At 46.5% G+C, this 72089-nt stretch overlaps 1 protein-coding gene across 1 annotated transcript; it reads right to left on the bottom strand.

Moving 5' to 3' along the window:
- Positions 1-58211: 58211 nt before the first annotated feature.
- On the bottom strand, positions 58212-59138 carry LOC144767783 (olfactory receptor 5V1-like). The gene has a single exon (XM_078651162.1). The coding sequence runs from the start codon at positions 59136-59138 to the stop codon at positions 58212-58214; it is 927 nt and encodes a 308-aa protein (XP_078507288.1).
- Positions 59139-72089: the final 12951 nt, after the last annotated feature.

Genomic DNA, 72089 nt, shown 5'->3' with positions numbered 1-72089 from the left:
TAGACAAAGCAGTTATGTGGGCTTGCCTGGGAGCAGCTAAGAGGACAATAGCGGCCAATTGGAGCACCAGTACTGGCGCAATGGCACTCACAATAATGGAAAACACTCACAATGGAACGTATGTCTGATATCTTTAAAGAATAATAAACATTTTGAATATAAGTGGGATTCACTGGTAGCGTATCTTACAAAAGGGCTCCCACTGGCAGTATGTCCACCCCCCTTATGGGGGCTACACTTGTTTCAGTTTTAAGTGCCACAACAGAGATTATACAGATGACACCTAGCGCTTAAGGGAAAGGTTTGTATCAGATTCTACACGTGAAGACTCCACTCCGTCCGTTTGTAGTTAAGTAACAGTAAGGGAAAGATGGGTACGTCTTCTCCATGACAGGGGTAGAGGGGGTGGGAGATGGGAGTTGGGGTGGTTTGTTAATTGTACTTTGGAAATTCCAAGGACGCAACGCTAGTGATGAGCGGCACCATACGATTATTCCGGCACTGTGAGAGAATGTGAAAAAATTAGCAGACGGTGGCATGTTGGAATGATGATATGGCTACTGCCCACGATTGTTCGAACAGTTTTATAACTTGTTTGCGAATAAACAGAAATTTGACACAAAAAAAATCAGCAAGTCACAGGTGGATCAACTATATATCACAATTGCCTAGCAACGACATTATGGAAAGCAATGAATTTATACTCTAGGCACTGAGAATGTCGGGCATCTTTTGAAAGTTCTGTTAGGTTTTATGTACCTTCCTCCTTCAATACCCCTTCCATCCTCCTTCAGCACTTCTCAAATTGTAACCTGGTCCTGATGATGATCCTAACTGCCAAGGATCGACACATCATCGACATTCCAGCGCAACTTGAGGCGCCATGTTCTCTGGTTCACCAAATATTCTCATTTTTGTACAATTCTTTGTAAATACCTACCTGTGAACTTTAAGTACCTTTTCATTATTGTCACCTTCTCACCTCCCACCGCCTATCACTATTCCACTTGTCACCTGCACCATCTACCTTGCATGTCATGAGCACTTATGTGCACAAAGTTTGTCGGGTTACTTGCATACTTATTGGTAACAGTGCTGATACAACTGTACCCAATTTGTTTGTTTTCAATATAATGTTTCTTCTTGCTTATTCTCAATATATGATGCCTCTGCCACTCTTACTAAATCGAAGAGTCTCCCTATTATATATATAAACTTTATTGTTTAGTTAATTAACACCATAACAAAGCCAAAAAATGGAGAAAAAAAAATGATGCTGATGCTGAACATTACAATAAAATCGATAAGATTCTTCATAGTACATTTTAAAGCACAAAATTTAAAATGATGCTGGTAGGAGCTTTATCAGATTGCTCGTCGTTAAAGTAGTTAGTAATACTGAGAATCTTATTTTAAAATTCCAAGAGCTTTCAGACGCTTTTCAAAGGCTATCAAGAACTTTATCAGTTTGCAATTAATTATAGGGTCTGTTGAGTCTAGAGCACCAATAATGGTCGATCTACAAGTAATTCTCCCTATTTGTTTTCTTTGCAATTACATGTTTATTTACTAGCCTATGAAACAAATACTTGTTGAGCTATTGTTGTACATACATACCACTTTCACCCAGATCTCAACTAGGTCTATGGGTATGCTCCTGTTGCTTAACCATATGATTCTTTGAAAGAGCACATTTACTTGCTTTTAAAGCAATGTGCCTTCATCGAGAGGACCTGGTCCAGGATGTATTTTTCTTAAAAATATAAGATCTTGTAGAGCCTTATGGATATTCAATTTCGGCTAACTTTTTCTGTATTTTTTGTTGTTATTTTGCTTTGGTTGAGCGCAACATTGTAGGAGAAAGCACAAGGGGGTTCCTCGTGAATTTAGGAAAGGAGGTATGGTGTCACCTGCGCTTTGAATTCTTGTAAGAGTTGCTGGACAAACAAGGTGTTTTTAGTGGCTGCAGCACACTTGTTAATGGTAAATGCTGGACTTAGCTATTATTATTATTATTATTATTATTATTATTATTATTATTATTATTATTGTGTCTTTTATAAAGCGCGAGCTACCCCAATGGGGTGTCCCGGCGCTGATTGAATTAGAAGATGGTCTCTCAAGGTGGGAATGACAGGCGAAACAGGAATGTTTTCAAGGACCGGCAGAATTTGAGTTCTGAGTTACTCCTGCGTAGATCCAAAGGCAGTTGGTTCCATCTTTGGGCAGCGCATAGCTCAAAGGTTTTGACTCCAGCCCGGGCTTTTTTAAATCTTGGAGTAACCAATAGAAGTTTAGCGTTTGAGCGAAGAGCTCGCGAATTACTGTACGGCCGGACGGTAGCCCGTAAATGGGCGGACCCATTGCCTTTGGTAGTTCGGTAAGCCAATGTCATGGCTTTAAACTCTATGCATTTACTCATGGGGAGCCAATGCAGTTCCCGTAGGTAAGGTGAGATATGCTGCCTGCGGGAGAGGCCACCAATCAGCTTCGCGGCAGCGTTTTTTACAATCTGGAGTTTATGACAAAGGCCTTTGGTTAGTCCTAGATACAGCCCGTTGGCGTAGTCCAAGTGAGAGATTATTAACGCATGGACTATTGTTTTCCTATTGGCACAAGGCAGGTAATTGATTAGTTTTTTCAGGATTTTAATGTTCAAAAAACAGGCAGCTGAGACTATGAACCTGACTCCCAAAGGATAGTTTGTTGTCCCATCGGACTCATAAGTTTCTGACTGAATCCTTCGGAGTAGGGGCTTGGCTAAGATCTTCAGGCTACCACAGGTTCTAATTTAAAGGTGATGGCTGATTGAAGAGGAGCACTTCTGTTTTACCTGCATTCAATCTCAGAAAGTTAAGGTCCATCCATTTGGCGATGTCTCTTAAGCAGGTTTTGAGAGGTCAAAAGCACTACAAGAAGGTTCCTCAAACGTGAAAAGCAACTGAATATCATCAGCATAGGACGTTGTTTTGATTCCTGTGCGAGAAATCAGTACCGCTAATGGCGTAAAGTATATAATAAAAAGAAGAGGGCTGAGTGACGAGCCCTGAGGGACACCCCATTTCAGTGGCCTGGCTGTTGAAGTGACGGGAGGGGTGTGGACCTGCTGTTTACGATTGGATAGAAACGAGCCGATCCATTCAAGGACCTTGCCCTGAATTCCCATGGCCTTCAGTCTTTCCAGCAGTATAGGATGAGAGACAGTGTCGATAAATCCAGCAGCACCAACACCACTCTCGAGCCTTGATCCAGAGTCCAGCGAACAGAATCAGCCATCTCAATCAGGGCTGACTCCGTGCTTGAGCCCTTACGAAAGCCATGTTGGGTACCATGAAAAAGGCCATTGCACTCAATAAAGCTGGCGATTTGTTGGTGGACTAGTCTTTCCAGAATCGTGGCAGGAGCTGGAAGGAGAGATATCGGCCTATAATTGGCCGGATTCTCTGGATCTGCATTGGCCTTTTTTAGAATCGGAACCAATAATGCGTGTTTCCAGGCGTCCGGGCAGATCCCAGAGCTCAGGGAGAGATTCCATATAGGATTGAGAAAAGGATTGAGGAAAGATGCTAGCCCTTTATACTGTTTTGCAGGCCAAGGATCCCCAGGTGACCCTGATCTACACCTAAGTAATTCTCAAAGGGAGGACTCCTCAGAAATTTCTGTAAATTCTGTAAGAACTGGGCCTGCAAAGTGGGGGTCCCTCTGTACCATAGGGGAATCCACTCTGTCACTAGTCGGGAAAGAGGCATGAATCTGAGCAATCTTATCCTCAAAAAATTCGGAGAGCTGAGTGCAGAGTTCTTGAGAGACTGGCTGTTTTTCGGAGCAGGGCATGGGGATCAGTAAAAGATCTAACGATCGAGAAAATTTCTCTAGGGGCATTGCTTGCTTTGTCAATCCTATCGGCTAAAAAGCTTCTTTTGTGCTTGACAATTTGTTTGCAATACTCCTTACGAGCTTGACGATAATCAGATTTACTATCAATGGAGTAGTCGAATCTTCATCGCCTTTCCAAAACTTTACACGCGGACTTTAGTTGGCCTAATTCGTCCGAAAACCAGGGGGCCGCTGGTGAGGACCTAAATGTTTTTATTGGCCTGAGAGGTGCCAGTGAGTCAATAGCCTCACTGACCCACCCATTGAGGTTAGAGATGCGTGATTCCAAATCCTCAGCAGGGGGAGGGCCGCCGTCTTTTAGATATTCAGCAAGAGTGGTAGAAGAGATTTTGCTCCAGTTTCTACCAAATTCCCTCGGGTTAGAAGGGGGTCTGTCAGAGCGGGTCAGTAAGATAAAAAAGGGAATCAAAAAATTATCTGACCAAATAACTGGGATGGGATCATCATGATTTATAATGTTAAACATGAATATTGGAATGTTTCATGGTGACACCTTAGCCCACATTAGATTGAAAGTAATACATGTTGAAATGAAAATGGTTTAAAAAATAATTATTATGGCCTTCATTGAAATGGGTTTTAAACACATGCAATGTGACATTAGACATCTTGGAATGATTATGGCATATGATGAAATTAATATGAATATGATACACACTGGGCACCAGACGAGCACAGGAATTAAAAAAACCTGTTATGAAATTAGTATGACAGGTGCTGGCATTAATTTCATATGTACTGAAAGGAATAGGGAATGTTTAAATTAAAGTAAAATGTACTGGAAATAATACGGAACATGTTGAAATGACTATTACATTAATTTCAAATAATTACACATTGATTTTACTGGACGAAAGTACATTGAACTCTTTCATGTCCTTAAGTCCCTCTTAGAATACTTGAACTTGGAACTTGAGGAGTATGTGCCACAAGAATATGCAACATAAAGAGAGTGGGGCACAAAGACAGAGGCATAGTGTGGGAGAAGCTGAGCCTGAGACACCGGCCGTCCAACAGCTGGTTGGAGGCTTTCCGACTGAGATCGAAGTTTAATGGTTCAACTGCTGAATTATGATGTCAGTGGTCAGAGTGCAAACTGGGCAGTCATTCTGGCTGGCTTCTGACGGGCTCAAGGAGCCTTTTGGCCAATTGGTAACGCAAACCCTTAGGGGAGGCATTTCTGCCATCAGGATTACCATGTTGGTTTTCAACAGCCTTTCCATGCCAGCCTTTCTGACATGGTCTCTGGTTGTGGGCCAAGGGGTTACCGAGGGTGCTCCCTGTAAATCCCTGCGCCGTGTGTACCACAGGGTGTAGGGATTTACACAAACTCCCTTTTTTCTATGTGAGCATGTAGTGTGACCAGTTTCTGACTGCTCCACAAGCTACCATAGAGAAAATGGAATCTGCGACATCACCATGTGCGGTTGCATCATAATCAGGCAACTGGAACCGCCGACCTGCGGTCGGTCACTTCCCATACCGCAGCAGTGTCGGTCGGAAACAACTCCGACCGACATCATAATCAGGCCCACAGTGTGGCTTTTGGACACATGGATAGAAGTTGGGGGATTTAATACAAATGTGAGGAGGCGCATAGGGCACATGGCTGCACTAGGAGGGGGGTTTAAACAGCTGGGACCATATCATGAACACCTCAATATGCAGCACAGGGAGATCAGAGTATATTTTTCCAGAGAGCTTGATGAGCTTTGGCATGTGGACATTCGGAGCTTGATGCAAATGGAAATACTAAAGTAGTGGAAGGAGATTGCAAACAATGAGTAGATTTGTGCACAAAGATGCTGTTTGTAGAACTTGAGGCACAAGCCCAGTTCCCACTTGCACAGATGCCACAGCTTGATATAGTTTGTACCAACCTATCCCAAGAATGAGGAGATTGCTGAGATACCTAATGTCTTTAAAATATTTCATTTGTTGTGTATTTGTAAAGCGCACATTCACCACTACGGGTATATTCGCTGTGAATATTAGATGATTGTTGGTACCCAACTAAACGGTACTCATTTTATCGACCTCAGATGGATGAAAGGCTGAGAGGACCCGCTGGGATTTGAACATGTGACCATGAGGTCGAACACAGGCCCCTGCAGTAGGCGCATTAGTCCACTGAGCCACCAGACCCGGCTAGATAGAACAACATGCCTAATTAATCAGACTGGATTGACAACAGCATCAACTTCATGAAGCCTTTAAAATTAGGCGTTCTTTCAAAATCTTCTGAGTTCCTTTCTCTCACATTTTGGTACAATTGTAAACAGTAAGGCAGTGTTTACACCATGATGGTTCTTGGGCTGAATATATTTGCTTATGAATAATGGAATGACTTTATGCATAGTTAATGTTCACACAGACAGACAGAGTAAGAAGCACCACGATAGTTCAGTTTGGGGAGCTTGGGGACTTTGGGCATATCAATAACCAGCATGAAGTCCTTTAGGTTCAATATTGAGTAGATTTGATCACATAAGCCATGCATATTAAGTATCTTGAACCCCATGATCATTCAAAGTAAGGACTTTGAGGCTTGGTTTATCCATATGTATTTGAAGTGCGAAGAGCATAGGCTCATTAACTAGCAAACTGAGAAGCATCGGCCCTGTTGATAGGTAGGTTGAGATGCTTTAGCACTTGGTCATATAGGGGGCTATTCACCAGGGTAACTTACCCCTGTGAGTAATTTACATGTTTAATTTACTCACACGCTTTACTAACTTTACTACTTTTGGCTATTTAACAACATCCTAGCTTAAAGTACCTCAAAAGTATAAGCTTACACCTCTCTATCACCTAATACAGAAAGTGGCACCAAATTTAGGGGTTTATTTACAAGCCCCTTGTGCCGTTGGTGCGCCACTTTTTCCCATATTAAAAGTGACGCACCTGCTACGCAAGGGGCTTGTAAATTAGCGTGTAAGATCTGACTGTCAAAACAAGGTAGTATGAAGTCCAGCATCACACATGGCCAAACACTAGCGTTGTAAGATCGTCCCATAGAAAATAATTGATCTAAGGATTTAACCAAAACCAATAGGAAATAATGTAAATTAATTACAATTATTTAAAATAGGAAAAAAAATAACTATAATTTAATTTTACAAAACAATTTCTAAAAATGAAGCAAATTTAAAATGTAATTATAAGATATTCAAAATTGAATTAATATAATTATTTATTTTTTAACATATATTATTATTAAGGGAATTATTATTATTATTAAGGGAATTATAGAGCGCGTGGCTACCCGGGAGTGTCCCAGCGCTAATCAGTCATAGGAAGGAGCGGTATAAAGGGGTTAAGGAAAAAGCCAAGTCTTTAAGTGCTTTCGGAAAATGAGGTGGTTAGGTTCTCTAGGGAGGTGTAGTGGGAGGACATTCCACAGTCTGGGAGCGTTGTGTGAGAAGAGCCTACCTCCACTCCTTGCCTTTCTGATCGTAGGAATTGCGGCTAGGTGAAGTTAGTCTGAGCGAAGGTTTCTGGTGGTTTTATGAGGGTGGACCAGGGCTTTCAAGATGGGGGACAAATCCCTGCTAGGGATTTGTGAACGATACATAAAGTCTTAAAATTGATTCTTTCTTGGACCGGGAGCCAGTGCAGAGCACGGATGGCTGGTTTTGCCGAGCAGTGGTGGTTGGTGCTGGTCAACAATCTGGCTGCCGCATTCTGGAGAATCTGCAGCCTCTTGATCACCGGGCTTGGTGTCCCTAAATAAGGAGCATTGCCAAAATCAATCCTAGAAAGGATCAGGGCCTTGACCAGTGTTTTTTTTGCTGGGAACGGAAGTAGAGGGAGTATTTTCCAAATCATTTATAGCAGGCCAAAGCAGGAGGACACAGTTTTCATCACTTGGGTTTTAAAGGAAAGATCTTGATCTAACCATATGCCGAGGCTTTTTATTTCTGATTTAGGGATGGGGAGGGGGGGCATGCATACAAGCCACATTGAGTTGATGTTGGAGCTGTTCTGATTTCCCAGCAGCATCACCTCAGTTTTGTCGCTGTTTAACTTCAGCTGGGAGCGGCTCATACAATTAACCACTTCCTCTAGACAGGAGTGGAGATCAATGGGCGACTGGTAAGATTGGTTCAGTGCTACGATCAGTTGCGTGCCATCGGCATATGACACAATATGGATTCCGAAGTGGGCAACAATGTCCGCTAAGGGAGGCATATAAACATTGAAGAGGATGGGGCTCAGGGAGGGAGGAGCCCTGAGGGACACCACAATTCAATGGAATGGGGTCTGAGATGACATCGTCCTCGAACACTTGGAATGATCTTCCTTCCAAAAAGGATTGGAGCCACTTAAGAGCACAGCCTGACACACCGTTGTTCCAAAGACGTTGGATCAGGAATTGATGGTTCACCGCGTCGAAGGCTGCGCTGAGGACAAGGAGGATGATGGCAGAAGTACCTCCTTGATCGAGTACCTTTCTTGCCTCCTCTACTACCATCATTAGCGCGATTTCAGTTCCTTGGCCAGGGCGGAAACCAGTTTGAGATGGGTGTAGCAGATTGTGTAGCAGATTGTGGGATTCAAGAAATGTGGAGAGGGAGCTGTTGACATGTTTTTCTGCGATTTAACTTACTCCCGGAAGGATAGAGATGGGTTGGAATCCATCACCGTTCTTTAGCATCAACTGTTGTTTTTGCATTTGTCACCCCGATTGGGATGGGTATGCTCAGACCTGAGTCCCATGCTCTCCACACCACTGGAGTCAAGCAAGCCTGGCTGAAGTTGGCTGAAATGCCAGAAACCGGTCCTAGGAAGCTTTTTTTCCAGTCCAGGAAAGGCCAGGCTTGGCAGTTCGGGCTGGACGGTTCCCATGAGGCACAGGGTCAGACTGATTTGCATATGACATGTCTGAACTGGGGTGGCAGAGTGGGCTAAAGAACGGTGATGGATTAAACCCAGATCTTTTGACTGGGTGTGAGTGTTTCATTGGTTCAGATGCTCCGTCCATCTCCACCCCCTTTTGTACTGCTTTGTTCGCCATAAGTTGGCAGGGTATGCTCAGACGTGAGTCCCTTGCTCACTTTGCCACTGGATTCAAGTAAGCCTGGCTGAAGACGGCTGAAATGCCAGAAACCGGTCCTAGGAAGCTTGTTTCCGGTCCAGGGAAGGCATGTTTTGGCAGTTCGGGCTGGACTGTTCCCATGAGGCACAGGGTCAGACTGATTTGAATATGGCCATGTCTGAACTGGGGTGGCAGAGTGGGCTAAAGAACGGTGATGGATCAAACCCAGATCTTTTGACTGGGTGTGAGTGTTTGATTGGTTCAGATGCTCCGTCCATCACCACCCCATTTGTACCGCTTTGTTCGCCATAAGTTGGCAAGGTATGCTCAGACGTGAGTCCCTTGCTCACTTTGCCACTGGATTCAAGCAAGCCTGGCTGAAGACGGCTGAAATGCCAGAAACCGGTTCTAGGTAGCTTGTTTCCGGTCCAGGGAAGGCATGGCTTGGCCGTTCGGGCTGGACTGTTCCCATGAGGCACAGGGTCAGACTGATTTGCATATGGCCATGTCTGAACTGGGGTGGCAGAGTGGGCTAAAGAATGGTGATGGATTAAACCCAGATATTTTGACTGGGTGTGAGTGTTTGATTGGTTCAGATGCTCCGTCCATCACCACCCCCCTTTTGTACCGTTTTATTGTACTGTGGCCGGTGCTGCAGACCGCAATGCCTGCCTCAATACAATGAATAGACTTTGCGACCGCCATGGTGGCGGTTGCATTGTAATTCTGCGTGTGGGCCGGATGTCTTCTAGGCGAGTGGTACCCATTAAGAATGGATGGTGGACAGATGGACAGAAGTCTGTCCGTTATCCTAATGAGGCCCCCAGTGTCTGTTTAACCATTCTGCATGTTTTTAAGCATAGGAAATCTGGTTTGTAACAAAGCAATTATTTGTTATCTTGAAATGACGCTGTTTTCTGAGCTCCTTTCATTGTTTTAAGCTGATATTTACTACTGTTCATGCACATTACACTTTATGATGTTTCTTTATTTGGTTTTTACTAGACCTGTGAGGCATGATGATACTCTTCTCCGTCCTATGCACATGAAAGTTTATGATATTCTCATAATCTGCCATAAATTGGAATGCTGTTTTAATATTCATGCTTTTTGTGATGAGATCTATTAATGTAATTACCTCTGTATCTGTCTTGTATGGCTCTTAGCAGAATACATTAAAAAAACAGCAGAGGGGTTGTGGCCACGCAAGATGGCCGAACGGACGTGATACATATTGGCTACGTCACTGCGAAGCTGTCAGGGGCATTTCTACAGCCCCAATGTAGCCTTGAATCATGACATTAGCAGCAATACATATCAGAGCTGTGTGGAGGCATAGCGGGATTAGCGAGGAAGCAGCCGCGTCCGAGGAAATGATTCATAAAAGGGGGTGGTAATGGACAGAGTATCTGAATTAAGCAGAACACTCCTACCCAGTCAAAAGATCAGGGCTTGATCCATCACCGTTTTGTTTAGCTCACTGCACCATCCCAGTTCAGAACCTGGCTACATGCAAATTAGTCTGGCCCTGGCCCAGTGCATCATGGGAACAGGGCAGACCAAACTACCAAGCCAATTCTTTACTGGAAAGGACACCGAAATCCCAGAAGGCAGGGGACACCGAAATCCCAGAAGGCAGGTGTGTCTGGTGAGAAGGCACGCCCGCGAGGAACATGGCGGCGGGCTGAGAGCCGGTCGCGGCAGCACCGTGGTGCTCTCCGCTGATTCAACGAGTGACATGCTGTAGCGAGAGGTCGCGAGTTTCCCTTCTGACAGGTAAAGCGGCAGATGCGTTTTCCCCCGTCTTTATCCAGCACTAAGCTAAGCCGGCACCTCTGTTTGTTTTCTTTTTGAGGTTGCTGGCCAGCCGGTCGCCCGAGAGGAGATTGCAGGTCGCAGGCAGCGCTAGGACCGCGCAAACCCGGCTCTGCCGGCAGGGAAAAAAACACAACGATCGAGAGATGCGGGCAGAGTTTGTGGAGCAGACTGTGTTCGCATGTATCCAACCCTGCAGCGACCGGTGAGAGAGGCAATATAACGTATCTACACCGGCTTAGCCTCCCAGCAGGTAAAAGGAAATAAAATAAAAAAAAATTAAAAACGGCGCGAGGGCCTTAACGGACCAGCGCTTACCCGTTTTTTCATACTGGAAGAACGCCGACGGTGCCTATGGAGCAGATGTCGCTCCGTACTGTTTAGACTAAAACTTGGAGGTTTGGTAGCATACACCTCTGAGCAGCAATCCTGCAAAACGCAGCCTGAGAGAAAGAAGCTTTACTCTTTTGTAAGATATGGGGGGAATGGGATTAAAGCGGTAGAGACTTCACTCACTCACGGAGTCATCACTGGGAGGTCGGGTTGCTGTATGGATCTAACGCAGTCTGATGTCTCTATTTACAAGGATTGCTATGCTATTTTAGGGAAAGTCTCAGCACAAGAGCCTGCATTTTTGAAAGGTACCAAGCCGGTGGGACACAAGTCAACGGAAGCTGCGTTATCTGCGACAGTGGAGCCTTTCGCAGTGGAGGCAAGCTCCAATCCCGTAAAAAAGGGGAATATTCCCCCAATAAGAAGAAATAGGTATCAGCTGAGATCTAGGGTTGAATTAAAGGAAAAAGGTGCTTTGGAATTTGAATTCGAAGAGAGGGAGCGGCCCATGCCACTAACTCCCTGTAAAAGTAGAAAGAAAAAGTCTACTTTAGTTAAGAAACTTAAAGGGGCACCCCTTGAATGTCAGGCGGTCAAAAGCACCCCATCCCTTAAATCTTTCTTTAAGGTCTTAGATCAAGCTAGGCTTTCATCTGTGCAGTCGGAGGTCAATACTGTCATCGTACCCTTAAAAAACCATTACGAGGTCCTAGAAAACATGGAAAATGTTGAGGGAACTCATATGTCGAGTTTAGAGAGCTTAGGACAGTTAAATCCCCCTGAGACTGAGACTGAGACTGAGACTGAAAATGCAACAGCAATAGGTACTCCGGCAAATGTAAATAAAGTAAACCCAGTAGACGAAGCCCAAGGAAACCAGGATATGAACCCCACGAACCTCAAGAGTCAGTCTGGAGCAGTAAAACCTGCACAAAGTAGCTCCAAGGAGTCAGTAGGTGGGGCGAGGAGAAAGGAAGTAAGTAAAGATAACCAATCTGTTCAAATAATTTCCGGAACGAGGAGAAGTTCTGTGGACCTTGGTGAGCGGGAGCGGGAGAGCGACAGGTTAAGGGATCTCTTTCGATCTCTTAGAGGCGATATGATGTTGAAATTTGAGATCTCAGAGACCAACCAAAAAACCATACAAGATAGATTTGATGCATTAGAATCTAGGCTGGAGCAGGTCACTCTTCGTACAGGGAACCTTGAAACAGAAACAGCTGCTTTGAACAAAACAGTGCATGGCAACCAAAAAGATATAGAGCATTTAAAAGTCCAGAATAGATCACTGGTTATGGATATTGAGCGGTTGGAGACTCAAGCACGTAGGAACAACCTAAGGATCTTGGAAATACCGGAGGGGGAAGAGTTGGAGGACATAAAGGTATTTGTCTGTAAACTTCTGAGAGAAGGTGTCCTAAAAGATCGCCCGGACATAGATTTGGAGGCAGAAATTCAAAGGGTGCACAGAGACCCCTACAAGAGACGTACAGACAGGAAAGCACCTAGAAAAATACTAGTAAACTTCCAAACGTATAACGTCAAGGAGCTTATTTTGAGGAGATCTCTTTTAAAAACAGACCTCCTCTACAAGTCTAGTTCTTATCTTATTAGGTCGGATATTGGAGCAAGAACTGCACAAAGACAATGGGAGCTGGGCACCAGAATGCCGGATCTGAGGTCACTGGGAGCCCAGGTACAAATGAGATTACCGGCTATGCTCAGGATTATGTGGAAGAATAAGACTTACAGTTTCACACAGCCAGAAGAGGTTGATAACCTTTTGGACCGAATGAGAAGCGAGCAGGAGGAGTAGTATTGGAAAGCCTGGCGATCACCTTAAGGATGGTAGAAACCGCAAAAAAAAAAAAGAGGGTGGAAAAAAAACCAAATAAAAGCGGTTGGGGGGACACGAGAAAGCAAATTATTGCATACAAATGTTGCATGATAAAACTGGGGATATGATTTATTTCTGATTCAGTTCGTCTCGCTAAAACTTATTATTGGTCGCGGACACCACCCGGCTGCGCCGAAAAGGCGAAGTCATCGCCAGGTATGCAGAGGGGGTTCCTCAGGGGGGAGGGGCTGATTGGGTGGGGGGGTCAGGGGGAAATTAAAAGAAAAAAAATCCTCATATATAAACAAACTTATTCTGTACAGAGGCATGGATGGGTATGAGTGGATATTAGACTCATGATCAACTCATATAAGTTAAAGGTCCGGTCCTGGAACATTAACGGTTTAGGGGAAAAAATAAAACAGAACAGAATTTGTGAATTCCTAAAAAATTCTGATGCTCAAATCATAATGCTTCAAGAAACACACTTAGAGGCCGCAGTGTGTAATTCTCTCTTTAAAAAGCTTCGGTGGGTCCAAGAGATAATTAGCTCCAGGCAAGCAGGTGCCACAAGGGGAGTTTCTATCATAATTCGAGCAAACAGAGGGATAACTCTAAGAAATTTTGAGACAGACCAATCGGGAAGATGGTTAGTCGCTGAAATATATATTCAAAATATCCCTTACTCCATCGCTGTGTATTACGGTCCAAATGAGGATAATTCGAGCCCTCTGTCCAAACTCGAAACAGCATTACTCACGACAACTGGCCCTTTAATTTTAGGCGGTGATTTTAACCTGGTCTTTGACCAAAAGTTGGATAGAACCTCTAAAGCTAAATATCATGCTCCCTTAAAATCTCTTGCCATTCTGGACGTCCTAATGAAAGATTTTACTCTAGTTGATGTTTGGAGGAAAAAATATAGAACTCAACTAGGCTTTACTTTTTATAGTAAGAAATATAAGAACTATTCAAGAATAGATCATTTTTTAGTCGATCAACACCTTCTCAAAGATATCAATTACCTCTCCTTCACACCTACAGGACTATCGGACCACGCTGTCTTGGAAATGGTAATTGAACGGAATACAGCTCCCCTAAAACTTAGGTGGACACTGGAGAGATCACTTTTATTAGATGAACAAATAAAAGTAGATATTAAAGACAAAACATTAGAATTCTTCATAATAAATTCAGGAACTTCCTCCCTTCAAGTCGTATGGGAAACTTACAAGGCCTATCTGAGGGGAGTCTTAAGTTCATTAATGAATCATAAGAGAAAGAGTAGGAAAAAAATAAGAAAGGAAGACTTGACTGCAATAACAAGTAAGGATCTTGAATTACAAAATGCAATTCTAACGAACTCTAGTAGAGTACATTCGCTAGAGAAGGAACTTACAGAGTTACAACTTCAGTTAAAAATTTCAGATGAGAGAATTCTTAAAGAAAAATGGGAGTCTAGTAGACTAAAAAATTTTGAATACGGGGAAAAGTGTGGAGCCCTCCTAGCCTGGAAAGCTAGAGAAGAGAGAACAAGAAATAACATTAAAGCCTTAGTACAACCGCAGACAGGAGATTTGATGGAAACGGATGCAGAGATTAGAGGAGAAGCAAGGTCCTTTATGAGTAGTCTCTACACGGAAGACAAAGATCCTAAGGGGGAGGATTTAGAATCCTGGCTGGCAACAAAACATTTATCGCTAATGTCTGAAACAGATAAAGCTTATTTGGGAAGTGAGATCACAGAAGGGGAAATTCTGGGACAACTAAAGAAAATGAAAAGAGGGAAAGCTGCAGGCTCAGACGGGTTGCCAGTGGAGATTTATTTAGATAATAAAGATCAACTAATACCTCCGCTAAGGGATCTTTTTAACTCATTATTAATCCACGGTCACTCTACTCCCCCCTCATGGGCTGAAGCCATTATAACGCTCATACTAAAACCTAACAAAGATTCCAAAAAAATAGAGTCCTATAGACCCATTTCATTGTTAAACACCGATATGAAGATCTATTCTGGAATTCTAGCCACTAGACTATCGAAGGTTATAAAATCCATAATTCACCCTGACCAGAGAGGCTTTATACCAGGGAGACAGTTAAATGAATTAACATTTCAAGCAATAGGAGCCATAGACTATGCCAGCACTAAAAATCTTCCGCTTGCTCTGATCGCCATAGAAGCGGCTAAGGCCTTCGATCAGGTCAATTGGAAGTATTTATGGGCCACAATGGAGGCATTTGGGTTCCCTCTTATTTTTATAGAGGCGGTTAGATCATTATATCATAATCCAAAGGCGAAGGTTCTAGTTAATGGAATCCTATCCGAGTGGTTTGATATATCTCGTGGAACCAGGCAGGGCTGCCCCTTGTCTCCCCTTCTGTTCGATGTGTATATGGAGCCTTTTGTGTGTGGCATCAGAGAGGACAACATAATTCAACCATTCCAGCTTGGTAATCTGTCTCTGAAAGTGGCATTGTATGCAGATGATCTTCTCTTATATACCTCTGATCACTCAGCAGCAATACCAAGGTTGTTTCTCTTATCGGAAGAATTTGGGAATCTGTCAGGCTACCAGATAAATAAGGAGAAAATGGAGATTATGGGATGGAATAATAACATACACATATCGGGTGCAAAACAGACAATGAGGTACCTGGGAATTCACCTAACCCAATCTGTAAAAGACATTACATCACTCAGCTGGCAAAAGGTGGCTAAAGACATCAATAAAACCTTAATCAGATGGGGGAGCCTGCCTTTGAATATATATGGTCGTGTCAATCTTATTAAGATGACAATTCTTCCAAAATTGACTTTCTTATTTAACTGCATCCCTCTATCATTTTCACCTAAAGACATTAATACTTTACAGGGCAAAATCGGATCATTCATATGGGCCTGCAAGTCCACTAGAATTGCATGGAAGAAGCTGAGAAGGGGCTTAAAAATTGGAGGGTTAGCCCTCCCGGATTTAATGTTATACTGCCATGCCTTCCACTTTAAAAATTTTAGGCTCCTTGCAAACAAGTTAGATGCATCATCGCAGGGCCGCCTGTTTCAAGCCTTATTAAACGATCTACCTTATGACCATGATTTCTTTTTATTTAAGTTTGGAGACCAGAATTTTTTTTAAAAAATTCGCCTCAGAATCTTACAGACTGCATTAAGAAACTGGGGGTTTATCAGGAAGACATTCGATATCCCTTATTATCATTCACACACTCCAATATGGGATTCTCCTGGTACACCTCAATGTCTTCAAGATCGCCTTTCACAACCTTTGAAAACAGCCGGGTTAAAAAAATGGGGTGATTTCTGGGGAGATTCAGGCCTAGTAAACTGGAACTCTTTAGCACAACTAACCAACGGCCAGCTGACTAGGTTCAAATATTATCAATTATCTGCCTGGTGGTCTAGTCAAAATATGCAAAGGGAGAAAAATACAGACATTCTTGATGCAATTGGCAGGGGGGGAAATGGTTAAAAGAACTTTCATTTTGGTATAATTTAATGATCACAGAAGAGAATAGTACTTTGCACTTGGAGCTGAAAAAATTATGGGGAAACTGTATACCTGACCCTCCTGAGGTAATCTGTAAAGTTTGGTCAGACTCTTTTACTCTTTCACAGAGGCTAATTAAACCAGCCAATTTAAGACGTAATCATTTGTTTACGGCTTATAGAGTCTATTGGACTCCTGCCAAATTGCATAAGATTACTCGTAATAATTACTACTGTCCTCGATGTAATCATTGTACCGCTGATGATGTCCATATTTTCCTTGATTGTCCAGCTATTCAAGATTATTGGAAAGCGATAACGGATTTTTTGAGTGACGTACTTTCTATAACTATTACTTGCTCTCGTAGACTTGTATTTTTTGGCTTAACAGACGATTATAATATTAATAGTCTAGACACTAAGTTTATTTTTTATATAATAGTTATTGCAAGGAGACAAATTTGTATGGAGTGGAAGTCAGCGTCTCCTCCTAGATTTGTAATATGCTTGAAACATATAATGGAAGTATGTAAAATGGACTTAGCTGGTCGTAACGAGAGCACTGAAAATGTTTGGTCTAAACTGGTGATCTGGATAAACAGGTGTTCGGTCCTATGATTATGCCAGAGGTTGTGTCGGTCCTGTCCTCCACTTTGCCTAGGGCGCCCAAAATAGGCTCTGAGGAGTGGGATAAGGAAAACAGCCTACCTCTGGGACATCCCTGTTTGCCATGATACTGTTTCCGGGGCGGATATGAAAACTACAGTATAAGAGGCAACAGCGAGACCCATCTAGAGCATAAGAATTCTGGTGGCATATATGAGGACAAAAAAAAAAAAGAAAAAAAAAGGAAAGGAAACAAGCTTCCGGGGACTGGTTTCGGCCCGGCTTGCTTGAATCCTGATGGTGCAATGAGCAAGGGACTCACATCTGAGTATACCCTACCACACTTATGGTGGCCAAAACGATTCATAAAAGGGGGTGGTAATCGTCCGAGGAAATGGCAGGAGCGCAGAGACGGCGGCTGAAGCACAAGATGGTGGCAAACGGCTGACCGGAGTGACCCGGAGCTTCCCCCCACATCTGGGACTCATGCCATTTCAAGCACGGAAACGGACTCTCCCAGTGGAAAATGGTGGAATCCAATTGCACATGCGGGTAAGTTTAAAAGCGATTAGCTCTGCACCGAGAGGCACAGCGGTGAGCGCCGGAGCGGATCGGCAGCCACAAGGAGCAATTGTAGGCAGTGAAGGTAAGCGGGGAAATCCTGCTTCAATTTGCAATTTTCAGGGACCCGCGAGTGGCAGAAGGTGACATTGAGGGACTTATGAGGCACCTTACGAGATAGGGAAGATCTATCCTACCCGTGCCTGACTCCAATATGGAGGAGGGGAGCACAAAATAACTGTCACACACAGAGAGGCTTAAGTAATCGGCTCGTCGTAACACAGTGACTAGGGAGGAAATGGGCAATCTAGTGAGAAAAGGATCAGTGAAGGCAACTCACCACTCAAAAGCCCTGAGCCGTTTTTCTTTTCTGGCTGCCTGAGAAGGAGAGCCCTGACCCGCCATGGCCCTGGCCAAGGAAGACTTACTACTGTCGCTGAAAGACTTTAAATTGTAACTACGCTTGGAACTAAAAGGTAAACTCCAGGCCTCTATAGACAAACCCAAGAGCTTGACAAAAGAGTACTAGAAATGAGTGACTAAGGTACAGTCTTTACACTCACAACTACAAGTCGCCCTACTGAAGAATGAAGACATGGACAACAGGTCCAGCCGAGACATCATACGCATCAGGAATCTGGAGGAGGGGGCAGAATGCCCCAACTTAGAGGCATTCGTAGAGGGCCTCTTTGCTGTGCTACTTGGGCCTAAACAATTTAAAATCAAAATTGAAAGACCCCATAGGGTGGAGCCAGCTTTGCCGGGTGATCAATGTCGCACTTAAGACATTCTTGTGAATCTTCAGTCCTTTAAGGTCAAAGAAGCCATCCTACAGGAATCCAAAAAGTAAGACACTATCACATTCCAAGGATTTTGCTGCACACTATTCCAGGACCTGGCTCAGGCGACGCTGCAACGAAGGCAATCCTTCCGTCCTCTTACAGAGAAATTTCGAGAGGAGCGAATAAGGTACCGATGGACTTATCCCTTTGGGCTAGCCTTCGACTTTAAAAATAGGCAACGTCATATCACGGAACTCAATAAAGGCTTGGAGATTGTAGGGCTCCCAATGTCTGAAGGCGAGGCATCCAGCTTGCAGGCCAGGAGGAAGGGAATACCCTAGGTCAAGCTTCAAACAGTAGAAAACAAACACTAAAGGGCGCCTCTCCAAGACCTGATCTAAAGACAAACAGAATACGAGGAAATTGAAAACAGGTCTACATGACAGGTCTAGATAGGTGAGAGAGCGCGAGGGACAAACACAAATCGCTTATGGTTAACAAGGGAAAAGAAGACATAAAGTTTTTTCAGTCTGACACGCATCAGCTAAAGGTTTGCCATGAGCACTGAGGAAAGAGGCTGCTCCCCTGCTGAACAAGGGCCACACTGATCAAAAAGACAAAGGAGATGAAGCGGAATAATTGAGATGACACGAGTTGTCTGGGTGCGTATGAATGCTCAACACAAGGCCACGAGCTGAATTTAGCTAATAAGTTCAAAGACTGCATGAGGATGAACACTATAGACTTTATAGCAGCTCAGGACTTGCCACCGGCCGGGAGGAAAGAGCTCACGCTGGGGCCGGATTATGGCTACAAGGATTACAGATGCATAGACAGCATGGTGAGGGGCGAGGGCCGAAATCCCTCCTCTACACCCGCAAACAAGGAATGCAGAACCATCAGGCCATGTGAGGGTCCAGGGGACATTCATTGTTTTTTACTTTGGTTATGTTTTGAATCCGAAAGGGAGGGTTTATGTTAAGGGGGTGGTGAAGAAGCCGGGGGAAGAGATAAGGGGAGAGGTGCAATGTAGGAGTTCAGAAAGTGAAGGGGGTGCAGTGGAGTGGCTAAAGAAATGTGATTGGTGGGATTGTATAAAGGAGGGTCCACAGGGGTCACAGGCAACGTAGGGGAGGGGGTATCAAACAAGATGATATTGATTACGTCATGGAACGTGAAGGGCCTTAACTCGCAGATCAAGCGACAAAAAATCTGGAAGTAGATAGTGGACCACCAACTTGAGGTGGTGGCCCTTCAAGAGATGCATCTTAAAAGATGGAAGAGCTGAGGCTCAGGCCCAAAACCTACTCCCTCCTATATATGTCATCCACCAAAACGAAACACAATGGAGTAGCTCTACTGTTCCATAATAGCAACAAATTCCAGATGGAAGGCATTAAAACAGACAAGGAAGGGAGGGTGATGATGGTGAAAGGGAAGCTCAGGGTTAGAAGAGTGACAATTATGTCCCCAATACAGGTCAAGCAACATTTGTGAAGTCTTTTTTTAACTTGGTGGGGGGTTTTGCCAAAAGTCAACTAATTGTGATGGGGGACTTTAACCTCACCTGGCATCCCACGGACATTAGCTCACACCAACATAGGTACACAGGAGGCAGCTTCCCCAAACCCCTAAAATAGGCCTTTCAAGACCCAGGGCTCTTTGACGCCTGGAGATTTCTTAATCCAACCACAAAAGACTACATGTATTATCCAGGCTTAGTATCTCTACATATGTTCAGCTCTTCTATTCTGGTCTATCACTTGCGGTGTGCGCAGGGATACTCCTTCGGGAGTCGATTCAAGCGCGGTATAAACCCATAAATAAATAAAAATAAATAAATAAAATTCACATGCCCACCTAACATAGTCCAGCCTAGATTACATGTTCATATCCCTGGAGCTACAGGGTGCTTTGCAGGGGGCTGAGATCCTTCTCATTTAACTATCATACCATAGCCGAGGTACGGCGGGCCTCCACCTGGGATGGAAAGCGCAGGGACCAGCTAAATGGCATTTTCCTACCGCACTGACACGAGATAAGCAAATTACCTTTAAGGCGTGAATTAGGGAGAAATGTATAGGGTTGTTATGGTGTTAAATAAGGAAAGAACAAGGGAAAGTGAGGAACCTGAGGCAGCCCTGTCCCAGATATAAAAGGAATACAAAAAGAATCCCCACGTAGCTTAAAACACAAGTTGGGTACACTAAAAGGGAAATTGGGGGCAATCTACACTAACAGAGCTGAGTTCACCATGTTGCGACTTTGACGTAGTGCGTATGCACAAGGGAATAAAGTAGGCACGCATCTGGCGAGACAGCTTAGGGAAAAAAGATTGAGGGAATATATTACAGGAATAATTAAAGACGGGGAAATAGAGCTAGATGACTTGGTAAAGTAAATCTGTTTGGTGCTTTTTATCAAGATTTCTACAAAGGGGCTCCCCCTGCAGCCAATGCCCAAAAGACTTATTTAGATTCACTTGCGCTCCCCAAGATCCCAGACGAATGGAGGGACCAACTGGAAGCTCCAATCTCAGAAGACGTAAGAAGGTAAGACTTGCGATCGGAGCTCTAAGGCCACATTATTCGCTGTGGACGGACGGTCTGACGGCCCTTTTCTATAAGACCTATGCACCTGAGTTATTGCCCCAGTTGACAACCCTTTTTAATGACATGGCATTGGGACAGGCGGTCACCCCCCTCTAAGGCAGAGGCGCTCATCACAGTAATTCCAAAGCCGGTGCAGAACCCACAGGTATAAGCCTAATATAGGCCAAAAATCGAATGCCCGATATTATCCATCCGGATCAGTTCGGTATTATCAAAGGGAGGCAGACGCATGATAATATCCGCAGGAGCCTGCATCTTATAGAAAAACTAAACAAGTTAAAAATACCAGCGATAGTACTGGGATTAGATGCGAAGAAAGCCTTCGACAAGGTGGATTGGCAGTTCTTGTTTCTTACTCTTGAGTGGTTTGACTTTGGGGAAGGGTTCATATAAATGATTAAAACTTAATATACAGGCCCGCGCTCTAAGGTAATGGAATTAGCTTGGTGTTCTTTGAGCTTGGTCGAGGCACAAGGCAAGGGTGCCCATTGTACCCACTGCTATTTGCTCTGAGTATTGAGCCGCTGGGGGCTCAACTCAGGCCAAACCCAGACATCCAGGAGTTCAGGTTTGGGGGGATGATCATAATATGTCATTATTTGCAGACAGCACCCTGTTGACTCTCAGAGAACGTCTCTTCGAGCTTTACAGTCAGAGTTGAAGGACCTTGAGGAGATTGCAGGCTTTCTCCAAATCCTCTATACTAAACATAACACTGCCAGAGGGGGAGAAACTACAAGTACAGGGGGAATCCTCATTCACATGGGCTAAACACAGCTTAACATATTTTGGGATTCAGATCACCCCCTCTCATAGAAGGCTTATTCCAAGCAAACTTCCCAAAACTACTCTGTCAGATAAAACAGGAACTAAAACGCTAACCTTTGTTTATATCATGGCTTGGTCAGATACACGCAGTCAAGATGACCCTTCTCCCTAAGTTGTTATACCTGTCCCAGGCACTCACAATAGAGCTGGGTAACAATTTTGTATGGCTTAAATGTTCTTTATTAGCATTTTCAAAAATGTCATGTAAATAGAGCAGCAGATTCAAGTCATAGGAGAAAACAACCTCCCAGCGGCTGGTCACTTAGGGGCATATTAGCAAGAACCTCGCTAAAATGATCGCTGTTTTAGCGGCAGGAAACTGCAGCTAAAAGGGCGATAATGGGCTTGCTAATATGCGTTATAGAATTCCAATAGAAGCCCAGGTTAGATGTGCAGGACATCTAACCTGGGCTTCTATTAAAATTCTATAACGCATATCAGCAAGCCCATTATCTTCGTTTTAGCTGCAGTTTCCTGCTGCTAAAATGGCGATAATTTTAACGAGGTTCTTGCTAATATTCCCCTTAGTGTTTTGGTACAGAACAAATCCAAGAAAGAAACAAAGGAAAACCGCTCCCCACTGGCGTAGCTAGGGGGGAGCGGTGGGGGCGGTCTGCCCCAGGCGGTACTATTTTGGGGGCGGCTACGGCTGCGCTGCACTGGTGACCCGTGGCAGCACTGCACACATGTATGAAGTGCAAGCGCACCTCTGTGCAGAATTCACGAAAGCGCTACCAATGACAGCCCTTCAGTAATATGGAATGTCTGCATAAGTTCAAAGTAGGTTATTGCGAATACATCTCTTATTCATTAAAAATGCAAAAGGAAATGTTTCTGAGGTGTTAAAATTGGAAACTTTACGTGTACAAAGTGTTCATCAGAATCATGGGAGTCCGCAAGGATTTGCATTTAAGATAAGCCATGTCTGTTAAAGATCCTTCCAGATGTCATAAAAGTGTTGAACACTCAGTATTTATATATGTATTTTCTACGTGGTGCTGGCATAATGTTCAGAGTGGTGCTGCTGAACTCACTGAACTCATTCGGATTCTAAAAATGTTTCAAAATTAACAGGTGTCACAAATGAGCCAGGCCCATTCAGAGGGAGAGTCCTAAAAGGGTGTTTTTTTTTTCTCTCGGAGGTTTATATAGCTCGAACTTGACCGAAGGTATCAGCGCGATTTACAGGAGCACCAGTTGTGTTTCATATAGACAGATTATTTTAGGCACGGGGAGATTAAGGGGAAGATTTACAATTACTGGCGCATCCCTGCATATCAGCAGGGATGCGCCAGTGTTAGACGGGGATCCAGTGGGCCCCCGAGGTATCCCCGGTGCTCTGGGCCAGGGCTTGCTGCCGGAGTCCTTCGAGAGAAGGACAGGTTTTTTGCTCGGCCCGGAATTGTTCCTGCGTGGGGCCTCCCTCCTGCCGCCATTGTGCCAGGTCAGGGACGTCCCGAAGCTGGTCGGGTCCTTCTTCGGTTTGGGTCAAGGGAATGGCTTCTGGGGCGGCCTCCTCTGGGATGAGCGCGGGAGGAGGTTCTGGCCACTCGGGCTCTTCTGGGCTGGGGACCGCGCGGGCGGTCATGGACCGGGTCGTGACGCAGACCCATTCGGGGAGGCCAAGCATCCCCAGGTGCTCCCTCCGTTCGACAGCTGCCCAGGGAGAGCTTTCAAGGTCGTTTCCTAGGAGGCAGTCCACGGGGGCATCATCGCGGACAGTTACTTTTAACATCCCTGTTACTCCTCCCCACTCGAAGGGGACGCAGGCCATGTGGCATAGGCTTTCGGAGTTGTCGGCTGATCGAACAGGGCAAAGAATGTTCGGCAAGATTTGGTCTGGAGTGACGAGGTGGCGTCGGACCGCCGTTACACTGGCCCCGGTGTCGCGGAGGGCTTCCGCCCGGCGGCCATTGATGTTAACCCATTGACCGTACTTCTGTGTGTTGGCGGGAAGGGGGGCCCGCGGAATCATGTCTCTCTCCCCTAAGCAGACCAGTGCCATGGCGGCGGGTGCCCATTCAGAGGGATCGGTCTCGTACTCCTCTTGGTCTTCCGGGATTATTTCTTCCCCTAGGGCCGCCGCTGCAACTTGGCGGGGAGTCGTGTTCGGATTCTTTGGGCAGTTGGGATCACTGGCGTAGTGGCCGGGTCGCTGGCACCTGTGGCACGTAATGTTGGCCCGGAAACCGGCCCGGACGGCAGGGCTTCCCCGGCCAACCGGGGTCGAGGGGTTTCTGGGGGGTGACGAGGGGCCGGGGTCTCTCCCCCGACCCTGACTTCCTCCTCCCCCTCGGGGGCGATACGATCTGGATACTTCGCTGGGTGCGCTCCGGCCAACTCGGGTGCTTTCCCACCGGTCGGCTTCGGCGGCGAGTTGTCGAGGGTCGGTTAGCTTGCTGTCCAGGAGGTGTTGCCGGAGCTCCACGAAGCAGTTGTTCGACAGGTGTTCCCATACGATAAGGTCAAAGAGTTGTTCGTAGGTGGTTACTTTGTTGCCCTTGATCCACCCCTCGAAGGCTCGGCTAAAAAAGTTCACGTACTCCACCCAAGTTGTACCCGGAATCCGTTTGCAGTCGCGGAACCGTTGGCGGTACATCTCAGGTGTGAGCCCGTATCGAGTGAGGAGGGCGGCCTTCATGTGGTCGTAGGAGGTCATCAGCTGGTCCAGGAGTTGCAGCAGGGCGTCCCGCCCTTCGTTGACAAACCTCCCCCATAATCCGGCTCCCCAATCGCTTCGGGGAATCCGGTGGGAGGTCATTGCCACCTCATAGGCTTTAAACCACTGCTGGATATCATCGTTCTTGTGGTATTCCCGGATGACATCTTTGGGGATGTGAACCTTGGGCTCGGTCGAGGCAGACGGGGTCGGTCGTTCGGGGAGCCCGAGGTCTTTATTCTGTTTCTGAATCTCCAGTGCTTTGAGATTGCGCTCATGTTCGTACTCTAGTCTCTTTTCCTCTAGCTCCCTCTGTCTTTGCTTGTCTTCCCGCTCTTCCCTGAGCCGTAAGTGTTCCAGGGTTATTTTTTGTTCTGCCAGCTTGAGTTCCCCATCCAAGCGAAGTCGGGCAAGTTCTAATTCGTGGAGTCTGGTTTTTTCTCTTTCTCGGATCTCTTCCAGGGAGAGATCCGCTCTTTCTTTAGTTGGTGCGGGGCTCGTTTCGGTTGTTTGTGTTCGGGGTACGGCCGTACCCGTTTCTGCCCAAGCTTCTAGGGCTCGTTTGAAGTCTTCCTTTGTGCTAAGACCTGTGGTTGGAAGTCCAAGTTCTATGCAATATTGCTTCAGTTCCCGGTGGTTGTAGTCTTCCAATTTTTCCATCTGAAATTTTTCCGTTGTTCCGCTCTCTATTGACATGGTTGTTGTGTGTGGTGGGGCGAGTGACTTTCTGTACGATTATGCGTAGGTTCGGATCCCGTCGCTGGCCACCAATGTTAGACGGGGACCCTGAGGGTCGGCCGGATACCGAGGGAGAGATCCCCGAGGGGGACCGTCTCCGGCGATCGTACAGACAAGTACCCTCCCTCCCCACAAACAGGCACCACACCAAGTCGAGTTCAAGGCTTTATATAAGGTTCTTAAGGCAAGGATATCAGCGATACAGGATAACTTGGACCCGGGGGTCCTCTCACTTCTAGTCTCTGTAGGGAAAGGGGGTAGCGGGACAGTCTTGGTACCGGATCGGTACAGGTAGTGGTAAAAGGCGAGCTCACAATCCTCGAGCTGGAGGGTCTGTGGATCGGGCCGCGGCAGCGCCAGCAGGCCAAGGTGATAGTCTCATAAAGCAGAGGGCCGCGGCAGCGCCAGCAGGCCAAGTCGATGGTTTCACGAGGCAGAGGGCCGCGGCAGCGCCAGCAGGCCAAGACGATGGTTTCACGAGGCAGAGGGCCGCGGCAGCGCCAGCAGGCCAAGGCGATGGTTTCACGAGGCAGAGGGCCGCGGCAGCGCCAGCAGGCCAAGACGATGGTTTCACGAGGCAGAGGGCCGCGGCAGCGCCAGCAGGCCAAGACGATGGTTTCACGAGGCAGAGGGCCGCGGCAGCGCCAGCAGGCCAAGACGATGGTTTCACGAGGCAGAGGGCCGCGGCAGCGCCAGCAGGCCAAGTCACGGATGAGTTCTTCTCGGGTCTCTCGACTCCAGGATACAACTGCCTTCCTGGTCTGGCCCTGCCCCAGTTATAGGTCTGGTGCCCTTTGATGTCCGGACCCTCGCGCCTGGGGGCCGGGAGGTCCGGGATGAGGGAGTCCAGACACCCAGCAGGGGGGTGGAGCCAGCGCCCAGGCGGCCTGGGGTGATCGACACCTGGCGGAGGAGAGCCGTTGACGATTCCTTCTCCCATTGACTCGCCAAGTGATCACTCTGCCTCCTGGGAGGATGGTGGGGCCTCGATGTCGGGGCCGGCCGGGCCCGGGGTTAGGGTCGAGTTGAGGCCACGCGGCCTCGTGCTGCAGTGCCCCAAGATGGCGGCCGGGTCGATGTCGTGGGGTAGATGGTGACCCGGGCCAGCTGGGTCCGGAGCTGGTGTCTTGTAGTGGAGGGATTGCAGGGTACTTCGGGTGGTCGTTTGTGGACTCTGGCTGGGGATGCAGGGAGAGCCAGGGTCCTGGTCCCATTGCGGGGAGGGGGGACAGCTCGAACATGCGGCCTGTCCAACAGCCAGTAATTGTGAGCCGCAGCTCCAACACCCTGGATGCGCCACATTTACTATGCGTCACACCATGCGGCAAAAACGGCACAAATGCTTCACGCATCTGTGCCGTAAAAGTGGCTCATTGCTGGAGGTGCGTTGCAAGCACGACGCAGCTCCAGCAATGTTCTGGGGGCTTATCTCCACAATGCTGCATCAATCCTTATGCCTGCTTCAAGCAGGCGCAGGGTTTTGATGCAGCATGGGCCCAAAAGTGACTGAGTGAAATCTTGTAGATTTCACTCAGCCCCTTTTGGGAGCCGTTCCTGCACCGGAACTCCCCCTCCCGTGATGGAACGCCTCCATCTGGCGCAGGGCTTTACAATGTGATGCATCTGGAAGATGCTTCACGTTGTAAATACCCTGCACCATGGTGCATCTTTTGCACCGCGTAAAAGAGGCGCAAGGGGCTTGTAAATCTACCCCTAAGTGATTTGCTCAAAATCATAGGATGTTAAGCTTCCCCGCCGAGACTCGAACCCGGTTCTGTAGTCGGAGGTGTATTTAGGAGCACACTGTCACATATACACTACTGAAGCATGGTGTGGGAGCACACTCGTTTACAGACTCTAAATCATCCATTGAAATGCCCGCTCAGTTTGCACATACATTCAGTTTTAAAGATACAACTACTTAGCGCACAAACGATAATGTGTGGAAATAGGGTTTCATGGATAATTTGTCATCTGTTTCGTCACACTTAAGATTTTGAAAGAAGTGCGGTATTGGTGCTATCCTGTCTATTTGTATTTTAACATATTATAGGAATTAAAAATTTGTATGTGTCTCTTACCCTTCTGATTTCTGTTCTTTGCCCCTGCTGCCTTCCGTGTCCCTCGCTCTCTTCTGTGGCCCTGTCTCCTCCTGTACCGCCGTTTCTTTCCCTCTGTGCCCCTGAACCCTCCTGTACCACTCGTTCTTCCTCTGCACCCGCTCCCCCCTCCTGCCCGTGGTTCCCGCCGCTCGCGCCCCACGCGGCCCCGCCCCCCACTACCCATTGGCTCTCCCTGCTGCCCCTCCCTCCCTCGCCCCCTCTTATGGAGGCCGCACAGTGGGGAGAGGAGCGACCCTTGACCCTCAGTCCAGGCAGGTCGCTCCCTCTGCCACTGTACAGACCCCCGGATTCCGGCTGCTGCTGGCCCGTGTCACCTGCCTCCCTGCAGACTGATCTACCACGTGCTGACTGCTTCTCTGAGGGCTGCTCTCCGTGGTTTTTCGCCTCCGCTCTCCGCCTAACCCTCTGGTTGCTTCCCGGTTTTGCCTCCTGTTTCCACTTCTACGATGCCCCCTGTCTGTGTCTCTTTCCCTTCTGATTTCCGTTCTGTGCCCCTGCTGCCTTCCGTGCCCCTCGCTCTCGTCTGTGCCCCTGTCTCCTCCTGTATCCCCGTTTCTTTCCCTCTGTGCCCCTGACCCCTCCTGCACCCACTCACCCCCTCCCGCCCGTGGTTCCCGCACCCCCACTACCCATTGGCCCTCACAGCTGCCCCTCCTCCCTCGCCCCCTCTTATGGAGGCTGCACAGCAGATGCGCAGCAGACGCGCTAAGCGGGCGCGCCGCTGGTGCACCAAAGGTGCACCTAAGGCAAGCCCGTCTGCGCCCGTCCGTGCCTGGACTGCGCCCAGTGCCAGGTCCCCTGGCCCCCGACAATGCCAGCCCACACGATGGACCTACGACGCCGCCACCCTCAACGCACTCAAACCCGGCCGGAACCCCGCCTGCTACCAAGCCACCCTGAAACGCACCCACTGACCCTTCACCTGCAAAGCCTGCAATTTTACCTACCTCTGGACCTGCACCGCACCTGAAAGACCAGGCACCAGCAACAACCACCTCAAGTGCATCCTGCTCAACACCCGCTCCGTCCACAGACACGCCGTCGAACTCTGGAACCTGCTCGACACAACATCACCAGACGTCGCCTTGCTCACGGAAACCTAGATGAACGCCTCCTCAGCCCCCGACATCGCCATAGCCATCCCGGATGGATACAAGATCACCCGGAGACATCGCGTCAACCAGACCGGAGGAGGCATCTCCATCGTCCACAGGAACACCATCCGTATCACGACCAACTCCGACGACACCCTCACCGCCGCCGAACACCTCCAGATACACACCGACCCAAAGACCACCCTCGGAGGCACTCTCATCTACAGACACCATCGCAGACTTCATCAGCCCGCACGCCCTCACCTCCTCTGACTACATCCTCCTAGGGGACCTCAACTTCCACTTGGAAAACAACAATGACAGCAACACCACCACCCTGCTGGACAACCTCGCCAACCTCGGACTCAAGCAAACTGGTGAACACCCCCGCCCACTACGCCGGCCACATGCTTGACCCCGTCTTCTCCTCCAGCAAGCACATCTACTTCAGCCACTCCACTGGACTTCATTGGACTGATCACAGCTGCGTCCACTTCAACTTCAGGAGAACCACGACCCACCACCACCCGCAACAGGCTCCCCGCAGGAGCTGGAACAAGATCACCGCCGACCAGCTCACCACCTCCCTCAGCCAGAACGCTCCCGCCAGCGCAACGGACCCCAACGAAGCAGCACGCAACTTCACACAGTGGCTCACCAACTGCGCCGACGACCTCGCACCTCTGAAGAACCCACCCAGCAGACCCGGCAGCAAGAAAGCCTTGTGGTTCACAAACGAACTCAAAATATCCAAGAAAAACTGCTGCGCCCTCGAAAAAGGCTGGCGCCACGACCAGACTACAGAAAACATGACAGCCCTCAAGAACGCCACCCACATACACCACCAGTTGATCCGCACCACCAAAAGAACAACATTCAAACAAAGACTGGACAACAACACCCACAAGAGCAAGGAACTCTTCAACATCATCAAAGAGCTCTCCAACCCCAGCGCCGGAAACAACAAAATCACACCCTCGCAAGACCTCTGCGACTCACTCGCCTCATTCTTCCACCGCAAGATCACTGACAAATACAACAGCTTCCACGCACCGACCACGCACCCAACCACCGAACCAATGCCCCTCACCACCACCCTCGGCAACTGGACCCCAGTCAACACCGAAGCCACCACCCGCACGATGAACACCATGCATTCCGGATCCCCTACCGACCCCTGCCCCCACCACGTCAACAAGGCCGACTCCATCATCGCACCCCAACTCCGGGACATCATCAACATCTCCTTCACCACCGTCACCTTCCCGGAGAGCTGGAAGCATGCCGAGCTCAGCGCCCTCCTGAAGAAACCGACAGTGGACCCCACCGACCTCAAGAACTTCTGCCCCATCTCGCTCCTCCCTTTTCCTCCCAAAGTCATCGAGAAGACCGTCAACAAACAGCTCGCCGCCTTCCTCGAGACAAATGGATCCCTCGACCCCTCACAATCCGGTTTCCGAGCCAACCACAGCACCGAGACCGCCCTCATCGCAGCCACTGACGACATCAGATCCCTGCTCGACAATGGGGAAACAGCTGCCCTCATTCTCCTGGACCTCTCGGCAGCGTTCGACACAGTTTGCCACCGCACACTAATACAGCGCCTCAGCAACACCGGAATCCAAGAGAAGGCACTGGAGTGGATCATCTCGTTCCTCGCCGGAAGAACCCAGAAAGTCCGCCTCCCCCCGTTCTGATCCGCAGCCACAGAAGTAATCTGCGGCGGACCTCAAGGTTCCTCGCTCAGCCCCACCCTCTTCAACATCTACATGAGCCCCCTCGCGGCCATCGCACGCCAACACAACCTTAACATCATACGTCGACAAAACCCAGCTGATCCTCTCCCTCACCAATGACCCTGCCACCGCCAGAGCCAGCCTACACAAAGGAATGAAAGACGTCGCCGAGTGGATGAAGAACAGCCGCCTGAAACTGAACTCAGACAAGACGGAAGTCCTCATCCTGGGATCATCCCCCTCCGCCTGGGACGACTCCTGGTGGCCCCCTGCCCTGGGCACCACCCCCAACCCAACGGACCACGCACAAAACCATGGCTTCATCCTGGACTTCTCCCTCTCGATGACCAAACAAGTCAACGCCGTCTCGTCATCCTGTTTCAACACCCTGCGCATGCTCCGTAAGATCTTTCAATGGATCCCCATTGAAACCAGGAAGACGGTCACCCAGGCACTCGTCACCAGCCGACTGGACTACGGGAACACCCTCTACGTGGGAACCACAGCCAAACTACAGAAAAGACCCCAGCGCATACAGAACGCCTCCGCGCGACTCGTCCTGGACATCACCCGCCACAACCACATCTCTGCCCACCTGAGAGACCTTCACTGGCTCCCCGTCAGCAAGAGGATCACATTCAGACTCCTCACCTATGCACACAAGGCTCTCCACGACCTGGGCCCCAAGTACCTCAACAACCGCCTCACTTTCTACACGCCCACCCGCCAGCTGCGATCGACCAGCCTCGCCCTCGCCACTGTACCACGCATTCGCAGAGCCACCGCCGGAGGAAGATCCTTCTCCTACCTGGCTGCCAAGACATGGAACTCCCTCTCCATCCACCTACGGCTGACCCAGGACCATCTCTCCTTCAGGAAGCACCTCAAGACCTGGCTCTTCGAGCAATAACGGACCCCTCCCCACCCCAGCACCTTGAGACCCTAGCGGGTGAGTAGCGCACTATATAAATTGAATGATTGATTGATTGATTATATTAGAAGGAAACAACACCCTACAGCCTTTCCTTTCTCAGCAAGGCTGTCACTAGGTCACTTCACAGAACCACCAGGCTTTTCTCAGTAAGTGAAAGAAAAGTAGACACCAGTCTCCACGTTGAAAGATAAAAGAGCAATGTTCCCAAAAACATAGCGTGACATTGACCTCTGTCTAGGATGGGCATCGTTTTTGGCCAGCCCCTGCGCTGTGACGTACGCCACCACCACGCGCTTTCGCGAGTGGAATCTCGGGACTGCTGGGCGATTTGCTGCCGTCAGAACCCCAACCAAGAACGGGTCGTGTTTGCCGGTGCCACTGTGGAGTCTACACAGGAGAGGTAAGAGCTAAGCCAAAACGGGTGACATACATGTGAGAAATATTTAAGACCTGAGGAGTGAGTAAATGCGAGGGGCCTCTCCGTACAAACCCATCAGATGTACTTTATGGATGCGTGACTGTAAAATTGTAAAATTGTAAATCAAGCTTCAGTCACTGATATACAGCACTATGAAGGCCACATTTCTTAAGTGCACCTGTTACAAAACAAGTAAGCATAAGAAATGTTATTAAATAGTTGGTGTTTTTTTAATAATGTTTTACTGTACAGTGATCTGCTAAATAATCATGGCCGGTGGGCGCAGAGCACAACATGAAATAAATACATTAATGGATATTATGTTAGTATAAGGCAGCATTTTTGGTCAGTAAATGATGGACGCCACCTAGTAAATTGGAAATCATGCACTTTCATTTGTCCCGTGGTGAAGTTTGAGAATTTTACTAACTTCCTTACTTTTCTCTTGTTGGGCGTCACGATGAGAATGAAAGAGAGAGAGAAGTTCAAAGAAGTGAAAATCACATATGTGAAGCCTTTATAAAAATCAATTAAAACCTTTTACAGTTTTTAAAAAGGCACCAATATATTTTAGAACACTGCTGCAGCCGCGGGGCCCTTGATTCGCTGTCACAGTTCTGCAGTGAACGACCGTCATTCAATTATTCACTACGATTCTATTGTATCAGGGACGTGAAAGGCGCTGTATCACAAGCAGCCCTGTTAACATGTAAGGGTGTGCCGTTAAACCAGCCTGGCATGGAGTGAGTTCGGACAGGAGTGCTGCAGAGATGACAGTCTGTATCAAATGCTTGGTATGGTTGCAGATGTGTCTTTTATGTTATGAGTGACAATCAACTCACTGCGGCAGTCACAGTCACAATACACTTCCATAGGGCATAACACTTCATCTAAACATGTGTTGCACTGTCAGGTAAACTCCAGTTTGTGGCCCAAAGAGATAATCTAGTTGCACAGTGTTTTTGGGAATGTGTTGCCAACCCGCCCTGCTCCGCCCCAGTGCTCCCTCCAACTTTCCTACAAACTTTCCTGTCATTTTAATACATTTTACGTCACCCCAGGAATCCCCAAGGGTTGTGGAATGCCCAGATGTCAGCACCTTGATAGATGTTAAAATACCTGTGATTTTCCTCTCCTCAAATGTCTTCATTTTTTTCTTTTTTTTTGCTGGGATCAACATTTAAGAAATGTACGAATAAAGGCACCGAAAAGAAACAGACATTAAAAGGTTAATTAAAACAAGAAGGGTAGAGACATTGCATAACTTTATGACTCCATACACAGTTTGGCACAAGCACTGGTCATTGCATGTGCCCACAAAGTCAAGGGGAGTGGATGTTTCTTGAGCACGTTTGCCTTTCCAGCTGACACATGTGCTTGTAAAGAGCCTTAAGTATGGGAAAGTTGCAATACCAGCTTTCTCGAAGCGGATCACTGTGGCGTCCCTCCCACCTTCAAGGGGTAGCCAGGCAGTGGACTTCTTGTGAATAAATATTATGTGTGAGATGCCTCGATCCTAATTTCTTTAACACTGGTTGTGGCTTAAAAAGCGTATAAAAAGACAGACTCAGAAATAAACGTTCTATTCTGAAACGTTATGTGTATTTTATGTAGTGTTCACTGGGTCCTTGACTCCTGCACCAATTTTGTAATCTGGACAACCTTTACCGTTCTGGCGAAATTCTGAAGTCTGTTGACACTGTAGTTGGTTTTGTATTTTACCATGTAGGGTGATTTATATTTACATTAATAATGGCTGGGGAGGTTAGAAGAGAGTAGTTCTCACAGTTTTGACTGTTTAGTCACTGACCTCTGTTACTTCATCAATTCTGGAAGTTATAGAGTTCTTTTACAAGAAGTGCAGGCCTTTGGAAGGCATGTGGATGAGAGAGCATGAAACTGCCTGCGCTGTGGGGAAAAATAGGTACATTGTGAATGTAAATGTAAATGTACAGGAATTTATATAGCGCAAATCACCAAGCGGTCTCTAAGCGCTTGCTTAGGGAACCCGTCCTGGTATTCCCCTGTGAGATAACCCCGGCAGGGTATCCGCAAGGTGAAAGCCAGGCATCCCGCCGTGAGGGGCAGTTGTGGAGATTAAGCAAGCTATTGCCCAGAGTCGCAGAGTGTGAACCCGTGAATCGAGTAGGCACCGGAGCGAGAATTGTCGAGTCCATGGACATTTTAGGACTCAAGACCCCGCCAAGCAGGGAATTGAACGCTGGTCCCCGGCTGACCTCTGCTTCCAGGTCTGCCTCCTCTAACCAGTGAGCCACACTTCTCTACTGTATTTTTTTTACTCTTGAAAGTAAAGGGGGTTAATTTGGGGGGAAAATGGCACAGCAGGTTTGTTTTTGAGTTAAATTATTCCTTCCTAAAATGGAATGCCTTGAAGCTGTGGACTTTCTTGCAGCTTCAGCACATGGGGGGGCTAACCTAGGGGCCTATTGGGATGGCGGACGGACCTGCGTCCGTCTGCCACCCCCGAGGTGGAGGGACCGTCCGCAGGGGCAGCGGATGTCCCTCCGGTGCAATTAGGATGTGACCGCCACCCTGGCGGTCACATCCTGTATCATTAACCTTGCGGCGGGTGCTGCTTGAAGCAGCACCCGCAGCAAGGTTAAAAATTAATGCTTTACATTTACATGCACAAAGCGGCAGGCACCGTGCGGTGCCTGCTGCTTTGTGCATGTAAATGCTGGGGGGTACCATAGGTACCCCCCATGTGCACCCTCCACCCCCCAACACCATGGACCACATGCTTTTCCACGGCGGAAAAGCCTCCGTGGAAAAGCATGTTTCCGCCTGCATCCTAATATGTCTGGCGGTGTCTTGCAGACACCGCCGTCATATTTGCCAGCATACACTGCGGATCAGCGGCGGACGGACTTGCCGTCCGCCGCTGATCCCACCGCAATCCTAATGTGGCGGTGGGTGTTTCAAATGTCCACGGCGGTGAATCCGCATCCTCCAGGCCGGCGGTGGCTTCCGCCGGCCCGGAGGATGCGGATTCACCTCCATCCTAATCGGCCCCTTAGTTAGTCAGTATGCAAGTTACATTATGGTGTGTGCCATCACAGTCAGTGATGTCACAATGCATGACATGACACGTGGCATCACAGTAAGTGACATCACAAGAAGTAACGTCAGATATTATGATCTCACACATTTGTTTTTATTAGGTATATCATGAGTGCATTTAAGCACATTATGAGATTTAACAAATTAGATTTTGCTTGGGGTTGTTCTAAAATAGAGGAGCAATCCCGATGCAAAATCTGCGTCTCAACTAATTTTACCATTTTTTTTAAAACCCTTCCACAAAAAAAATGGCAACAAGGAGAAGCATGTTAGTAGATCTTTTATGATTAATTGATTACAGAGCCTGCGTTTTCTTATATTTTTATAGGGTTAAGACATCTGCTGTAGAGGTGCCCAGTAAATATCTGAGAATAATAATTGGCGGGATAACCCTAGAGGTTAAAATATTTCTTGAAGAGATTTCTGTTTGTGTAGTCCCAGATCTGACTCAAAGTAGTATAGAGGGTTAATGTGCCTGCAAAGCACATCATGTAATATGCAGATGGCTGAATTGTGCTTTTTCTTTTTAAATGTAGGTAGGTAACCAAAGAACCCACACATAAAGCGGGGCATATCTTAGACTGTATTTGCACTAATACCAAAACCTTGACAGTTGAATCTCCCTCAATTCAAACCTGGACTGACCATTGGTTGGTTCCCTTTAAACTGACTTTAAATAAAAAAGGGACCAAAATAGCCAACATGAAAATCGATGTCCAGACAAAGAAAGACTGGAAAAAGATAAGGGACACTCCCAATCTTTATCTTACTGCTGAGGATACTAAACCCCCTCTGACTGGAAACACTGAAACAGATTACAACAGTTTCTGTAAATGGGTCACCGAACTCGGTGGACCAGTGGACACGAACAAAGTGAGCAAAAAACGGAATAAAAAATCCGCTACTTGGTACCTCCTCCCTTTAAAGGAAAAACAAAGAGAGGTTAGAACCCTGGAAAGGAAATGGCGTCGTACTTATGAAAAAGAAGAACTCTTGGTCTATAAAACTGCTAGGAGACAATACCATACAATGATTAAAACTGCTAAAAAAAAGACTACTTTTTGGAAGCTATAAACTCCTCTAATAGCAACCAGAAAGAAATCTTTAAAATAGTTGATGACTTTATGAATCCCAAGTTTCTTAGACAAGAGATCCCTCCCTCGCTTTCATTATGTAACTCAATATCCAATTATTTTGAACAGAAAATATCCGATCTCACCAAAGATTTCCCAGACCCTCCAGAATCCCTCATTGCAGAAACCATAAGACCAAAGAATGATAAAATTCAGTTAAATAACTTCTCCCCTGTTAGTCTTGAAGATACCCGTCAGGCTATCCTTTCCAGCAAATCCAGCTCTCCATTCGATCCCTGCCCTCCTCTGCTGCGACATGCTCTTGTGGACACCGTAAATCCGAGCATTAATGCCATCATTAACTCCTCCCTGGCCACTGCCGCCATTCCATCCGAATGGAAACTGGCCGCGGTCAAACCTCTGCAAAAGAAACCCCTAGCAGACCCCACTACGCTTTCCAACCTCCGCCCTATTTCGCTGCTCCCAATCCTTTTTAAACTTACAGAAGCAGCAGTTAACAAACAACTGACTAGGTATTTGGAGGAAAACGACATCCTACATCCCAACCAAGCAGGTTTCAGAGCCAAACACTCCACAGAGTCAGCACTATTACACACGGTGGAGACACTGAAGACTGCTATGGACCAAGGTAAAAAGGCTGTCCTGGTTCTGCTCGATCTATCGGCGGCCTTTGATACGGTCTCACACCCCGCATTAATTGGCCGCCTAGCAGAATCAGGAATAGCAGGAGTTGCTCTGGAATGGCTGAACAACTTTCTCAGCCACAGGAAGCAAGTTACGATACTAGGAAATCACTGCTCAGATGAAAAAGCATTAAAAACAGGGGTACCACAGGGTTCCAGCCTGAGCCCAATACTGTTTAACCTTTATATGACCCCTTTGATAGAGCTCATTACTTCTTTCCACATCAGCACGATATCCTATGCTGATGATACTCAGCTTATCCTCGTATTAGACAACAACACAACAAAGGCAGAGGAAAATCTGAGAGACTGTCTTACTGCAACATTTGACTGGATGAGAAAACACCATCTCAAATGCAACTCCGGCAAGACTGAAATCCTCCCATTTGGACAACAAAATCTTTTTTCCCCCAAATCATGGTGGCCTCGAGAAGCAGAAGTCCACCCAAACACCATCACAACGGCCCGAAACCTTGGGATTAGGTTTGATGAGGCTCTGTCATTTAGACAACAAGCAGGCACTGTGGCGGGGTCCTGTTTCAATATAATCAAGGGCCTTAGAAGGTTGTTTGACCTTCTCCCTCTGACCGCCAGAAAGACGGTAGCGGTGGCCCTCAATACATCTCGTCTGGACTACTGCAACAGTCTATACGCAGGCTCCAGCAAAGCGGTACTGCATAGACTGCAGATGGTCCAGAACGCCACCGCCCGCCTTGTGCTAAGATGGCCCAGGAAGTCATCTGCATCAGCAGCACTCAAGATCCTGCACTGGCTGCCCATCCACAAGAGGGTATTATTTAAAATCCTAGTAATTACTTTCAGGGCCTACCACCATATGGGCCCCACCTACCTGTCTAAAAGGTTTGGAAGATATGCGCCCTCTTGCTCACTCAGATCCTCCAACCTGAACCTACTGGTGACTCCCAAATTTAGACTAGCCACGAAAGGAGGAAAATCCCTGGGAGTGCTAGGAGCCAGAGCCTGGAATAAACTCCCACTCCAATTACATCAGATCCCTTCAGAGAACCTCTTTCGGAAGGCTCTAAAAACTTGGATTTTTAAAATCACAGATACATTCTGCTTAGCACTAGTCTAAAACCCCACCCCCAGAGATACCTGACATTTCCCACTGAGACCTCACTGGCTCACTGGCTTTAACACCTCTTAGACACGAGTGGCTAGTGCCAAGATGCTCCGTGGAGTGTAAGTCGCGCTTTATAAAAATAAAATTACATTACATTACAAGTGGGTTACTGTTTTGAACACAGATCCTTTTGTTACTTGCAGTTCTTAAATACTAAGGGCCAGATGTAGGTAGGCGTTTACCGGGTGGTAACGGCCGAATTCGGCCGTTACCGACCGGTAAAAGCAATTTGACATGTAGGGCCCTGTATTTTACAGACTCGGTAAATTTACCGATAGGTAAATTTACCGAGTATGTAAAATACCGAGTCGGTACCATTACGGATTCCGGAAAATTGGTATGTAGGTGGGACTCTTCTGAGTCCCACAAGCAGTACAAAATCGGTATTTTACCATCAAATACTATTTGATGGTAAAATACCGATTCTGGTGTGCATGCACATGTGTGCATGCACACCTATGCCATATGACAGGCAGACCTGCCCTTAGGGCAGGTCTGCCTGCCACATGGCACCCGAGCCTCTTTTGGGGGTGCCAGAGGGTGTCAAAGTGACACCCCCTGCACCCTTGTGACAGTCGGTATTTTCCGATGCGGTAAATACCGACCGGTAAATGCCCAATCAATCCTATGGGCTTCAAAGCCCATAGGAATGAATGGGCATTAACTGGTCGGTATTTACCGCATCGGAAAATACCGACTGTTTCCGATTCGGTAATTGCACATCTGCATTTACCTACATCTCGGTACTTTTATTTTACCACTTCTGAAATACCGAGTCGGTATGATGCGGTATTTAAGAGGTGGTAAAATAAAATGTACCTACATCTGGCCCTAAGCCTTTTAATATAGCACAGTGAGCTAAATAGGATATGTGACTTGTACACCTTTTATTCTTCACTGACTCATGCAACACATCTTGTAGACTGATTTACTCACCTGCATGATTTATTGCCAATCTGTATGGTATGTAAATCTATCTGACACCCTGCATTGGGATTCGAGGTTAGTGTCGGGCATGCATCACCTCCGCTCCGACCTTTGCTTTCACCTGCCCCCCCCTACCTGCCATGGGCGGCAATCTGGGGGATAGCCCCGGGCGCCGGAAGCTCTAGCTATACCACTGACCCTCCCCCCAAAAACCTCCCCCAACTCCCCCTCCCAACTCCACTCACCCAATCAATCAATCAATCAGGAATTTGTTAAAGCGCGACTACTCACCCGTAAGGGTCTCAAGGCGCTAGGGGTGGGGGGGGGGTACAGAATCCATTCCATCAAGGAGAGGGTCTGTCGAAGAGGCAGGTTTTGAGGTTTCTTGCGAAGATGGGGAGCGATGTTGTCTGTCTGAGGTGGAGCGGAAGGGCGTTCCATGCTTTGGCTGCGAGGAAGGAGAAGGAGCGGCCTCCGATCTGGTCTTTCTGGTGCAGGGGACCACGGCGTAGGAGAGCTGGGCTGATCGTAGGGTCCTTTGGGGTGTGTGGAATTAGAGCCGGCTGTTCAGGTATGCTGGTCCGGTGCCATGGAGGGCCTTGTGTGCGTGGGTGAGCATCTTAAAGGTGATTCTCGCCTCGACGGGGAGCCAGTGGAGTGTGCGCAGGTGCTGAGAGATGTGGCAGTGTTTTGGTAGGTTGAGTACCAGTCTTGCGGCGGCGTTCTGGATGTTCTGTAGCTTGTGGATGAGGTTTTTGTTTATTCCGGCGTAAAGTGCGTTGCCGTAGTCGAGTCTGCTGGTGACCAGGGTGTGAGTGACTGTCTTTCGGTGTTCGAGGGGGATCCATTTGAAGGTCTTACGAAGGAGGCTGAGGGTGTGCATTTTGCACCACAGTGTATAGTTGAATGCGGTCAATTCTCTGTGTGAACCTCCGGCATAGGAACCTCTGACAGACGCAAGAGTCTGATATACTTTGGACAGGTCATCTCGTAGAATTCCTGTGATAGTAACGACACCTAGGGACTCCATACCTCCTGGAATTCTGCCCCTCCCTGCTGGAGACATGAAGATCTTCTCCATTCCTAGAATGTGCCATATCCTGTGCTGCCAGTATGTCTGTGTGGGAGTGGTCGCTCTACCCCAGTTGCCAAGGATGACCTGGGCCGCCGCCCCAACACCATACCGATCTGTTGGCCCCAGATGGACTTTAAGTGTTATGTAAATGGATTTGGGAGATCTAGCAACACATAGGTCGGGGAGCTGTGTGTCAAGGTACTTGTCTATGTCATCTATGACGGGGGTCCAATAGTGCTGAAGACGCGGACACTCCCGCAGAATATGCGTCAGAGTCCCTTTGTCCCCACAGCCCTGCCAGCAACCATCGTTATGAGAGGGCTTAATTTTATTTATCCTGACCGATGTATAATACCAGTGTGAGGTGATCTTGGTTAGTGTCTCCGTAAGTGCCGTACTGCGCCCCTTGTGGCTTGCCCAGTAGGCTACTCTCTCACATTCTTTCACTCTCAAGGATCAACCCAATTCCTCCGCCGATCTTGCCCACCCAGCATGAAATGTATGGGCTTGAGATTGAAGGAGGATTAAATAGAACTCTGAGATCATGCCATTGACGGATGATTTAGCCAGGAGCCACCTTTCATACTGGGTCAGGTGGCATTGCGCATAGGTGCAGTTGGAGGGATGCATGATCTAGTGCCTCAATTGTAGGTAATAGAATCATTTCGATTCTGGAAGCCCAAAGTCTTCACACATCTGGTAAAAGGATAGCAGGCCTTCCGAATCAAAGAAGGGGCCTATGGAGCAGCATTCTGACTTTCTCCAGGTTGCAAAATCCGAGGCTTTCGCTCCTGGCGTAAAGTCCTGGTTCTCAAAAATCGGAGACAGTGGGGATGGATAGGTGGTCAGACCCATTTTAATGCTAGTGCAGTCCCAGGCTGACAATGTCACCCGAGTTTTTGGGGACACTTACAGCCTTCTTGGTCTGTGTGCTTTGGGAAGGAACGGAGTCTTCCAGCGGGCCATTCAGGCCACTGCCCTGTCCTGGAAAAGCCAGTGCATCTCCGATTCCGGGCGGCACCACTCCACTAAATATCTCAATTGTGCAGCTTTAAAGTAGAGTTGTAGTCCGTGAATTCCCAGCCCTCCGGCCTCTGGGGGAAGATTACTCAAGGACCGCTTCATACGCGGTTTCCGACCCTGCCAGATGAACTGCGCTAGTTCTGACTGGAGTTTGGCAATCGTGCCCCGTGGGGGAGAGAGGGGCAGAGTCTGGAAGAGATATAATATTTTGGGAAGAGCAGTCATCCTACAGGCCGCTATCTGTCCCAGCCAAGACATTCGAAGATGTTGCCACCTCCTCAGGTCACTCCGTATTTGCCGGAGGAGTGCCCAATAGTTGCTTTCTATTGTCGCTTGAATCGTGCTGGCTAACTTAATCCCTAAATACAGAATAGTCTCTGAGGCCCACATCAGTGGGTATTGGGACGCAAGAAGATCTACTGTACCCTGAGGTACCGAGAGGTTAAGTGCTTGAGATTTAGTTATATTAATTTGGAACCTTGACACAGTAATGAGTTTTTTAAAAAGGGATTCAGTCTATGATCCTACGCTACATCTGGCAGGATAGAAGAGCGAGGTTACCCTTTCATATGTTGAGGAAACCTAGGTCGGAGGGGGGTGGCACTTCCAGATATCGGGCTCTATTATAAGGCAGTGCAGCTATGGGTTGTCACAGAATGGTCTATGCGGGAGTTGGACAAACACTGGCTCCACAAGGATCAGGCCGTTGTGGGTAGGACAATTTGTGGCTTACTTTGGATAACACATACTTAAACACCCCCACTAGGACTAATCTTAAGACAAGGAACAAGGTGACAAGGAATCTGGAATGGACCTCCTTTCCCTCCCCTTATACACCTATACATTTGAACGCAGACTTTCCGCCCACGCTGAAGAAAGGCCCATTTGCTGCATGACGAGAGGTGTAAAGTATTCTCAGATTTCTTCCATAACTATGACAACCTCAACTTTGAAAATTGCCAGCATGACTTTGGGGTCCCAGTCATGGAACATTTTCACTACTTGCAGCTTAAGCATTGGGCACTACATCCACAAGTAAGGGAGGCCGCAACTAGAGACCTGACCTCAATAGAAACCTTTGTATGGAAAGCGGGTACCTCAAGGGGCACTATCTCTTTTCTCTACAAGTTGTTGGTATCCACTATGAAGGCACCACAGCCTTGATACAGAGGTACATGGGAACAGACTTTGGGGTGAGACATAACAGAAGGGGAATGGAAATACATGTGGTCCGACATCACTAAATGTAACCATTTCCTTGACTTGAGAGAGGCGCATTACAAAAATATTATTCGATTAGTATTTGGTACACGCCAAGCTCAGGAAGATTTTTCCCCCCACCTCGGATTTATGCTGGAGAGGATGTGGGATCCTCAGGGACTTTGCCCATATTTGCGGGGGATGCCCGACGATTAAGCCATTCTGGGAAGAAATTCTGGCCTAAATGAAAGACATGCTGGCATACCCTATACTGGGTTCTATAGACGCAATCCTATTGGGCCTCAGGGACACCTCACTAGAGCACCAAACTAAGGCAGACAATAAAGTTATGTGGGCTTGCCTGGGAGCAACTAAGAGGGCAATAGCGGCCAATAAGAATATAGAAGAAGCACCAGTACTGGCGCAATGGCACTCACAATTGTGTAAAACACTCATGATGGAACGTATTTCTGATATATTTGAAGAAGAATATAACAATTTTGTTTATAAGTGGAGTCCACTGGTACCGTATCTTACAAAAGGGCTCCCACTGGCAGTATGTCCACCCACATTATGGGAGCTACACTTGTTTCAGTTTTAAGTGCCACAATAGAGAATATACAGAGGACACCTAGTGCTGAAGAGAAAGGCTCATATCAGAAACTACACATGAAGACTCCACTCCATCAGTTGGAGTAGTGTAGCAGTAAGAGAAAGATGGGTACGGCTTCTCCACCACGGGGGAAGGAGGTGTGGGAGATGGGAGTTGGGGTGGTTTGTTAATTGTACTTTGGAAATTCCAAGGATGCAAGGCTAGTTATGAGCGGCACCATACGATTATTCCAGCACTGTGAGAGAATGTGAGAAAATTAGCAGACAGTGGCATCTTCCAATTATAATATGGCTACTGGCCGTGATTTTTCAAACTGTTTTATACATTTTTTGTCAATAAACAGAAATTTGACACAAAAAAATCAGCAAGTCACAGGTGGATCAACTTAATATCACAATTGCCTAACAACAACATTATGGAAAGCGATGAATTTATACTCTAGGCACTGAGAATGTCGGGCATCTTTTTTGAGGCTTTAAGTACCTTCCTCCTTCATTACCCCTTCCATCCTCCTTCAGCACTTCTCAAACTGTAACCTGGTTCTGATGATGATCCTAACTGCCAAGGATCGACACATTTTTTTTTTTGTCCTCATTTCCCTTAACCCCACTAAAGAGAAAAAAAAGAACATGGGCGAGGAATTTATTTATTTATGTATTTTTTTGCTCCATCTAGGTTTTTACCAACCTGCCGGACATATACAATATAGTGGGAGACCCTTTTTTGATAGTCCGTGAAGCATCAAGGGCATAATCATAGGACCCGGGGGAGGATCAACACATTGTCGACATTCCAGCACAACTCGTGGCGCCTTATTCTCTGGTTCACCAAAATATGCTCAATTTTGTACAATTCTTTGCAAATACCTACCTGTGAACCATAAGTACCTTTTCAATATTGTCACCTTCTCACCTCCTACCGCCTATCACTGTTCCACTTGTCACCTGCACCATCCACCTTGTGTGTCACGAGCACCTATGTGCACAAAGTTCATCAGGTTACTTGCATACTTATTGTTAACAGTGCTGATACAACTGTTCCCAATTTGTTTGATCTCAATATAACGTTTCCTCTTGCTTAATCTCAAGATATGATGCCTCTGGCACTCTTTCTAAATCGATGAGTCTCCCTATTTGTTTTCTTTGCAATTACATGTTTATTGACCCGCCCATGAAATAATACCTGTTGAGATATTGTTGTACAGATATACCACTTTCACCCAGATCTCAACTAGGTCTATGGGTATACTGTTGTTTAACCATATAATTCTTTGAAATAGCACATTTACTTTCTTTTAAAGCAATGTGCCTTCGTCAGGAAAACATGGTCCAGGCTGGATTTTTCAAGAGATATAAGATCTTGTAGAGCCATATGTACATTCAAATTCTGCTAACGTTTTCTATTTTTGTTGTTGTTATTTTGCTTTGGTTGAGCGCATCAATGTAGGAGAAATTACAGGGGGTTCCTCGTGAATTTAGGAAACGGAGGTATGGTGTTACCTGCGCTTTAAATTCTTGTAAGAGTTGCTGGACAAACAAGGTGTTACTAGTGGCTGCAGCACACTTGTTAATGGTAGAGGCTGGACTTAGCTATCATGATTTATAATGTTAAACATGAAAATTAGAATGTTTCATCATGAAACCATAGCCCACATTAAATTGAAAGTAATACCTGTTGAGATGAAAATGATTTAAAAAATAAATAATTATAGCCTTCATTGAAATGGGTATTACACACATGAAATGTGAAATTAGACATCTTGGAATAATTATGACATATGTTGAAATGAATATGAATATGATACACACTGGACACCAGATGAGCACAGGAATTCAAAAAACTTCTTTTGAAATTAATATGACAAGTGCTGCTAATAATTTTATATGTGTTGAAAGGAATATGGAATGTTTAAATTGAAGTCAAATGTACTTGAAATAATATGGAACACGTTGACATGACTATTACATTCATTTCAAATAATTATACCTTGATTTTACTGGAAGAAAGTAAATTGAACTCGTTCATGTCCTTAAGTCCCTCAAAATTGAATACTTGCACTTGGAACTTGGGAGTTTGTGCCACAAGAATATGCAACATAAAAAGAGTGGGGCACAAAGACAGAGGCATAGTGTGGAAGAAGGTGAGCCTGAGACACAGGCAGTGTGGAGCTTACACAAATGGATAGATAGTGAGGAGCACATTGCAAATGTGCAGAAAGTGAGTATCTACATGGACATACAGGGTCTGTTTATGATGTCGGTTGGAAAGCCTCCAACTGCTGGTCAGAGGCTTTCCGACCAACATGCAAGTTTTATGGTCCAACTGCTGAATTACAATGTCAGGTGTTGGAGTGCAAACCAGACAGTCATTCTGGCTGGCTTCTGACGGACTCAAGGAGCCTTTGGGCCAATCAGAACGAAACGTAAACCGGTAAGAGCGGCATTTCTGCCATTGGGATAACGTTGTTGGTTTCCAACTGCCTTTCCATACCAGCCTTTCTGACATGGAAAGGCTGCAAGAAAGTGACTGTGGAGGCCCCTAGCAGGGTCCCTTGCCTCCACGGTATATGGTTGTGGGCAGAGTGGGTACCTAGGGTGCCCCCTGTAAATCCCTGCACCGTGTGTGCCACAGGGTGTAGGGATTTACACAAACTCCCTTTTCTCACAGCATGTGCGGTCCGATCGACATCGTGATTAGTCCCACAGTCTGGCTCTTAGACAGATGGGTAGAAGTTGGGGGATTTATTACAAATGTGGGGAGGCGCATAGGGCACATGGCTGCACTAGGAGGGGGGTTTAAATAGCTGGGACTGTATCATGAAGGGGCATGTAACACCTCAATATGCAGCACAGGGAGATCAGAGTACATTTTCCAGAGAGCTCGGTGAGCTTTGGCATGTGGACATTCGGAGCTTGAGGCAAATGAAAATAATAAAGTAGTGGAAGGAGCTTGCGAACAATGAGTACATATGTGCACAAAGATGCTGTTTGAAGAACTTGGGGCACAAGCACAGTTCCCACTTGCACAGATGCCACAGCTTGATATAGTTTGTACCAACCTATCCCGAAAATGAGGAGCTTGCTGATATACCTAACGTCTTTAAAATAGAACAACCTGCCTATCGAATTAGACTGGATTGACAACGGCCTCTCCTTCATGACGCCTTTCAAATTAGGCGCTCTTTTACATTTTTCTGATTTCCTTGCTGTCACATTTTGGTATAATAGTCAACAGTAAGGCAGTGCTTACACCATGATGGTTGTTGAACTGAATATTTTTGCTTTATGAATAATCAAATTAATGTATGCATAGTTAATGTTCACATAGAGAGACAGTGTATGGAGCACCACCATAGTTCAGTTTGGGGAGCTTGGGGACTTTGGGCAAATAAATAAACAGCATGAAGTCCTTTAGGCTCCTAGAGAACAATTGAGTAGATTTGATCACATAAGCCATGCATATTAAGTATCTTGAAGCCCATGATCATTCAAGATAAGAACTTTGAGGCTTAATGACTTGCAAAATGTGGATTTATCCACATGTACTTAAAATGCGAAGAGCATAGGGCTCATTACCCAGTAAAGAGAGAAGCATCTGCCCTGTTGATAGGTAGGTTGAGATGCTTAAGCACTTGGTCATATAGGGGGCTATTAACCAAGGTAACTTACCCTTGTGAGTAATTTACATGTTTAATCTACTCATATGTTTTACTAACTTCACTACTTTTGGCTATTTAACAAAATCCTAGCTTAAATTAACTCAAAAGTATAGGCTTACTCCCCTTCACCACCTAATACAGAAAGTGGCACCAAATTTAGGGGCTTATTTACAAGCCCCTTATGCCGTCGGTGCGCTGCTTTTTCCCATATTAAAAGTGACGCACCGGCGGACCAAGGTGCTTGTAAATTAGCCCATTAGAGTGTAAAATCTGAGTGCCAAAACGAAACAGTATGAAGTCCAGAATCACACATGGCCAAACACTAGGGCCCGTTTCACAGAACTAACTTAAGACAAAATCCTAAACTTACAACTTTTGGTATTCACAGAAGTTAGGATTTTGTATTAAGTTTGTCTTAAGTTTGTCTTAAGACAAACTTAAGACAAAATCCTAACTTCTGTGAATACCAAAATTAGTAAGTTAAGGATTTTGTCTTAAGTTAGATCTGTGAATCGGGCCCTAGTGTTGTAAGATCGTCCCGTAGAAAACAATAGAGGTAAGGACTTAACCAATACCAATAGGAAATAATGTTAAATTAAATGTAATTATTAAACAAATTAAGCACATTTATTATTTAATGATAAAATATTCAAAATTGAATTAATATAAATATGTATTTCATTAACATATAAATGAACTACTTTTAATTAATTCTACATATATATCACTTTCAATAATTATGAATGCATAATCAAATGTTTTCTTTTTTTATTGTAGCTAGCATATTATCTTTGTAATTTAAACTTCAGAAAAATATGTTTTAATGGGAAATTGATGTAATAGTGCTAAAGAATTTATAAACTTTGTTCTTCAATTAAAAAAATATATAATATAAATATAATTATTTACATTCATGTTTAACATTAAAAATATTTTAGTAATTTATTATAAAGTTGTATACACATTTTAATTGTCCTTATTTTTAGCCATAGGTAGAGCTCTATTACAAATTATAGTCTCTATATGGAAAAGTACAGGTAAAAGTAAAAAAAAAACATGTATTACTATGTTAAATAATAATGATGTAAATTAACTGTATACATTTGTTTTAAACATAGAGCTAAATTAAAGGGAGCAGCAATATAAGCTCAATGTGAATTACATCATTAATGTATTTAAATATTTAAAATTAATTAAAAATGTTCTGAAGTTTAAATAAAGAAAAAATTCCCACCTCAAGTAAAAAAATAGGCATTTTTATTATACATTCATACTTAATAAAAGTGGTGTATAGATTTAACTATGGAAAAGTACAGGTAAAAGTAAAAAAAAAACATTTATTACTATGTTAAATAATAATGATGTAAATTAACTGTATACATTTGTTTTAAACATAGAGCTAAATTAAAGGGAGCAGCAATATAAGCTCAATGTGAATTACATCATTAATGTATTTAAATATTTAAAATTAATTAAAAATGTTCTGAAGTTTAAATAAAAAAAAATTCCCACCTCAAGTAAAAAAATAGGCATTTTTATTATGCATTCATACTTAATAAAAGTGGTGTATAGATTTAACTAATAGTAATTTAATTGTATTTTAATACAAATTCTTAGTTTAAAATTAAATTAAATTATCAGTGCACTAATTTACAAATTAAAAAAAAAGTTTATTAAAATATTATATAAATAAATAAATAAATATTAAAGAATATGGCTATTGTTGCATATTTCCAGCATTAAATCATGTTTATATTTTTAAATAAAATAATAAAAAGTTAAAATAATATAGTAATAAAATAATGCTATTTAATGTACCATTATTTCCTAAGGGGTTTTATTTAAATTCCTTACCTCCATTATTTTCTATGAAAGGATTTCACAGTACCAGGGGTTTGATATGAGTAGTGATGGAGTAATTTACTTTTTTTCTCTAGTAACTGCAGAAGTGCAGTTTGTGTGTAGAGTAATGGCTTACTCTTTAGTGGGTGGGTGCATGTTCCTCCCTAAACCCTTCCCTTTACACCTCCATAAAACAGCCACTTCACCTTTCCCTTTTTGACTGGCATTGAAAATATTTTTTAAGCGCAGGCAAAACAGTAACGTTTTTTTTTTATTTTTTAAATGCATCCCATTTTCCTTTAACCCCTACCGCGCTACCGCGTTTTCCCGCTGTGCGCTGAAAAAAAAAATGGCTTGTTTATGACAAAGCCAGCTTGTCATCCGCGTAGCGCAGGTAACGCCCATGACGAGCTGGCTTTGTCATCAGCACTGAAGGGGTTAAGGAAAACAGGCTGCATTTGTAAAAAAAAGAACCTGCTTTATTTAAAAAGCAGTCACAGACATGGTAGACTGCTGACCCCAGCAGGCCACCATCTCTGAGACTGCTAGCCATTCCCAATGGGGTTGAAAATTGCTCATGAATATTAATGAGGCATGTCATTTGCGACCCCATTAGGAATCGCAAGCAGAGTCTGAGACAATGTTGTAAATTACATTTTGCTAGTTGCAAATCGTGACTCGCAAATTGGTAGGGTCGTTTATTTGGCCCATAATATATTTTGCTATATTCACGGGCCTTCTTCCCCTGATAACGTTTTTCAGGTTTGACCTACCGGAAATGATTAGTAGAAAACTCCAAACGTGTGATTATTATGAAACAACTCATACTTTCAGTCCCTACATAAGCACGTTTGCACAGAATTTCGAATTCAGCCCCGCACTTTTAATGAGGGCCTAAGTAGTAAATTAGCATTTGTGATGATCTCCTCAGAAAAGATAGACGAGGTGGAGATGTACACTTGTACATTGTTTTAGTCATGTTGTTGTAGTGCTACTAAACATACTACAAAATGCTGTTTGTGAATAGGCCTCATGGAATACTGAGATGGAGAGTTTCAATGGCATGGGCCTACAGTGACTATGCGTGGCACATGGGATGACAATGAGGCTCTTAGACACATATATGAAGTCGCTAATCTAGAATATGTAATGCGAGAAGCTTCTCACTCCAGATAAATGTCCTGAGGATCATACCACACCTAGTGCTTGGGACACCTGGATGTGCAGTACTGGAAACTTTGCATACATGAGCAGACATTGATAGGGGATGTGCAAACAGTAGGTGGGGGCTTTGCTGACAGATTGAAAAGTCTGACCACGTAGACTTGTAGTGTGGGGTTCTTGGAAACTTGGAGCTCATAAACGTGCACTTAGAAAATCTTGGGGAACATGGGTTTGGAGTTTACATTCCTTTCAGTGTGTCCATATTTAATTCTTTGTGATTGGCAATTGTTGTGTTGTGTGGTTTGTTCAATTTTATTCATATATTATTTACATTATTCACTGATCACCACCTTAATGCTATTCTTTGTCACGTTTTGCTGGGCATCGCACTTGTTTGTATACATTTAAGGCCTTATTTACAAGCCCATTGTGCCGCCGGTGCGTCACTTTTTTCGATGCACCAGTGGTGCAGTGTGCCTGCCTATGTTTACAAGGCCATGTAAAGCCACCCTGTGTGGCTTTTCATGGCCTTGTAAATAAGGCCTCCTTTCACGTATTACTCCATTGGTGTTGCAGTGGGTGCTCCCTTGCAACATCCATGTAATTTGACCCATTCCCAGATTTGCAAAGCTTTGTTACCTGGGAATGTGTCAGATTTCTAAGCCTCCCAGGGGAGGAGTAAGGGAGACGCAACAAGAAGAAACACCTTTATCTCTCAGTGTTTTTCCTTTTTAGGGCTCGCGAAGCGAAAGCCCTTTTACAGGCCTTTTAAAAATGAACCTGTACATTCCACAAATTGCACACGCTCATGCGTGTGTTTTTTCCTTTCCAGTCTGCTATTGGCCTTCACGTGTCTTTTTGGTTTAAAGCGAGCTTACCATAGGTCAGACGTGGGCGCATAGCTCAGCCCCTGGCCTATTGGTGTCTGTTACGCACATTTCCTGACATATTGCTTTCAATTTTCTGCGAAAATTAAACATTGTTCTATTTTTTTTGTTTTGTCACAAGCACTCATTAGAAAATTAGCCGCAATTATTACGCCCCTCGTCTGTTTTCATAAGTGCTCATTACCATACTTGACTTGGTGTTAACCGTAATCAAAAAGGCACCTGATCCAGGCCATGACCTTTGTAGTGATGTAGTAAACTGGAGACGCAATCCTCATTTGAAAGAAAAAAAAATTGGAAAGAGTGTGTTCTGCAGCAGTACACCACGTGCTGACTTTTTTTTTTTTTAAATAACCTAGAGTGAGTACAAAAATGGAGAGCCCAATAGAGACCCGCTTTTTAAAACTGCCGGTGCTGAGCACTGGCAAGACTCGGCCATCTAAAGCCCTGCCTGGACGCCTTCAAGAGCCTTTCCGTGCTGCAGCCTTTCTAAATAAATTTAACTCGCCCTACTGCTCCCCCCACCCCCGGACCAAAGTGCGAGACGTGTGTATTCTAGTTTTTTGTTACCGAACTATAGCGCTTAGAGGCACAGCGCCGGTTATATCTGCAGCGCTTTATAGGCAGATCAGCCCCCTGTGACTGCAACATAGGGCCTTGACTTTCGCCTCCGGGACCAGGGTTTTGTTGTAAGGTTAGTTGCCTATTATCCCCCCCCTCCGGCTCAGGGGGATGTCTAATGGTTATGCCCGCGCCTGATAGGGTCCTGAGGCCAGTAATGGGGCCTAAATGTTGAGGCAGTTGCAAAATTGTGTATTATGCTCCAGTGTTCCGCCTAAAATCATGTTCACCCTGAGGAGTGAGTTCATGCCTGATGTATTCTTGCATCCTGATGTTCAATGCCAGCTTTACGTGCGGTGTTCCCTGCCTCATGATTTGCTTCTATGGCATGTTGAGACCTGATGTTGATGCTAGGTTCCGCATGTTTCTTGTCGCAGGAGGCGCTGATGCAGGCGATACTGTGTGTTATGCCTAATGTTTATCTTTATGCAGAGTGCTGGCTGTTATATGCATCCTGATGTTTTACGCCTATTGGTTGATTTTATGCTGATGCTATGCATGAGGGGTCTTCACACCTAATGTTTCATTTTACGCCCACAGCCTTCTACTAAGGTGATGCCAAGGATTAATACCTGTGTTGGCCCTGCAAGACCCGGTGTCTCATGCATTTGATAACGTTCTTTTTATTTCAACTGGATACTAATGGACTTACCTTTTTCTTATTTTTCCCATTTTCCTTGTAAATAATCCCCCCTGGTATCCATTGCCCTGGCGCCCGTTGGAGCCCTACTGTGAATATTGTGCATTACTGTATTTTACCTTTGCAGGTTGGTGACAATACAAAACTTATTCTTTTTCCAACCAGAAGCGGTGTTGTGTATCTTTTGTGGTGTGCCTGGTGTGTCATCTGTGGGTACTGCGTGGATGCTTCACACATGTCCTCAGGAGTTTGGCCTGCCCCCTCTGCTCCATGCTACCCCCCGTAGAATTGGCAACCCCATTTCTAACATTGTTGGCGAGCGGTGGCATAGGACTTGTGTTTGCGCAGTACCACAGCGGCCACGGGTTACACTGCAAATAAAGCTTTGAGAGTAATCACAGGTTTTTGGGGATTATTGTTTTTCTGATTATTGTTTCCTCCTAAAAGTGTTTTTGAATTGTGTCCCCTTGTTGCCCTGTGGGTGGTATGTCCCGGGTGTACCTCGTCAAGATGGGGTTGGTTTATGATGAGGACTGCCTCATGGAGTACACCGAGCAGGAAGTGTTGTATTTCTGCAAGGAGAGAGGGATACCCCCAGTAGGCAACATTAGAAGGAAGTTGTTCCTTTATGAAGCTCTCAAGAGGGGGGACCCTTAGAGGTAGGTGGGGACCTGTCTGATTACCCCTCTGTGTATTGGAAGGGTGGATTTGGTAGAGACCAGAGGGAGGGCTCCCAGTCCATAACCCTGGAGGGTGGTTACTCTGATAATGAGGAGGAAGAAATTGATAGGGCAGAGACGCCAGTAGCTGATGAGGACACCGTAGATAGGGAGTCTCGCACTGGGTCCAGTACCGGGGGCACTGCCCCATCCCTTTCCCTGTCCGCAGAAGAGTGGATAGATAGAAGGGAAGAAAGGGAACATCGGCTGGCGCTGGAGAAGCTCAGGCATGCCAAGGAGTTAGCACAGCTGAGGGTAGAAGAGAAGAGCCTGGAGACAGAGATGGTTCTAGCACAGGAAAGGATGGCGGAGGAGGAGAGGGCCTACGCCAGGGAGAGAGTAGCTCAGGTGTGTAGGTTGTCCCCTGAGAGTGGTTTTTGTAGGCTGGATTCACCAGTGAGGGTGGGATCCAGTGGTGGCAGCAAGAGTGGTTCTAGTGAAAGGGTTTCCCTCGTGTCAGGAGAACCTGGAGCATCTGTAATTGGAGCTCCAGTTGTTCGGGGGTCTGACCAGTCGCAGGGTTTAAATCCTGGACTGGGGTTCCAGGTTCAGGGGTTGTCTGACCCGGAGGGTGGGGCACTTGTAATCAAGGTCCCTACCGGTTTGGCTCTCAGGGGTACTTCTCCGGGTAGGAGGGTGCAGAACTCTGGGAGGGGGTGCAGAGGGAGGAAGGACTCTCCTCTGGCCCCGGCTCAGCCACAGGGCGTAGATCCCGGGTTGGGTGGCCAGGTTCGGGGGTTGCCGGACCTGGCGGGTGGGACATCTGTAATCAGGGTCCCCCCGGATTTGACTCTCAGGGGTACTACTCCAGTTAGGAGGGTGCGGAACTCTTGGAGGGGGCACAGGGGGACGGAGGACTCGCCCCTGTCACCGGTTCAACCTAAGGGTTTAGACTCTAGGTTGGGGAGAGAGTGGTGTTCTGAGGGTGTCCCACGTAGGAGGAGAGGGCGGAACCCCAGAAGGAGAGGTAGGGGGAGGAGAGCCTCGCACCTGGTGGCTGGTCAGCCTGAGGGTTCGGACCCCTGGTGGGAGGACCAGTGGCAGTTTGGTAGGAGAAGGAGAGTGGTCAAAGGGTACTACGGGCCTGAGGCTAAAGCCTCCCACTCTGTAAGAGATCGATGGCCAGAGACTTCTGGATGGCCTAGAGGCCAGTCATGGCCACATCCCACTAGAGAACACCAGTGGGGTGGTATGGTTGGTGAAGGGAGGGTTGCGAGCGTGAACCATTGGGTTCCAGAGTGGAGAAGACACTGCAGATGCTCCTGTAGTTGCGGGCCTGGGTCCTCCTTTTTCCGCCCCAAGCAGGGAAGCCCATCAATGCAATGATTGGTCCACCACATCCACAGCTGCATCCACCGCCACATCCACCACCACCACGTCCTCACCACAACATCCACCACCACCACCGCCATGTCCACCAATACCATGTCCACCACCACCATGTCCACCACCACCACTTCCACCACCACCGCGTCCACCACGTCCACCACCACCACCATGTCCACCACCAACACCACCACCACACCCACCAACCACCACCTCCACCACCACGTCCACAACCACCACCACCACGTCCACCACCACCACGTCCACCACCACCACGTCCACCACCATGTCCACCACTATCATGTGCACCACATCCACCACCACGTCCACCACCCCCATGTCCACCACCACCACCACGGCCACCACCACCTCCACCACAAGGCCACCTAACTCTATCTATCTATTGCCCTCACTCTATCTGTCGCCCTCACTCTATCTGCCGCCCTCACTTTTTCTGTCGCCCTCACTCTATCCGTCGCCCTCACTCTATCTATCACCCTCACTCTATCTATCTGTCGCCCTCACTCTATCTATCTGTTACCCTCACTCTATATATCGCCCTCACTCTATCTATCGCACTCACTCTATCACCCTCACTCTATCTATCTATCGCCCTCACTCTATCGCCCTCACTCTATACATCTATCGCCCTCACTCTATCTATCTATCTATCGCCCTCACTCTATCTATTGCCCTCACTCTATCTATCGCCCTCACTCTATCTATTGCCCTCACTCTATCTATCTGTCTATCTAGCTATCGCCCTCACTCTCTCTATCTATCGCCCTCTATCTATCTTTCTATTGCCCTCTATCTATCTATCGCCCTCACTCTAACTAACTATCGTCCTCACTCTATCTATCTATCGCCCTCACTCTATCTATCTATCGCCCTCATTCTATCTATCTATCGCCCTCACTCTATCTATCGCCTTCTATCTATCTTTCTATTGCCCTCTATCGATCAATCGCCCTCACTCTAACTATCTATCACCCTCACTCTATCTATCTATTGCCCTCACTCTATCTATCGCCCTCACTCTATCTATCTGTCTATCTATCTATCGCCTTCTATCTAGCTTTCTATTGCCCTCTATCTATCTATTGCCCTCACTCTAACTATCTATCGCCCTCACTCTATCTATCTATCTCCCTCACTCTATCTATTTATCGCCCTCACTCTATCTATCGCCCTCACTCTGTCTGTCTATCGCCCTCACTCTGTCTATCTATCTATCTATCTATCTATCTATCTATCTATCTATCTATCTATCTATCTATCTATCTATCTATCTATCTATCTATCTATCTATCTATCTATCTATCTATCTATCTATCTATCTATCTATCTATCTATCTATCTATCTATCTATCTATCTATCTATCTATCTATCTATCTATCTATCTATCTATCTATCTATCGCTCTCACTCTATCTGTCTATCGATCGCCCTCACTCTATCTATCTATCTATCTATCTATCTATCTATCTATCTATCTATCTATCTATCTATCTATCTATCTATCACCCTCACTCACTCTATCTATCGCCCTCCCTCTATCTATCTATTGCCCTCCCTCTATCTATCTATCGCCCTCCCCCTATCTATCACCCTCCCTCTATCTATCTATCACCCTCCCTCTATCTATCGCCCTCACTCTATCTATTGCATCACCACAGCGTGACTCTGCACCACCACAGCATCACTCAGGGGCACCACAACATCACTATGCGCTACCACAGCATCACTCGTCGCCACCACAACATCACTCAGTGCCACCACAACATCAATCTGTGCAACCATTCAACAACTGTTTCAAATATGTTCTCTCAATGTTTCAAGCTTTATTACAAATGTCACAAAAAGATGTTAATATTTCACTTCTGTTCTTGGATTTTCGTCACAATCAAATACACTGAACATAATCTTCACAAAATTTATTTACAAAAGTTTAAGCTATTACCATTATAAATTACAATAAATTTTATTTAAATATTAATTATTTAAAAAAATTTAAAAGCCATTGTTATTTGTAATATTAATACATCTAAGTCACGTAAATACAACACATATTGCATCACAAATGATATAGGTGTCACATTTGCGAAAGGTAAACTATTGGCATTGCAAATAACAAAGCTATTAATTTCGCTGTTTTCAAAACCAACACATAAATAAAAAAATTGTCATTTACAATACCAATAGCTGAAACTTTCCTAATGCGAGACCTATTGCATTGCAAATGCTTGTTCTGTATGTGCTGCATTCTTCAGCACACATAGAAAGAGGAAAACACCTCTTGTGATTGTTTGTGTGCAGGAAGGTGTCCCTTTCTGCACTAAAACAATCATCCCTACAACGCACACACCCTTGCACCATGACACACGCATACCTGTTTTGGTACATGGAAGCCGGTACTTGGCAGCCCAGTTTGCTCCAGTGCAGGGAAAACGGACAGGAATGGTCCGTATCTCATAGATACGGTGCGTTCCTGCCTTTTTCTTTTGACGCAGGGCAGCGCAGCAAGATTCCTTGCAGCACTGCCCTGCTCCAAGACCTCCAAATGAGGTGCTTAGTATTCATTCCGGCATGTGGTATATTGATTTTGCTCTGTACTTTGTATTTCAGGATTTGTGGTATATCTCACATGCAGACATTGAAGTAAACTGAGCTTGCTACAACAGGTCCATTGTTATGTGTCACATAAATGGATTTTTGTCTAATTGCATTCGGTAATCTGGAATTTATCTACACGTTCTAGAATGTTCTGTTGGTAAAAAGATAGAGAGATGTGGGTGAAAGTGTTACACATGACATAGATCACTTGCCAGCCATGTACATCAATAGAAGGATGAAATAAATGAGGACATACATATTTATATAATTATTTTGAAAGTTTTGCTTCTTTCCAATTATCTTTATCTCATCTGCCTTTTTCAACGTTTTGATAATCCAGCGATTTAGACTTGCAGTTTGCCATGCAATCCGTCATTGTAAGGAGAGCTGGGACAGTTAAGAGACTAAGGGCCTGATTACGAGTTTGGCGGTCATACAGGAGGACCGCCACGGTTGCACTCACAGGAGGGCCACCCACTCACCAGATTCAAGTAGAATCCAAGGCGGGCAGGCAGTGCAGCAGCAGACCCATGGCAGCAGCATGCTTTGGCCAAAGATTACAACCAGCCATCATGCCGCTGCCATGAGACCCCGACACGTCTTGTGTCCTGTGTGGCATGCACCATGTTGTGCATGACACACAGTGAACGCAAGAGCATGGGCTTGGGGTGACACACATGTTGTGCCCCCCGCTTCCTCCCCATGGGCAGATTTTCCAGGGGGCCCTCTTGGGGGCCCTTTCCCTGCCTTTCCGCCAAGCATTCAGCACCATTGCGACTTCGACCTCCAATTCACACAGCCACCTCTGCTGAATCCTGGATCCTTGTGGTGGGGGTGGTCCTGTGGTAGTTTGACTGCCACAGTCCTTATAAAGCAGGTGGACTCACCGGGGTGGCAGTGATCAGACCATCACCGCGAGTACGGTGGCCCCAGGACAGCGATACTTGCAATAAGACCCTAACTGAATATTGCTCTGGAAATAGACTACATGCTTCAAAATGATAGATCTGTGAAACCTGGCTTTCTTTCTAATGGTCCACCAATGACAAACATTGTATGCTTTAGGACACAGCTTGCAGTAACCGCAGTCCATTCCTGAAGCATGACTCTGGTAGCTCTCTGTTGTTTCCACCCCCACAACCCCATTGGAGAGAGGTCTTATCTCATTATGTCACCTATTGATGACATTCATGTATGACACATTATCACTTTATCAATTGTAATATTAATACTAACTACTCCTTAGGCAATAGCCAAAAGGGCCAAGTGAGCCGAGCTTTGTTGTGTGCATATTGTCATAATAGTGTGAAATGCCTAACAAAATTGTTTCTTACAGAGAAATATAATTGCATGCTGTGCACAGTCACCATAATAATAACAACGAATATTGTGCACTTTACTAATAACTTCCAAACTGAATCCCAGCAAAACTCTTCATGATGAGAGGCTGCATTCAACCTTCTTGGCCAGCGAAGCACTAGGTATTTGATAACAGTAACATGTTACTCTCACACAACAATGGGTTATTAAGCACACACACCCAGCAACTCAAACCACCCTACCCAGGTACAATCAATATGGAACATTGTCTGCTCTGTGACATGTGGGAGAACCACCTAGATTCTTGGGAGGCCTGTGCATTCAAAGGTTTTACAATTTTGGCAGGTATGAGAACAAATACAAGCTACAAGTTTCCCTAACAAACAATGATGTTTATAATTTTAATTGTGTTTGCCAATGTTTTATTTAAAAGGAGGATATTTCTTTTACATATTTTCTACAGTAGGTTAAGGAATAATACTCCTACACTAATATGACTTATTGATGTATGTGTACTATTTTGTGGCCCTGTATGTGGCATGAACATCTCATTCCCTTCTAGTCCAGACGATTATCCTCCAGATGTGTTTATGTCTTCCAGATGTGTTGATGCCTTCCACATGCATATCCTCCAGATGTGTTAATGCCTTGCACACGCTTATCCTCCATATGTGTTTAGCCCACAGAGAGTGGTGCAAGATACCAGTTGGTTGTACCTTTGTTGGGAGAGGCCTGGCTATATCCGAAACTCAGGGCCATGAGGAGAGGGTACGAACAGTTCAGCCAGTCAAAACCGGCTGCTCCTCTTGTTGAACCACAGCCTATATTACCTGCGCCTATCGCTGTTGGGAGCTGCATTTGAAAAGCCAAACTCAAGAACCTCTCTGATTTCTAAAATCATAAGATCACTTTGGGGACCAAAGTAAAAGGGTGCAAATTGCATCAGAATTGTAAAGGATGAATGGTACTCTAGGGAAAAAACCTCAGTAATTATTTAAATCCATTCCAGCAATACATGCTTTGAAAGATTAAAAAATATGTTTGATTTATGTTTCTTAAATGCTATTTTATATTCTTTCTCGTCCTCAGGGTGTTTTTAAAATCTCTGTTTTTCAGGCTGTATATAATTGGATTACAAACTGGAGTTACAGCAACATATAACAAAGACAATAATTTGTTGTATTTTACTGAAACAGCTGATGCTGGTCTCATGTACGTAGACAAGATAACTCCATAGAATAATATAACCACAGTGAGGTGGGAGCCACAGGTGGAAAAGGCCTTGCGTCTCCCTTCTTTAGACCGGATTTTCAGGATTGTTGAGATGATGTTGATGTATGATGCAATAGTTAAAGAAAAAGGTGTTACTCCGAATATAAAACCAAGGATGTAGGTTGCTGTCTCAACAGCACGAGTGCTGCTACATGAAAGACTTATTACAGCTGCGAAGTCACAGAAGAAATGGTTGATTGTGTGAGACCCACAGAATGAGAGCCTATGTATTAGTACAATGTGTGGAATTGTGTCTATGAAACTAACTATCCAGCATCCGGCAACCAGCTTCATGCAAACTACATTATTCATGGTTTCCACATAACGCAAAGGATTGCAAATGGCCACATAACGATCATAAGCCATGACTGTGAGAAGCAAAAATTCTACAGACATCATGGAAGTGAAAAAAAACACCTGCAGCAAACATCTGTTTAGAGAAATGTGTGTTCCAGCCAGAAAGAAGTGAGCAAGCATGTTCGGGAAAATGATTGTTGTGTAACAGATGTCAAGAAAGGCTAGGTTTGTGAGGAAAAAATACATTGGTGTGTGCAGTTGTGCGTTGGAATAGATAATCACTACGATAAGAAGGTTGCCCACAAGTACCAGGAAGTAAACCAACAAAAAAGCCAAAAAAAGTGGAACTAGAATTTGCGGAAAATCATTGAAACCCACAATGATGAACTCAGTCACTACAGTTTGATTTTCACCTTCCATAAGTCTTGGAATGCAGCTTTCCAGTGTCGGGCAATCAGAGATATCTGCAATTAAAGAACAAAAAGGAAAGTCATTGCTTCTACCATCTGCGCAGAATTTATAAAATTCGAAGGTTCCTCACTACCGAGGCTCTCACACTTGTCATCATGGCCCTTGTCACCTCCCGTATTGACTATGCCAACTCCCTGTATGTGGGGATTCCTGCCTACCATCTTTATCGGCTTCAGCTGGTACAAAATCAGGCGGCCAGACTGGTCTTCCAACAGCCTAAGCACCAACACGTCTCGCCCCTGCTGAGGAGATTGCATTGGCTCCCAGTAGCCTCTCGATGCATTTTTAAACTGGGCTGTACTGTTTTCAAGTCACTCATTGCCCTTGCCCCAGCCTTCACTTCCCTCAGCCTCAAGCGTCACATTCCCCCGAGGAATCTTCGGTCCTCTACACACAATCTCTTAACCGTCCCCAGGTTTAAATGGAAAAAACATGGTGGCTCCTGTTTTTCCTTTCTCGCCCCCTCAACCTGGAACTCCCTTCCCTCCACTATACGACTCTGCCCCGATTACACCTGCTTTCATAAACTGCTTAAAACCCATCTCTTCCAGCTAGCCTACAAATAAACCTCACTGCCTTTCCTCTCTGCTTTGTCTATGAGCGCCATGAAACCGTTTGGTGACCGTGCGCGGTAAAAATCTTTTTAACATTGAAAAAAAAAACAAGTCAGTACCCACCACCACCGTCTGGCAGTCTAAGTTGATATGTTTACAGAAGAAACGTATTGAATTGGAGGTTAAAAAAAGGTGCGTAGTAAGCCAGTTCTAATTCTTTCTTGTGTGTATTATGCATTTTTTTTATTTTCATAGGGCAATGATTGACTTACATTAGGTTTGTTGCTAATTTGTAGGTTGGTTACTTATTTATATGATAGATTGCAGCTGTAACTATTTAAAACTTGTCTTGAAGACACAGGACATGCAAAACTCAGAAGTACATGTCCTACTTTTTATTTACACAGCACCCTGTCGTATGGGCTATCTCTGGCCTACCTTTGGGGTGACATATATGTAATAAAAGGGGTGTATACGGTTTGCAAGTGGTTTTAAATTCCAGGTACACATGGCAGACAGACTGCACACACAGGCTCTACAGTGGCAGGACTGAGATACATTTAAAGGGCTACTTGTGTGGGTCGCACAATAAGTAATGTAGGCCCACTGGTAGCATTTAATTTATAGTGCACTCTACTGCAGACTTATAGATTAATGAAATATCCAAAAGGTGGTTAAACATACTAATGTAGCCATGTTTATAGGAAAAACATGTGCACTTTAGGACTGGTCAGCAGTGGCAAATTGCTCAGAGCCCCAAGGCCAAAAAACAGAAGAAACAAAAAGAGGATGTAAGCAAGCAAAGTGTTTTGGGGGAAGATCACCTTAAAGCTGACAGGTCTGGGGGGCGATAGAGGGCGCAGGGCAAGATGGCCGCACTCATGTGAGGCTCTGCCATCCTGTTTCTGCTGCCAGACATTTCGGTGGCGCTTTATGTCTGACGACCTGCGGAGTTGATTTCAGCTGTTCCCGGGCGTCGGAGCCCTCTGACGGCGTGAACTGGTGCTTCGGCTCTCCTGCCGCGAGCTCTGTCGCATGGCGGCTGGTGCTGGCCTGTGTCTGCTGGGGCCTGCCCGGCGCCTGAGGCGGTGGGAGCGCCCCGTCGGCCAGTGATGTTGTGCCCCGGCGGTGAGGACAGACTGCGGTGCTTGCCGGAGCGGAGCCGGAAGAAGGTGGAACAGCGTGCGGCTGCTCATAGCTCCGGGACTGGGCCGACTAGCCACGGTGGGCCTACACTTTTGCCGGAGCCAATAGCGGTGAGTGGGGCTAGGACCTAAGGGAGACCGGGGCTGCGGAGGCGGCGTTTGGCTTTCCTGGCCCTGGCCGCGTGAGCTGCTTTTGACGGGGGCGGAGGGCGGTCCGGTGCGGCTGGTTGGGCACAGCTGGGAGACTGAGGCCCCCAGGAAGCCTCGGGGGCTTACTGATTGTTGAGCCGGGAGGCTCATTGGCAAGCTGCATAAATTTAATACTGACTGCTGCGGAGGGCCGGGCGGCCCGGGACGGCAATTAACGTGAAGGCCTGATCACTGTTACAATCGGATGGCATGAAAGAGGGCTTGATCAGCGAGCGGACTTTGTGCCTAGGGGGAGATATGGAAGGCTGCTGATTTTGGAGTGCTGCAACAGGCATTGATGATGCACTAGTGTATACCGGTGCGGTGTTACGCTACTGCACGTGGTACTGTCTCCCTGATTCTTTGACGTTACAATCCAACGGCCGGCGCGGACTCTATTTCAGGGGCCTTATTGCAACTGGTATCCGTTATTTTGAGTGTTGGCGCCATGGGCCGGCCGGAGCGGAACCAACCAAAGATTAACTTTGATGCCCGCAAATTCACGATGTCATCATCTCAGGCCACATCTGACACAGAGACAGCGGGAGCGTCGGGGGGAGCGCCGAATTTAGAAGCCACGCTTATAGCTATGGAAAAGACATTACAGTCAATTGAAGGCACTATGGAGGCTGTGAACCACAGGCTTGACCATATATCCACACAATTTGAAAGGCAGAATGAGAAAATGGGTGAAGTGGAGCAGAGGGTGTCAGCCACAGAAAATGGCCTCACCACAGTTACGGATAAAGTATTCAACATGGAGAGGGTGCTGGCAGTTATAAAGCTAAGAATGAAGAGTTGGAGGGGCGGTCCCGGTGCAACAACATCTGCGTCACAGGGCTGCCGGAATCCACGAATGTGGGCAGGATGGAAGATTTTATGGAGCAATTATTTGTGGAAGTGTTCGGATCTGACCAGCTGTCCTGAATGTTCATTGTAGAACGTGCACATCGCTCTTTAGCGAAAAGACCAGTGCCGGGGGCGCCTCCGCGTCCTATTATTGCTCGCATTTTGAATTACAGAGACAGAGATGTACTGCTATGCTTGGCACAGGAAAAAGGCACTATAGATTATCAGGGTAGCAAGTTGGAATTTTTCCCTGACTTTACTATGGCTGTACAAGCGGCACAGAAAGAATTTAACGCCGTGAAACAACTACTTCGGTCAGAAGAAATACCATATGCTATGCTGTACCCTGCTTGGCTGCGGATAGGGGCACCTTCGGACAACAAAATCTTCACCTCGTCGAAAGCTGCCATGGAGTACGCCAAGAAACAGAAGAAGCGGAAGCGTGACTCTGCTATAGCGCAGGAAGGTGCTGATGAACTGAACTGTTGGACTTGGGCCTTAAGGCAGGTTCACCCCTAATCTTTTTGCTTTTATTTGTGACCCAGTGTTAGTGATTTTTGAGTCTTTGCGCACTTTTACCCTGTGTCCCAGAGTAAAGTGCGTGTGTGTAGTATGACTGGCCTGCTCTCCCATAGGAATGCATGGGGAATGTGTGTGTCCCTGGTAGTTCCTGATGTGTGGGGAGTGCAGGCTCGAGTTTGGTATGTATGAACTCGTGAGAAGGAATGCTGCGCAATGGTATGTGCGGCTTGTATGTGTCTAGAAGGGAAGTGCTACTTCTGGACATTGATGTATGTGCGCAGTGAGGGTGCTGGAGCGTGATTGGCTGAAGCTGGCTGGCTTGCCAGGCTCCAGGAAGTCTGGATGGGTCTGCCCGGTAGTGAGTGTGAGATCAGCAGGAGTGATGTGTGGGAGGAGTGCACCTAGGTCCTGGATGGGCTGGGTTTTTCCCCACACAATGCTGGCTCCGCCCCCCTGTGGTTTGTTTAACGACCCAAGCCTCCCCAGTGAATGAAAGGGGTGGTTGGGCCATCAAGGGTACTCCCAAGCCAGCTGCAACTGGTTTCCCCCCACCCTGCACCCTGGAAACAAAGGATTTAGCTGTATAAAAATGGGGCTGTGTCCCCACAGAAGTTGTTCTACTTTTGGATCCTTGCCAGAGGGGGCTGTTGCTGCTGCTGGGGCCAGGAGGACCGCCACTTGGATTGTCTCCCTGCCTGGAGACCCAGTGTGCTGGCTCTGGCCCAGCCTTGCCCCCCCCTGCCTGCCTCCAGACCTTGCAGGAGCTTTTCTTTTGCCCCTAGCGCTGAAGAGCGCTTCCTTTGTCCTGCCTAGCGCTGAGGGCGCTTTATCTTTGCTGCTAGCGCTTCGACCGCTTTATTGGATTCCCAGCGCTTGGGAGCGCTTTTTCTGCAGCCGGTGCCCACCCGGCATTTGGCCGCCTGACTTGCCGATTTCTGACCGAGCGAGTGCCCACCTCGCTTTATATTTTAATTTGGAGGCCGGTGCCCACCCGGCATTGCCCCGTTTTATTTGGATATTGGAAGCCGGTGCCCACCCGGCATTGCCCGTGATCACCGCCGCAGCCCGGGCCGAGTGGAAGCAGCCACTGACGTCATCGACCGGCTGCGCTGGGATTGGCCCAGCCGGCCGAGCCTCCCGCCGCGTCATCGGGGGAGGAGAGAGAGAAGCAGGAAGCAGCCTGCCGCGCCTCTGCGAGGCTCCGGAGTGAAGGGGAGCCCCGCCCGCGGCCCCAGCAGAGTCGCCGAGGAGTAGTCCTGCAGCCCCAGACAGCCGGTGAGTGTCAGGAAGGGAGGGGCGCCGGGACACATTGTCGGTGTCCGCCCACCCCCCTCTGCCCGGTAGCGCGAGCTCGCGCTAGTTTCTAGAGTGAAGCCACGAGGGCTTCAAAGGGGGCATTCATTCGATTTAGAGCCACGCGGCTCTGGGGGCATTCATTTGTTCTGAGTCCCCCGTGAGGGACTCCAACGAAGCCCACAATTGAGATTGGAGCCCCGAGGCTCCTGGGGGCAATCTGTATTTCGAGCCCCGAGAGGCTCCATGCCCACAGCGATTTTGAGAGCCCTGAGAGAGGCTCTGGGGCATTTTCATTGTTTAGAGCGCAGAAGCTCTAAAGTGCCAGCATATCTGTTTTGCGAGCCCTGAGAGGCTCTTGGGACACGAGTGTAGTCAGAAGCCCCGAGGCTCCCACCCAGTGTTCCCTCATCTGTGTTCTTGAGCCCACGAGGCTCCAACGTTGGCATTATCTGTGATTCACAACTGTCCAGCACTTAGTGGACAGTTGCTACGTTTAGGCTTTGTGTTCTTGGCTGCCTGCGCAGCCTCCCCTGACATTGAGACTCAGGGCATTCCAGCCCTTGCGAGGCCAGTTGGCCTGAGGGACATTTCTAGTGTGATGCTAAGTGCACTCTGCGCAATTTATGATTTACTGCTTATGTGATTCCGGCGCAAATGTTCTACCGCACCTCTGAATGTGTTTTTATGTTTCATGTGCAATTGGTTGTTATTACCTTTGCTAAAAGTGACCTGCTTAGGTGATTCCTTGTGCTTTTATTTCCCTTTGCTAAAAGTGACCTGCTTAGAGGAATGTTGATGTTTTATTGCCTTTGCTAAATGTGACTTGCTTAGGTGATTATTTTAGGTTTCCTTCACTGTGTGCAGTGAGGGTGCTGGAGCGTGATTGGCTGGAGCTGGCTGGCTTGCCAGGCTCCAGGAAGTCTGGATGGGTCTGCCCGGTGGTGAGTGTGAGATCAGCATGAGTGATGTGTGGAAGGAGTGCACCTGGGTCCTGGATGGGCTGGGTTTTTCCCCACACAATGCTGGCTCCGCCCCCCTGTGGTTTGTCTAACGACCCATACTGCTTATGTGATTCCTGCGCAAATGTTCTACCTGCACCTCTGAATGTGTTTTTATGTTTCATGTGCAATTGGTTGTTATTACCTTTGCTAAAAGTGACCTGCTTAGGTAATTGTTTATGCTTTTATTCCCCTTTGCTAAAAGTGACCTGCTTAGAGGAATGTTGTTTTACCTTTGCTAAAAATGACCTGCTTAGGTAATTGTTTATGTTTTATCCCCTTTGCTAAAAGTGACTTGCTTAGAGGAATGTTGTTTTACCTTTGCTAAAAATGACCTGCTTAGGTAATTGTTTATGTTGTATCCCCTTTGCTAAAAGTGACCTGCTTAGAGGATTGTTTATGTCATTACCTTTGCTAAAAGTGACCTGCTTAGGTGATTCCTTGTGCTTTTATTTCCCTTTGCTAAAAGTGACCTGCTTAGAGGAATGTTGATGTTTTATTGCCTTTGCTAAATGTGACTTGCTTAGGTGATTATTTTAGGTTTCCTTCCCTTTGCTAAATGGGACTTGCTTAGGTGATGGTTTTCCTTCTTTAGGTCCTGCTGATAAGGTCCTAGTTCCCTGCGTGATTTTCCTACAGTGTTTAGGGTTGTGTAGGAGGTATTTCCCCTTTACCAGTAGTTACTGGTTGTATGCTACATTTACTATTTTTGTGTTACAGTCATTATATGTTTATGTGCTAAGTGTTATACCTACAAGTGCTATTTCTAAAAAGTGCATACCCCTGACAGTGGTCCAGGGGGCCCTGTCCTGTACATAATCCCTTGTAAATCTTGCCCGTGCCTGTTGGCACATTGTAAAGTGTGTGTCTTATCTAATGTGTTTTTATTATAATACAAAGGCTATTTTTGATATAACCTTGTGTGGAGTTTCCTTTGTGGTGGGCCTAGGGTGTTGTCGCTGGGGTGCGCGCGCAAACGCTTTACACATCGCCTCCGAGATTAGCCTTGCTGCTCGCGTCACGTTACCTAGAGGGTGAGCAGGGGTTATCTTGGTGTGTAACTCTCTTGCCCTGACTTAGAAATGGTGATCCCTGACTGACCTTGGCGTGAGCATTGGCCGGCCGGGGGTCCCGTTTCTAACATGAACGAAGATAGCTGACCGAAGTTCTGAGCATGATGTGATGTTTAGTACTCGATATGAAGATCGCAGGAGCCTTTTCAAGTTGGGACTGCCTTCCTTTGTTGTACTGCTAGCCTTGCTTTCACTAGGCTATTGCACAGTTTAGTTTCTGCGCTGTTGGGGTTAATGCACTATGTGAACCGAAGTTTGACGCTGTGATATTCTGCTTATGTGATATTATGATGACAAATATTGATTGGTGAATGACGTTTAGCCCCTCCATATATGATGTTTGGGAGGAATAGAAGTGGCAGGTTACAGGTACAAGGTGGCAGAGGTGGGATGTTCACTCTTGTGGCTCGGTCACCTCCCGTTTACCCCAACAATTACTAGCGGTTGGACTGGGCGGGGGGTCTTTGGGGGGGAGACAGCTTTGGCAGGTTGGGGGAGCTGAAGTGGGAGGGGAATGAAGGGAGAGGGCAGGGATTTTCAGGTTTGTTTTGAGAATATAACTGATCTGGGTAGGGGGGGGGCCAAGAGGATGTTTTGGCAGGTAGAGAGCGCTACAATGGGTGGGGAGACTAGGTGGGTGGACTGTGGGATCCGGGACTATTGGCTGACATACTGTTTGATACATCGGGGGTTCCCCAGATGCAACAACTTGGCATGTTTTTGTGAACTCAGCTTTTGGTGTTGGGAGGCGAATTTCTTAGCTATATATCAGGTTCTACGTACAGGTGGGCCATATGGATAAGGGAGGAAAGGTTTCTTGGATCACCTGGAATGTGCGGGGATTAAACAGGCCACAAAAGAACAGGCAGGTGTTAGCGTATCTAAATAGGCATGGTGTGCAAGTGGTCTTCTTGCAGGATACACACCTTAGGGGGCGGGCAGCGGAGACAGTGGCCAGACAGTAGGCGGGGACAAGATTGGCAGCGGCATATTCCTCATATGCTCGTGGAGTCATAATACTGATTAAGAAGAACAATCCTTTTGTGACTCTTCATGAGGACGTTGACAAAGAAGGTCGCTATATTATCTTACATGGCAAGCTATGTGGCACGCTAGTCACAATGGTAAATGTTTATGGTCCGAATATTGATGACCCCGAGTTTTATGTCACTTTATGGAACAAAGTGTATGCTCTACCTCCCTCTGCGATTGTATGTGGCGGGGATCTGAATGTGACATTGGATCGTGAATTGGATAGAAAGGATGACCTGCAATACACAGCTAAAAGAGCGGTTGGGGCAGTGCGGGATGGTATGCATGGATTAGGCCTAGTGGATGTGTGGCGTCTTAGATATACGGGTGCGAAAGAGGGTACCTGCTACACGTCTACGCATGATACCTGGTCACGTTTGGATTATTGGCTTGTGACGAGAGATTTTAGTGTATGGGTAATGAAGGCTGAACATCTGCCTCGCACGCTGTCGGATCATACACCTGTGCTTGTGGAGATGTGGTTGCCGTCGCATGCGCCAGCGCCCTTTTCGTGGCGACTGCCTCCTGGAGCCTTGTCGGACCAGGTGTTGCGTGAGAACTTGAGGGAACAAATTGAGGACTATTTTCTCAGGAATGTTGGCTCTGTAGATGACGTGTGTACTGTTTGGGAGGCCTTCAAGGTGACGGTGCGCGGCATGTGTATTGGTTTGCAGGCTGCTCAAATCGCTAAGGAATTCCATGGATAAACTGGAAAGGCAGCTGTTCGGCCTAGAACGGCAATATGAGCTCAAGTCGGCGGAATCTCTTTTGGCTGCGATATGCTCAAAAGTTACCGAGTATAACGAATTAGCGGAACAGGAGGTCAAATATTTATCCAAGCGCACTAGAGCACAGTATTATGGCAAAGGAGGTCGTCCGGGGCGTGGCCTGGCAGATAGAATCAAGGAACCCTGGGCCAGGCACTGCGGAGTACAAGAAATTGAGGATGGGGATAGAGTGGTGACGGATGCAGACGGTATATCGACTTGTTTTGTGCAGTATTATGAGCAAATGTATGAGCATAAGGAAACGGCTGGGGAGGGCGAGATAGCGCAATATTTGGAAGACATAGCGTTGGTTTGGCTGTCGAAGGGGCAACAGGATTTTTTAATGCATCACATTACGGAAGGGGAACTTAGGGACGCATTTGCGGCCTTGCCGAACGGTAAGGCGGTAGGCACTGACGGCTTGCCGTCTGAATTTTATAAAGAATATGTGGACTTACTTTTGCCTCATCTGGCGACGGTATTGGAGGAGGCCTTAGATCGGGGGCAGCTTCCAGCGTCGATGCGTCAAGCCCTTCTTGTGGCCCTCCCGAAGCCAGGTAAACCACAGGACCAATGTGAGTCCTATCGCCCACTGTCCTTGATGAATACCGATGTGAAGATACTTGCCAACGTGTTGGCGACGCGCCTACGCCTGGTATGGCCCATTATGGTACTGCCGGACCAGTCTGGCTTTGTCCCTCTCCGCTCCACGACAAATAACCTGAGAGCTTTATTTGCGGTTCTCCATCTACTTAAGCCAGAACTTGCTGCGGTGGCGGTTCTACTGGACGCTGCCAAAGCGTTTGATTCGGTTGCTTGGAAATATATGATAGCGGTATTACATCAAATGGGAGTGCCTTTTGTCTTCACGTCCTGGGTCACTCTACTTTACACTGATCCGATTACACGGGTGAGGGTTAATGGTCATGTGTTGGCACCCTTTTCTATACAGCGAAGTACGAGGCAGGGATGCCCACTCTCGCCCTTAATATTTGCCATTGTTTTAGAACCCCTGGCCTGTATTCTGAGACAAAGACATGCGGCCTCAGCGTTACATTTTCATCTCCGGTCACTCGCGGTTTCCATGTATGCCGATGACATGGTTTTGTATGTGAGGGAGCCCGATAGGTATCTGGAAGGGGTAATTTGGGAGTATATCTGATTCGAACGCTTCTCTGGTCTATCGATTAATTGGGATGAATCCATATAGTTGCCTCTAACAGAGGTCACGCAACCATTTCAGTTGGAATTCCCATTGGCATGGGCTACGGAGCCTGTTCGGTACCTGGGGATCTGGGTGCGCAGAGACTCTCAAGAAATAATTTGAGCTAATTACGGAGTGGCGATTTCGAAACTGGAGGATCAGGTGACTCGCTGGACGCGCTTGGCACTTTCGTTTGCTGACCGGGTTGCCCTGATCAAAATGGTGGTGCTGCCTAAGTTTCTGTATTATTTTGTTAATATTCCCCTCGCACTGACCTCTCATTTTTTTGCTCAGCTTTAATCCTTGTTAATCACTCTGGCCTGGGGGGGTAGGAAGCCACGTGTCAAGTGGGACACTCTGACCAAGCCCTATGAGCTGGGCGGATTTGCTGTGCCAGACATGCGTCTTTACTATCTGTGTGCACATGCTCACTTTGCCTCCTATTGGAGTTCGGCACCGCCGTATACCCCTCACGTAGCGATTGAGGTAGGAACAATATACCCACTGCCCTTAAAGGCGATGATATTGAACCCGCATTTGGTATATGAGAAGGGCGAAGTGGACACAGTACAATGTATGGTTAAAGCCTGGCGGGAACTAGGGAAACGAGCGAACAGACTGCCGCTGTATGCTCCAGCCATGCCTTTACTGCATCATGCTGCCATATCTGTAACGAGTGAAGTGGGGGCCCTTCAGCTGTTGCAGAGTGCCGGGGTACAAACCATGGGAGAGGCTTTTCCGGCTGGCCAATTTCTTGCGTTGCAAAGCTTGTTGGACCATGTGACTAATGGCACCATGGCTACATTTACATATGTCAGGCTGCGTGCTGCGGTGCGCGATCTATACCCATCTTTCCCCTCGGAGCCACCGGTGCTTGGCGCATTGCAATGGATGTATACTATGACTACTCGTGTAAAGTGGGTATCGTGCTTGTACCGAGCGTCGCAGGAGTACGAGGGGGGCATGGATGTAACTGCGAGAGCTCGTTGGGAGGCCTGTTTGCTGGAACCACTGACGGATGATGAATGGCCTGAATGCTGTGCTATGACTGGTAATTTCGCAGCTAACGGTAATTTTAGACTCATACACTACAAGTTTTTACAGCAATGGTACTACACGCCAGCACAACTGGCTAAATACGGTCTCCGCGACTCGGCTGTCTGCTTGCGATGTGGGCTGGATGGGGCTGACTTTATGCACTTAGCTTGGGGGTGCGCACGTGTATTCGCGTTTTGGATGGATGTAACTGTGGCGTTGTCTGAAATAACTTCGTTGACGATTGCTAATGATCCGCGAGTGTGTTTGCTTGGTATTGTCTCTGGAGTGCAGGCGGGAGTGAGACGATTGGTGATATTAGCGTTGCAACTTGCCAAGCGCAGAGTGGCGGTTTGCTGGGGTGGGAGACGAGCACCAGATGCTAAAACCAGGTTGCAGGAATTGGCGTATTGCCGTGATCAGCTGACATGCTGCTATGAGGAGCTCCCCACTGCCTCGCGCCCAAGAGATATTTGGGGCCCTTATAATGTATATATGCTGTCTAAACTCACTGATGAATAATGAGCTGCACTGTTTGTCTCTGTAATGCTTGGCCAACGCTTACCTGCCGCGGTTGATGTGGGCACTCCTTTCTGCATTGATGTTGATAGAGTCCTGCTAATGAGCCTGCTGGTAGGTGGCACAACACTGGCAACCTGGATTTAATGGTGCCTGGCCCTTCGTCATCTGTTGTACATTAATGCTGCCTGCCTGAACTGGTATTATGTAGCTTACCTTACAGTAAACATTTTGTAAGTGTACAGAATGAGGCCAATCCCTTGGCTGCATGCGGATCTAAAGACAATGTCTTCATGCTCTTGTTGTTCTCTGCTCTATTTGGTAGTGGATGCTGACCTGCTCGGTTCCCGGGGGTGGTTGGGGGGGATATGTTTACTTCTATGTTTGTTTATAGCAGATGGAAAAACCAAGACTGATACTATCTTCCGAATTATACCTGCAAGATATGGATATATCACTTATGCAAGCTACGCCGCCGGACCTTTGGTTGTCGGCTGAAGGGCTGTGCTATCGTGATTGGATTGCCATGCACTTGAAATCTTGGCGGATGGCCCTCTTAGGGTTGTAGGCCAGATGATGTGTTCTTGCGCGGATTGGTACAATAAAGGTCTTTAAAAAAAGAAAAAAAAGCTGACAGGTCTACCATGAGGTGAGTAAAACAAAAAATGCTTTTAAGAGTATGTTGTATGCCTGCTTGCAGGTCTGTGTGCTTACATGAAAGAGAGCGTCTGTTTGTGTGTAAGTGTGAATTTAACTTTATGTGTAAGCATGTGTTTGTTTGTGAGTGAAATTGAAGGTCAAAGAATGTTTGATGTCACTGCTGATACCGAGGCATTTTGGTAAATTCATTTTCATTTGGGTGGCTGCTCTTTCACTCGTAAGACTGGCCTAGCCTGGAATGAGCTTCCTCTTGCTCTCAGGAGGGTTTCTGATCCGGCTGTCTTCAAAAAGAACTTAAAAACACTATTGTTCTGAGCCCATTCTTTTTCAGGCTCTTCCTGCTTAGCTGGTGGGTGGGGGTTTCAGAGTAGCAGCGCCAGGATACTCTGAGTAGCTGTGCGCTTTAGAAATGCAGGATAACATAACATAACATAACATAACATGCCAGGACTCAACTTTTGGGGAAACTGAACTACCTATTGATGATAGCGGGTCATGTTGGGGGATGGCTCCTGTTGTGCTCTGGATGATGGTGACACCCAGTGACTGGCTATGATTTTTTAAACCAGTTCTTCAAACAAATTAACATCAGGTTGGCAAGGCCCTCGCCAAATATTTAAAAAAAAAATAGGTAAAGTTACTTACAAACTACAAATAAGCTATATCAAGGCTCAACTGTCAGGATCCATCCTTCTTCTCTTGGAAATCATTACCTAAAAAGACCTTGCAAGAGCAGGCACCCATGTTGGAAGACTTCATTGCGGCTGCTGTTGGCAGAATTGCAGCGCTCAGCCATCTTGAGAATGCAGAGGAGGTTCCGTCCTCGGTGGAGGTCAGCAGTCTAGCTGATTTCCTCAGTCCGCGAGAGTGTTTCCCCTTTGCGCATGCGCGCACTGCGAGCGGCGCACTTCAACTGACTGAATTCACGGAGAGAGCGTTTTCCTCACGCTCTCTGTCACAGAACTTGAAAAAACCTTGAATAATCGTATTTTGGCATCAGTATTCCTGTTAAGAGGGAAGTAAGAATTATGCGCTTGGGTGACATGTGAAAGGGCGC

This window comes from Lissotriton helveticus, chromosome 7, assembly GCF_964261635.1.
Source record: "Lissotriton helveticus chromosome 7, aLisHel1.1, whole genome shotgun sequence".
NCBI lineage: Eukaryota > Metazoa > Chordata > Amphibia > Caudata > Salamandridae > Lissotriton > Lissotriton helveticus.
This window is presented reverse-complemented; position numbering and strand designations above follow the sequence as displayed.

Bases quoted from the DNA above. Each gene is read 5' to 3' on its own strand.
- LOC144767783 (XM_078651162.1), bottom strand. From the start codon at position 59,138: ATGGAAGGTGAAAATCAAACTGTAGTGACTGAGTTCATCATTGTGGGT.